The 72,089-nt window shown below is 36.4% G+C and overlaps 1 protein-coding gene and 1 long non-coding RNA gene across 2 annotated transcripts; one reads left to right on the plus strand and one right to left on the minus strand.

The window, feature by feature from the left end:
• The first annotated feature begins 3,783 nt into the window (after window positions 1–3,783).
• On the plus strand, window positions 3,784–18,195 carry LOC149775631 (caspase-7-like). Its single transcript, XM_089943958.1, has 4 exons — window positions 3,784–3,864; window positions 4,423–4,722; window positions 5,053–5,229; window positions 16,831–18,195. Exons 2-3 carry the CDS (start codon window positions 4,635–4,637, stop codon window positions 5,199–5,201), a joined length of 237 nt encoding a protein of 78 aa, XP_089800084.1. The 5' UTR covers window positions 3,784–3,864; window positions 4,423–4,634; the 3' UTR covers window positions 5,202–5,229; window positions 16,831–18,195.
• Window positions 18,196–60,291: 42,096 nt separating this feature from the next.
• Window positions 60,292–62,591, minus strand: LOC149775632 (uncharacterized). The gene is made up of 2 exons (XR_016416465.1): window positions 62,353–62,591; window positions 60,292–60,651 (listed from the first exon to the last, which is right to left on the minus strand). It is a non-coding gene; the product is annotated as an uncharacterized LOC149775632 (long non-coding RNA).
• Window positions 62,592–72,089: the final 9,498 nt, after the last annotated feature.

Consider the following 72,089-nt stretch of genomic DNA (forward strand, 5'->3'; position numbering starts at 1 on the left):
ACCAAGTTTGGTAAACAAATTTAACACCAGTGAGTATCCGAAAGACTATCCACTGTTTAGTAGTACTCACAAGAAAGTTGTTGATAATTTCAAAGACGATTGCGCGTGAAATCCAGTCAAGGAATACTTTTGATTACGGCGAAAAATCTACTCGATAGTGGTAGGTGGTTCAAAAACTATTCAGAAAGCAAAATAATTTTCCGCTTGTTTGCCGTTACAAAACATCTTAAACACAACATGCATGCTCTGTCTACAGCAATGACGCAAATTATCAAATCTGATTTGGACACAGAAACATCGCATAGGAGTATGCCGATGCACGAAGGTGAGTTGGTCACCGATTGACACCAAACGATAGAATCACTGCTTAAGCGTACGGACACCACTCGAACGTGAACCAGCTTACGAATGATGCTCTAGCGCATTGAAATAGAATTTGGTGGTAGTTCTGTATCCGTGGGAATGACTTGCAAATCTTCTGTTAGAAATGTTTTATATGGGTGCTTTGCCTCCGGTATAGGAGGTCCGATTGTCTTTGCTGAAAGATTACAGCACCAAATGTTAGCTTGTTGGCTGTCCTGAAAAATCAATCTGATTTGTGATTGTAAATGTATGAATAGACTATACCGCGCAAGTAGCATGACGTTGTCTGCATTATATTCGTCATACAGATACTAAATGTAATTGTTTTGAAGTGGTTCTAATGGCCGTGGTTGTGATTTCATTTTGCATATTTAACTAAATCGCGTGTGTTATTTCATTATTTCGAACTGCTGTGACTGATCAAAGCCGTGTTATCCACTCGCATGATCGCTTTGCTGAGACTAAGAACTCTGGGTCAGAGACCTCGTTAACAATTCTACTGACGTCGGAGTACTCTTTCCGCAAGTGTACGTTTAAATTCTTCCGCCTTGATCATGATTTATATTACCACATCCAACGTGCACCTTATGTTTTGTTAAAAAGCAGCAACGGCTGAGAAATTGTTCGTCACCGCTCAGCTTGCAACAAACGCCACCATGTTGGCGTGTAAGGACACCTGTGATACTTGCTGAATCTTCCTACGACAGTTAACACGTACTTATACGCATATCCAAATACTCGATCAAGTGGAATAAACAAATGATGAGAGTGATGAACTTCATTCGGGATCCTTACATGAAACCATTAACTGAAAATCGTTATTGGCATAAGTGGGTAACTTTGCCTCAGTGAACAAATGACCCAATCTGCCTGGGTCTAAGGGGCTGCTAAACCTAGCTTATATCGAACATTTTAAAAGATAAAAACTAATGTTACAGTGGACACCACGGTTTCTAAAAGATCCCTTCAGTTCATCGCTGTTTCTAAAAGCTATGCTCAGTTCATGATGTTGTCAGTCACTACATTCAACATCAAAATTAACAGTATAATAAAATGCCGCAATTCAGAAACTGAATTCATAATTCTCATAATGTGTAGAAGAGTGTTTGCTTATTCTTTGATCAAAGAGTGTTTATAATTGAACCTCACTGGACATGAACTTAATTGCGTTCAGAAATGCGGAGAATAATAAAATATTCAGATGTTCGAAATTAAAAGCTTGACACACCTTTATCGATTACATTACTGCCGTCAGTTGCAATTGACAAGCTTTGAATCACCTCATCTTTTCCCATTTCAGCATGCTCATAAACCAATGATTTTGACATTACACCGCTACTATTGAATACGGAGACGTTTTTCAAACTGTTGATCAGATTTTAGAAACACTGATTGTCCAATTATATACTATAATAAATTCTATGAAAATAGCTAATCTTATTTCGGTTTTTTCTATTTCACTGAAGTCACAAGTATTGCTAAAATATGATGAACTCTTCTGTTAAGATTGCATGTAATGACGATAATTATATGTGTATCTTTGCTGTTATCTTTGCCCCATGGCTGAAGTTCAGATGTTAGTTGCAAATGCAGTAGAATGTAAGGGTATAATTGCTTTTTGTAGGTCGCCGCATGACAGGACACATTTTTAACAATGTTCCCGAACTTCGAGGCTCAATGCTTTTAAAATAGTTTGCTTGGAGGCCATCATTTGGATCTTGGTCAGGACTCAATCCACGCTTTCTTCTTCTATTCAGGACCTACAGTACTAATTCCGTTCATGTAGCAAAGCTATGGAAACACCATGATATTGCTAATCCACCAACTTTTAATTCCAGAATGCTCATTATGAAGCTTATGTTTCTCAGTATAGATCCATCCTTGATGCATGCTTCTATGTGGAGAAATCCATATATTCCGTGGCATGGTTTGATCTACATGTGTATGAAACGTGTTTTCAATTCCGCACCCAAAGAATAGGGTGCTATTTTCAGTAATTAGTGTTCCAAAGTCATGTTAGTACAAGGACTAAACTTTCATCGGTAGAACAGTGTGTATAGTTTCTTCGGTTACAAATAGGATAAGCTCTCCAAACATTTCTTTTACTAAAATTGTATTATTCACTGTTAACCAATCATCGCTTGCCGAACCCATATATATTCTATTTGATGTTGACCTATTTATAAACTGGTTCCTCTGTGTCCATATAATTAGTAGTGCGAGTCCTCTACAACTCCAATTTACAATATCGGCGAACGGACTTTTAAAGAAAGATAGATACAAATAGAGATATCATGCTAAAACTTGTGGAAACAATATCGTCAACAGTGACTAAAAATATTGCTGTGGTGTATTGTTGACTCCAGAGATTGACCGATACCGAAATTATTTTGATAACTTGAATGAAGCTCGACTGAATATATTTAAGAGTTACTTCCCCTGATACAGTTAATTAGCCCACTTGAGGTCAACCTGTACAGATTAGAATTTCTGCATTCCACTGATGTTTAAGGTAGAGAGCGTGAACCTGAAAAGTAGGATCCATTTGTTTATAATTTCACACAGAAACTAAATCTTCTATTTGGTTTGCATATACCTTGAGTAAAGATTGAAAATGAGCTGGCTTGTTTGGTGGCTGCCTGTTACAGTTAGACCAGCGACGGAAATAAAATGCGTAACTTCGGCTGTAAATGAATCGCCGACTTGATTTATGTATTTATGTATGTCTGATATATCTGTAAATATCTAAAAATCGAGATGGTTAAGGTGTGATTAGAAGGACGTCAATTTCCTGCATCACCAGTGATCTTAAAAAATGCATAAGGCCCATACTGATTGTTTTTAGCCGCCTTGTCAGAGGAAACTATTCATAATAACATTTTAGTGCCAAATATGAATGTGAAAACGAGGATTTGGGGAGTGTTGGTTCAGTTTACAGGGTATCAGTAGTACAAGGAATGCACCCAAACACCTCGAATAAAATTTGACAAGCATGCTTTCCACAAAAGTCATTGGTTAGTTTTTATTTGCAACGTTAATTTAGATCGTGCTAATTAAAATTTTGAAAGTGTGCAAGTAGAGCTCCTGTGCTATAGTAGTTAGCATATAGATAAAGATGGAATTTGAAATTATCAGTTGATAATTATTGATGTTAGTTGTGCAATATGTTGGCTATAGTGTCAATATGTTAACCACTGTCCTCAAAACTAAATAAACGTCAGTCACGTTTTTGCTTAAAATATTAAAGGAACAAGTAGTACAAGACCCGGGGAATTTCAATGGCGCGAACACTTTTAAATTGAAAATTGGCAGACTTGTGAAGTCGCGAATAAAAGTTAGTATTCTGTAAGTTTTTGAATTTAATTTATCTGATTCCAAGGTTGATCGGATGTTTTCAAATTGAAAAAGTTATTTTATTTGCAGGTATTTCCCTAATCATCAGCAACCTTGAATTTAAGAAAGAGGATCTTAGCACCAGGCACGGCACGGAAAAAGATTTAGGTAGACAATGCTAAAAGATGCCGCTGAAGCGGGTTGAGAAAAAGTGATCTACATGAATACTTGCAGCACATTGACATCCGGTCACAACTAATTATACCCCCACCACCTCAACACATGCGGAGAATAAGTTGATCTGCAAGAATTTATATCTTGAACAAATTGGCAAAATATAGTTCATATTTTATATGAAACTAGCATTAACACGACAGTGGCCCTGAGGTCCCATTATAAAAGACAAACTCGAAAGATAAATATACAAGCATTACAAGGAACACACACATTCATACAAACAACACACTTGAATATTTTAAAATGCTACATTATTTTCTTTTACAACTACAGAAGCCAAAACATACAGAGAAAATAAAAATGAAAAAAATAATAATTAAAGAGATGGAAAATACGCGATATATTTTTTACTCTTTCTTAATTATGTAATTAATGCTCATAGGTCAAGATATATACCAGCGAAAACAGTTTATATATATAGGTAGGAAGGTATGTATGTTGCGTAATATGTGCGATGCATTGATTATCAAACTTTTAAACTTATTTCAGTGAAACTGCAAGATATGTTTTCAAGATTACACTTCATTATAATTGTGAAAGAAAACTTGGATGGACCGGATATGATTCGTTAGCTCGTTGATATTTCTAGACACGATTACACACATTGCGACTGTTTTGTTTGTTGCATTCTTTCCCATGGAACCCAGGACTAAGTATATGGCAGCGATGGCATACCACTGGAAATTGGACGGCTGACCTCAATGGTACAACCCACCATGTGCCGTACACTGGGAGAAAAACCGAAATTATTTTTCATACAGGCATGCCAAGGACTTCAGAAAGATGAGGGTGAGTAATAATCATACAGTAAAGAAAAAATATATTCCAATTTACAATTTCAGTATTATGCTCAAATGTATGGTAGTAGTATTATTTTTGCTGTCGCTTTTTTAAATCAGCAAAATATTAAATTTATTTTAGATTCTTCTGTGTGGCTAATAAGGGCCTTTCAAAATGTATGAATATTAAATACTGTCAACAAAATATCCCGTTTACTTACCATGGCCTACTTGTTTAGCTTTTCTTAACATCAAACACGGCGAGTTTACTTGTTGTATTTTGTGTACCATTGCATATGCTGTCAGAAACAAACAATAGTGGTCCATAATTTACATCTAGGTATAGAGATAGAAGTAGATGCCGGCGTTTATACAGGAAACATGCCACTAATTCCCAGTAATGCTGATTTCCTCTTGGGTTACGCAACTGTTCGTGGCTATGTCTCCTTCCGAGTCCCCGATGAAGGAGGCTGTACATCAGCAAATTAGTGGAAATGCTGGACAGAAATCACAAATGGTAAAGTGGCTTCAGATTTTCTGTGCATTTGATAATAATAATAATAATAATAATTTCTAAACTTACGGAAGGTACCTCACTTAATTCGATACAACTAATTTCTCGAGGCCGTCGTCATTCTATAAACATTACAAAGTGTTATAACTAGTATAAATTAAGGTACATACTCTTTGTCCATCTAACTGCTCTCTATCTGTCTGTCTGCTTCTTTCTAACACAGATACACACATAAATAGTTGCGAGTAAATCATCGTTCACCAAAGTCATATTACTACGACATGTTAGGGGTCGATGATAACTGGACAAAATAAAAACAGGCAAGCACAAACGCCTGTTCGCGTATATTCGTTCAGTCTGCCTCAGTACAATTTCTCAAAAATAAATGATGTAATTACTGTAAGGCTGGATGTAGTTTTTATTTGTCGCACAGGGATGCAAAATCCAACTTCTTAAGCGCTAGAAGTATATTTTCTTTACCCTGAATTTAGAGGATTGATCACAAGAGGGTGCTGTAAAACGAACCCCTACGTGTTTTTTGTCTCGTATGATCAACTCAGAAATGAAATTATTTTAATTAATAGCAAGATTGTTATGCCAATTTCGGCGAGTTTTATGTTCTGCACATAATATGGAGCCTGTTATATTATGATGTTGACATTTCCGTCCGTTCGTCTGCTACCTTTTGATTTCCGCAAAATAATCTTAATTATCCACCATCTACAGTTACCAAACTTTGACTTCGGGTAAAGAATAACTATTTCGGATTCAAAAGCTCAAATGTCGAGGTAACTGTGACTGAAGATGAAGTATGGTTTTGGCACATACACTCAAGTTCTTCAACATCTACTGTCAAAACAAATTTTGTTAATTGCTTGTACGCTGGGAGTAGTGAAAAACCTACCGATTTCAGGCAGAAAAAGTATAAGGATAAGGTCTCTCTGAAAGGAAAAAACTATTTGTCACACAATAACACGAGTTCTCAATTGCCTACGGTTTACAAACATTTTGAATAGAACAGAACACAACTTGTAATAATAAAAATAATTCTCAGGCCACACATAGGTGGCGTATGAGAATAGCACCACTGCTCGTGTTTTTAAAGGCGACGTCACTAAGGTATGGAGATACACATCACATCCTAGGTGAACCTGTACAATCATGGCAAGACTAAACATTCGGACGTATTTTGAGATCACTTGGGTACATAAAGTAACTTTGTTTTCGTACAGCACAATGTGTACTAACGTTATAAGGGAGAAAACCATATTGTTGTGAAGTATGGAAAATTTACGCTTCCATAGATAGCACGAAGTTTATGATATTGTTTTCGTTATTACAGTAACATATTTGGCCATTGTTTGGAGCATTTAGCAATTTTTGATGGTAAATAAGGTTAGTAACTTTTCAAAGGATAATTTGCGGCAACAGAACGGTTTTAGAAACATACCGTTTTCTTTGTGAAATTCGGGACGAAAAAACAAATAATGATATTTGTCCCCAATGCCATTTTTATCACAATGATTACATTTGCTTTCCTCAATCAGTGTATTGTCCCAACGACATATTTCAATGGGGAGTCTGTGATTGGACGCCCTGAACTTTATCAGTGGTAAATACTGATTCCTAGGTAACAGTAATAATACATTTTCCATATTCAAGTCTTCTTTTAAACAATGGTAAAAATTCCCCTTGAATGATAAGGTTACCGGCGATTGCCGTTCCTGTATATAAAGGTATTTTACAGTTTCTGTTATCATACTTTTTTTTAAAATTCCTTTCAGATTATTAATACATTCTTAAAATAGGAGGTCATGGTGTCCCAACGGTTATTAGTCATCCATTTATAAGTATCAGCGTTAGCACTGACCTCGTAAAAGGTATTTCATAATGGATTAATCAATTTACCATTGATATTGGGCATTCAAAATCCTATCATTTGTACCTTTGAATGATACGACCCCGAAATATACTCTTGTTTTCCAGGCTGAAAAACAATTTCATCAACTTTAAACCAGACTATGTGATCTGATTCAGATTCAACGATGCTTATAAAAGGAGAAATACAATTTTGTTACATAAACGCCTAGCCCGCTGCTCTTACGGAGATATCTTTGCTTGCCATTTTTAGACCAGTAAATGTATTCTATCAAAATTGTCTAACTTTGTTTCACAAACACATACAATATAATATTTCTGGAAGATTTATCCAAATTCAGGGTAAAGAGTTTACGTTTAAGACAGTAAACATTGAAAGATGCGCATTGGATATCTTTCTTTGATAGACGTGGTCTACCCCTGTTTTGAGTTTTATTGACACTGCTGTGGAATCATCAGTACGATCGTCCTTTGAACACTCAGTGTAATCCTAAATCGTAATCGATGCTCTGCGGTCCGAGTTACCGTCCGAATGTTTTGGTGGTTTATCCGAAGGTACTGCAGGTTCTTTCTCAGGCGTTGTTTATGTAAGTTCTACAGGTTCTTTAGACAATATATTTCTGAAACCTTATTCTCCAGTATCTGTAATAGTTAGTGGTGTCATCTGCTGCACGTTATCATCACTTTCTACTATGCTGTATTCAGATCGGACCCCCTGCGGATCCGGGGTTGTAGAATTGTCCGGACGTGCCTCACTGCGTGTCGTAAGAGGCGACTAAGTAGACTAAGTAGAGGCAACCTGTTTGCCATGGGTTGCGTCCCATGTCGGGAGAGGAAAGGATCCTGGTAGTTGAGCAGAGGCTTTCCGATGCACTACACTACTTTGGCCTGTACGTCTTCTAGATGGGTGGTCTCGATGTGCCCAGTCTCGATAAATCAGCTGGTCACGCCGAGCCCTAGGAGGTCTTTATTTACTCGCTCACCTTCTTTATCTTTCTCCTTGTATCTCTCTTGATATCACCTTTGCCTCTACAGTCTGTTCCTTTAGCGTTCCCTTTCCCAATTCTTAGATGACTTCCTAGAAGGCGGTGGCTTAAAGGGTCAATCAGGAGGTAATTTTACTGACCCCAGAAGGTGGTGGCTTCACTGGTCAATCATAGGTAATTGTATCGACTGAGTATAGGATCTGTATATCCCTGGCACTTGAAAAGTGTCCCCTTGTTGGGCTCCACGGTAAACAATCCAACATATAAATTTCAACAAAAAATCAAAATTAACGCATCAAAACTGGGTCTAAGTCAGATGACGAACCATGTGGTGTGGAGTCATTTCCACACCTCATGGTGATACAATTTAAAGATTCCTCAAAACCGGTTTCCGTTTGTCATCGAAAAGACAATCAGAGGATCGATTGGCACACCAAATGATGTCAAAAAGTTGAAATCGGTTTGCTTTCTTGTTGAGCGTGAGCGGCGAGGTCAAGCACAAAATATCAAGAAAATAAAAACTTTATTCGATATCCCGGTGACCTCATTCTCTCACACAACACTCATTACGTCCAAAGGCGTGATTCGCTGTCATGACTTGGCTGGAGTCAACGACACATATATCATTGAAGGGATGAAAAACTAAGGTACCACTGCAGTCTCTAGAATAGGTATTAAACGTAATAACAATCTGCAGGACACCAACACCATCGTACTCACATTCAACAAACCAACAGTACCCATAGTGGTCAAAGTTGGCTTCTTGCAAGTGAAGGTCGAAATCTACATACCGAACCTCCTTCGATGCATAAGTGTCAGCAGTATGGCCATCACGAAGACGGCTGCTCAAAAAGCCAGATATTTGGCCGATGCAGAGACCATTCTCATCAGGAATCTGACTGTAGAGCAACTCCGCATTGTGTCATCTGTGGAAAGGAGCAACACACCAATTCCAGAGATTGTGATATTTGGAAACAGGAGAAGGAAATACAGAAGGTAAAGTGCACCTCCAACATTCCCGATCCAGAAGCCAGAAAACTTGTACAGGCCAAAAGATCCTTCTCCACTGTAGTGAAAAATAATCCCAAAACAACGAAGGACGCTCAAACACACACATATTTACCCGATTTAACACCAACCTCTAACACCTACCCTCCATTAACAAGCACAAGAAAACGCGGCATCTACTCAAGTAACCTTCAGTAATACCACACCACCAAAATCACCAAAGAATAAAAACAAATTTCAAGGAAATAATCAGCAAAAGGGGTCAGATGACCCCATCAAACTCTACAACAGGTTTGGAGACATTGAGAGCATGGATGCAGAAGAAACTGCTTCATGCGCTCAAGGTAGCTCCAGACCTACAAACAAATAATTCACCCCCGTACTTCCTCCAGAGAAAGAACCACATATATTGTCTCCGCGAAAGGTCAAACCTTGCTCCACAACCTTTACTTTAAATTTATAATGAAGAACACCATCATACAATGTAACTTTCGACGACTTAAAGCCAACTCCAATGATATTCTCCTGCTCTTAAACGAACATGATGCTGCAGTACCTTTGCCTTCAGGAAACACTCTTGAAAGATACGGATAACATCACACTTAAAAACTACTCCCTGGTTAACACCTGCTTTCAAAATGTTGACAGGGATTCAGGAGGGGTTTCTGTTGTTGTGAACAATAGAGCCCCTCGTAGCGTCATCCCTTTAAACACAAATTTACAAGCTATTGCTGTAAGCGTCACTCTACATAGAGTGATTACCTTTAGTTCTATTTACATACCACCAAACACCAACCTAGTATCAAATGAATTAGACAATCCTGTTCAACAACTTTCCGCGCCCTTTGTTTTGCTCGGAGATTTTAATGCCCATAACATTATATGGGGATCAAATCACATACGTGACAGAGGCCACAAAGTAGAAGACTTCATCTCTAGAAACAATTTGTGTCTATCTAACACCAAACCACCGACATATTTACCCACAGGAACGGGTACATACACGTGTATCGATTTAACAATGTGTTCTCCTTCGCTGCTTTTGGATTATGAATGGAACGTTGCCGATGACCTTCATATCAGTGATCAGTTTCCAATATTCCTTGAAAATATTAATTCTACTATTGATGACTCAATTCCACAATGGAATTTAAAGAAGGCCGCCTAAATTTGAAGCACTCAGTAAAACTAGGCTGAATGAGGATAGTTTTCAACGTTAATAACCCTATTCAGCATTTTATTTCTATTTTAATAGAGATTGCAGAAGAATCCATTCCCCAGTCCTCGCCGAACTGTACAAGGATACCAAAACCTTGGTCACTAATGATTATAAGGAACGCCGAGAAGCTTTGAAAAAATTTAGCAATCATCCGACGCCCAAAAATTTAAGTAAATACAGTATTCTTCGGGCCAAAGCTCTCCGCACAATCAAAGAAAGTAAACGAGCATCATGGAAGAAATGTGTTTCTTCTTTAAACTCTCGTTCCTCTATGAAGAAAGTGTGGGACACTATCCACGAAAAAAACGGAAAAAAAACCACAATTCACTCCGACATCTGAAGCTGAATAATAACAATTTTAGTTCAAAACGTGACATAGCAAATATTCTTGGTGTCGGTTTCTCTAAAAATTCTTTATCATCTAATTATTCAGAACCCTTCCAAAGACTAAAACATCAGAAAGAAAAGTCACGTTTAAACTTTACATCCAACAATTCGGAACGTTATAACCAACTGCTCTCACTACTGGAGCTTATGCTGGCTTTATACAAAACCCGTGATACATCCGCTGGGCCTGACAAAAATACATCACCAGTTTTTGAAACACATTCTAGAATCATTTTTAACATCTCTTTTGAAAATCTTCAATGATTAATGGATTACTGGTAATGTACCTAAAATTTGGAAAGAAGCAACAGGAATACCAGTTCCCAAACCAGGTAAAGATAGCACAGATCCTAGCAACTATCGACCCATTGCACTGACAAACTGTGAGTGCAAAACAATGGAACAAATTATCAATTCACGGCTTGTATAGTACTTGGAGAAAAACAATTTAATATCTCCTTTCCAAAGTGGCTTTCGATATGGCCGTAGCAACAATGATCATCTGGTCAGACTGGAAACATTTATTCGTGACGCATGTATCAAGAAGGAACATTTATCAGCAGTTTTCTTTGATTTAGAAAAGGCCTATGACCCGACATGGAAGTACGGGATACTAAGCGACCTGCACGATCTGGGTCTAAAAGGCCGTCTGCCCTCCTTCATATCAAACTTTCTCTCATACAGAGAATTCAAGGTATGAGTGGGCTATACCCTCTCAGATTTTGCACGATGAAGAGATGGGTGTGCCCCAGTGCAGTATTTTATCTGTGACGCTTTTCAACATCACAATCAATAGCATCACCAAGTGTTTAGTTCCTGGTGTGAATTACTCGTTATATGTTAATGATTTTCTAATATGTTATTGATCAAACAACATGCATACAATTGAAAGACAACTACAACAAAATATCAACAAGATTCAAAAATGGGCCAGTGCTAACGGTTTCAAATTCTCCAAACCCAAAACGGTAAGTACGCATATCTGTCAGTTACGAAGACATCACGAGGAAACTAAACTCACGCTGGGCTGAACACCTATTCCAGTTGTTGAGGAAACAAAGATTTTAGGTATTATCTTCGACAGAAAATTGACTTTTATTCCACACCTAAAGAACATGAAAGCTAAATGTTTGACAGGTCCAGATCTCCTCGAAGTAGTAGGGCACACTGACTTTTGTGCTGATAGAAACGTCATCATCAATGTATATAGAACGTGTATTAGCTCCAAACTGGACTATGGCTGCGTTGTTTATGGTTCAGCTGGGAAGTCATATTTGAAGATGCTTGACCCAATTCATCATCAAGGAATAAGACTCTCTCTGGGAGCATTAAGACATTCCCGTGTAAAAGCCTCCTCGCTGAAACGAACGAACCACCTTTATACCATCGTAGCTAAATGCTTTCCACACGGTATGCTCTCAAATTAAGATTAAACCCTCTGAAGCCTGCTTTTTCGACTGTTTTTCAACCCAAATACAAAACTTTATACGAAAATAAACCAAACGCCATACCTTCCTTTGGCATTAGAATATTATCCAGCCTTGACAATACAAAAAATTGATCTTTCTAAAAGTCAGAAAACGTCCATCTCCGAATCATCTCCCTGGCTACTTAAACAGCCAAAAGTACATTTTACGCTTCACGATGAAAACAAATTCTGAGACAAGCCCACAACTCGTATCATGAACTCCGCACCGAATTTAAAAACTACAAAGGAATGTATACCGACGGATCAAAGGATGAGGAAAAGGCTGCTGCAGCCTTCGTTAGTGGAAAACACACAAGTCAAGTTCGCTTACTAAATGGCACATCAATTTTTTCAGCCGAAATCAGAGCAATAGATCTTGCTCTGCAATATATCGAAAACAAACGTATTTTAAACAGCTCTATCTTCTCCAACTCACTATCAGTTCTTCAGGCACTACACAATAGAAAGCTGGAGAACCCATTGTTGACCAATGTTCTTGTCACAAATACTAAGCTGAGTACCTCCCGCAATGTTGTATACTGTTGGTTACCTAGCCATGTTGGTAGGTATTAAAGGTAATGAAAAAGCAGATCGCGCTACTAAAATGGCCCTAACTCAAGAACCATCTGATTTTAAAATATCGTATACTGATTTTGAACCTAATATCAAAGAGACTTTACGTTAGATGTGGTAGGCATCATGGAACGAAACAGTGAATAATAAACTTCACGCCATCAAGCCAATCCAAGGAGAATAGACTCCTTCCTACAAAACCATCCTTAGGGAGGAGGTAGTTATTGCAAGAATTCGAATTGGTCATTCGCATATAACCCACTCCCACATTTAAAAAGGCGAAGACCCACCAGAGTGCGTTTCTTGCAATGAACCATTCACTGTTAAGCATTTAAGATAGAGTGTTTCGACCTGCAACTTACGCGAAATCTGTATTACAATGTGCATGACATGAAGGAACTTTTTGATACAATAAACATCACTTGTATTGTGACATTACTGAAAGAAATAAGCATTTATTCTAAGCTATAACTTTTATGTCATCACCATCATTTTTATGTACTGTATATACCGTCCCTTTTTTCAATACCTTTTCATCTGTCTTCATTATCATACACCATTTACATCCCCCGTTGATCGGTTATCTGTTTTGTTACCGTTACCATCTTATCCTTATCGTTTTAATTTGAACTATGTGGTATTGATATTGCTGGTCGATATGAAACTTTTTATAATTTTTAAACGATCATATATATAACCTTTTGTATGGCGCTAAATGGCCTAACAGTGCTGTTGCGCCGTTAAAATACAACCAGTCAATCAATCAATCAATCAATTAATCAATGTCTTCAGATTGGACCCCTTTGGTTAAAACTATTCCAGGTGCAACAACTTGTCATCATCATCATCATCTCTAGAATCGATTGTTTCAGAATTTATCTCCACGACCTTTGAGGCTTGTGTTATAATTTAGCATTGATTTTGGAACCAATAGACCTTATGTCAAGGTCTCTGACTGAAATAATACAATTGGTTTTCACAGGCATCATTACTTCTGTATGACAAACCACAACCCATACTTGGTTGCTGGCTTGAGTTTAGGGTAAGAAAGAAGCATATTTATTTCAGGGTTGAAAGTTCAAAGGTCAGTTCATTCTGAAAGAAGAAAACATTGTTTTTGCACAGCGAATATCAGCTAGCTTCTCAACGGAATTTTACATATGGGGCAGAAATATAATGCACCAGCCACGGTACTTTAGTTTAATTACCATTCCGTCATCAAACGTTAATATAACTTTAAGAACACTGTGATTCTATTTGATGACAGTAAAGAAGCTTGACGTAGGTGACTGAGATGTAAGGGATCTCTATCGACGAGTACCTTAGGTCAATCGGCAACCCGGGAATAGCAACATATTTAGTAGTTCTTTAGCTGTGGGTGGGTTTTGTGCAATATTAGAATTTGTTGCAAAAGCTGTTATGGTAATCTTGAACTGCAGCGAGAGTGTTAAATATTATGAAATTGTAGTATCTTCCATTAATACCTTTAAATGTATCAGTGGAATGATAAGCAGGGCGATGGGTGAAAATATATCAATGAAATGATAAGCAGGGCGATGGGTGAAAATATATCAATGAAATGATAAGCAGGGCGATGGGTGAAAATATATCAATGAAATGATAAGCAGGGCGATGGGTGAAAATGAAACTAATCATGAGGAGTTTATTGTCGTCATCAGTGAATACAAAAGATGAAAATCCTATCAGTAAGAACCATTACACTGATGAGTTGAAAAAGAAAAAAATGGATGAAGGGCACAATTGAAAGAGAAAGATATTCGTGAAGCGCGGGGATGCAGTTCCATTGTAAAAATATTAACAGCAAAGGTTACAGATAAGTAGAACAACTTTATCTCTTAGCTATTCAAAGTTTTCCCATTAAAACGTTTCGCATAGACGAACCTTTATTGCAATATAAATGTACAATAATATAACAGTTGATCTTTAGAGAAAAGACCTTACTTACGGTAACCCAAATCAATTATATTTTATGCATTCATAGTGTTGACTTATAAATAGGAAACACCATATATTTTACTATGATTTCATGATAACTTGTGGTGTTACAAACTGTGACAGAACTGATTTTTTTTACTAAACTTGATTGAGAATTTATTACATGGTTATCATCTGGAATACAATCAAAAGTGGCTAATTAAAGAAGAAAAGGATAAATGAGACTATTGTTTACAGTTATTGGTTGATGTGTGTCAAGGATGTCTTTATGACTGATGACTATAACAACGCAAAAAAGGAAGGACCTAGCTTAAGAAACAAGCTTGTTTATGGCAGACATTTTGAAATATATGTTAATGCGATTGTGCAGAAATGCAACCCAGTAATTAATGACTTAGGAAAAAATATACGTTCGTTGGAAGTCTTGTATAAAAAGAATATAACTTAATGAAAAATGTTATTGATATCATGAAAGTTGACATTGTCAAACACAGCAAACGGAACAAAGTTTAATGAAACTTTCGTATCCATTTTACCTTGCTCTTTCGAAACACACTGAATATATGCTACGTATTTTGTCGTCATGGTCTTATATTGGCATAACAATAATGTGTATCATCATGCACAAAGTAGTTTTACTTATGTTTAACTCTGATTTACTCTTGTTTTAATCAGATTTGCTCCTTGGTTTTACTCAAATTTATTTATAACTGTATGATCGAAGTATATTTATATAATTTATTTATGATTAAATGAGTAACTCTTTTTAAACTTTCTTGTCATCTTTGTTGTGAATTAATTTTGTTTACATCATCACACAAAATTCGCACTGGAATGCCGTTTAACTCGTACCTCACATCCTGCAACCAGAATCATTCACCCGCGATTTGATGCCATGGCACTATTGTACTTTTTAAATTACACTTTAGACCAAACATATTTGTTATTTATTGATGTTGATAGTTGTTTAATTTTAAACTGAATCCACCTCATGCATTATTTTTGAAAATGCCTTTGTCTTTCTATACAAGCCCTGATGAACTTTATGAGAGCTAAATATCTCTTTTGCTTTAAAACCAACAGGTATAAATAGTTGTTATGTTTTGCATTTGCAATGAAATAGAGTGTACAATTTTGAGGTTATAATTTCCATTTTGCAATCTGATAGAGAAATGCTGTAACTATGTGTGTTCATGACACCGTCATCTTCCACAAAAAGTCCATTTGATTTGATATAATGGACATTTTGCCACGAACTCCTGAGTAAATGAGTGCTATTTAGTTTGTACTTTAGAACCATCATGACCATGCGCCAAGACTTGACCAGTTTCAAACTCACGTACATATTGTAATCGTTTTCGAGTATATCGATCAGCGAGGCTTTGATATAGTATTCAGCGGATAAATCGTGCAAAAACGCAATTAGCTTTTCCATTGACTATCTTTTAGTAGCATGTTTTACCTGTTATAATCCATTAAAATCAGTGGGAGGTGTGTGTTCTGTGAACCGGGAATAAACAATATTATTACGTACTGAACTGCAAACAGACGGAAGGAGGAGGTCATACATATAACAGGGTGCAATTTTCAGCAAATTTTAAGAAAAAGTTAAGTCTACTTCAGCGAAATATTATGATTTTAAAAATAATTTAGTATCACTTAAAATAAGTGTATGTGAGTGTGTTGTTTTGATTTTTAATGTAGCTCTAACAATTTTAGTCACATCATTGTGATGTCAGCAGAGTGACAGTTTGCAGTGATGTCTATCTCTAGGGCATTATGGCACGCACATTCAAAATATTCTGACACCAGTCCGAATACTAACCTCTTAATACTGAGTTCGAAGCGAGGCCGCTGCTAGTATCATTTCTATGTCTTAACTATGATCCGGTCATGGTTCGAACACGCAACCTCCTGCATCCAGCCATTAAGGCCACTGGAGGGGCCCCTTAAATGAGCCAGTTATGCAGATTGGATGCCTTATTATACAGATAACTTAAACTTTCTGGGGAATAAAATCCTTACCGTCTACCTTATTGACTGAATGGAAACTAGATTTCTTACTTAAGTCAATTAGCCTTAGTATGGTGTATTGTACAAAAGTTGATAAGTACTTTTGTTATTTGCAGCATGGACCTCTTGAGCATACTCACAAAAGTGAACGATGAAGTGAGTAAGATGGAAGTTGTAATTGATGGCATGCGTTTGAAACAAATGCCCTCGAAATATTCCATTCTCCGCAGGAAACTCGTTTTCAAGTAAAGTATTGGAACATACCGAGAACAACCTGGTGATTGCCTGGCTCAGAAACAAGTATAAAATCCAGGGACTCCGAAAGACTGCAACATTTTAATATTAAATACAATGGACTCGGTGTATGACCTTCAGCAGTACATATTTATGATTAGGTATAATAGGAACGATACAAAAATAAAAACGTACGAATATCTCAAACAGATATAAACTAAGCATCAACATAAACAATAGGCAATGGATTGTCGAGATGACATGTATGCAAAAGCATTACCAGAGCATCCAGTACCTTCAGAATTGTGCGAAAAGTACGGCTAGCATGAAAGTAAATTCATTCTTGTACCAAACAGCATTCTCCATCTCACTGAATGAATTACATCTGCCCGTCAGGTTTACTTAGCGTTTGACAGTTGTTCTAATGTTGCTTGAGTATATGTTTAGTTTCCAAAACTTCCAACACACACACACACACTCACACACACACACACACGCCTTTGTGTCAATACATGACCACTATGACGTGAGGACATCTTTGTGAATGCTCCTCTATATATATAATTATTGAAGTAGTTTCAAGACTGCTTTCAACCGTTTGTTGGACTTTGTCATTTTTGTGGGAAGTTTTAAAGAGTAATTAGAAAAAGTAAATTGGTTATTTTAATTGAAGTGATTAAATATTTTAATTTGAGAGTAAATACCAGTATGTAATATAGGTACTCCTATTAGCTAGAACTAATTATAATGTATGATTTCTGCTGTGTTCATTTGAAGTTATATAGCCTTAATACTTGGTGTTATGACCAAATGGCTAAATGCACATTGATCCCAAATATGTAGGATTAGCTTATTATTATTATTATTATTATTATTATTATTATTATTATTATTGATGTTAGAGAATGCAATGAATACATAAAATATATCATTCTTCTACCTTAATCAGGATAACTTTTATCACAGAAATAATGTTTTTAAACACTGCTGTTGTGCTACCTGAGAAAAGAATTAAATGTGAATAATATTACTGTAGCAATAGATGCCAAACAGCTGAGATAAAGTTTTCATATACTCTAGATACTCCAAATGAAATGAAAATCTTAATTTATAGGATCACATACCACCAGTAGGTGTTGCAGTTTTAAGCTAAGCGAACTACCAACGAGGCTATTTTCATAGCGGTTGGGAGGATCTTCAGTTTACTTTAAAATTTGCTTTCTCCTTTGAATACATTCCCCAATCACATTAACATTCGGAGAATAAGTAATAGATAGAGGGAATGCTGAGCATTACTTTATGGGAAGAAAGACCGGACTTCCCCTGTTAACTATATTATGATCACCTTCTTAAAGCAGCGTAGCACATAGTCACGTGATCCTTGACAGCCTTATCACATTACAAAGCTCTATATTGACGTCTTCTTGCCGTAAAAAGCTTCACGGGCGAATCCAGCAAGGATAACAGGCTGTTTTGGTTGAATTAGGTCTCATGTTTTTCTAGGTCACAGCTACACGACCAACAAATTCAATCAGATTTTGTCTCTGCAAAGCTAAATCTCTGAAATAAAAACTCGAGAAGGTCGACTGTATGCAAGACAACAGCTTCTCTTATGTCTCTGATCCGAACAGTTCATTTGTATGTGAGGCTCGCTGAGATAGCTGTAATTGCATGAGCTGAAATCGTCATAAGGCAACTTTGATCCAAGCCGAAAACTAAAGTTATCAGGAAAGTAGTTTTACGAGAACAACTTCAGCGAGGTCCAGGCTAACGGTTCGAATTTCTGTGAGTTGATCTGTTTTAGGACCCAGGACAAATTCTATTTTGGAAGTCGGGCGAGGGGTTTTGGTCCATTCAAATCAAAATTGTGTTGTAGGCCTGAATGATTTTATGACCGATATATACTCCGCCATTGTGCCTTAATGTGTCAGATACCATGGAGCGGTAGCTTTTAATGGGAATTGGTTTAACCTTTTCTTCTTATAGAACAGTCAGTCTATCTGGAATGTGTCTGATTAAAATATTGATCTGAAGCTGGTATAACAAACGAAGTAACTGCCAAACCAGCATGGATATGTTTGGTGATCCCCCATGTTTGAGCAGTTAAATCACCGTCACAGAGTTATTCCGCTGAGTCGATCCTTCTAGAGGTGATATGCATTTATGAAAGTTTTGATTTCTGAACGGATGATAAGAAGATACCTTTTCCCTGGTTCCCGTTTGCTGCTGACCGTATGAAAGCGCACTTGCAAGTGGCTGCTTTATCGTGTGTACTGGTGTCTGACCATATCATTTACGGTTGGGTTTTCTCTAGAAGATTACATGTGAGCCAACCATGATTGCTATACTGACACAGTAATGATTGTACCTCGTTCGTGATAATGATCTTCTCGTAGAGAGAAATGGAAAAGAGCAGCAATTGAGCCAGCTAAGTATTTTATAATGCACGCGTATAAAGGTGTCACAGTGGGATCAGATTCGTTGCCTCGTCGAGTAACCCAAGCGTGGCCTCTGTGTGTTTGACAATCAGTACTGTGCAGACATGAAGGAGTCGTACAAAATTGAGAAAAGACAATGGGGTGGGCAAAGATAGGGATGTTACTAGAAAACCAAGATAATTCACAAGTTTCTGCCACCATTGTTGATTAGGATGTCGAGTGGAACAGAGTGACGAAGCAATCTATAATTTTGGTGAAAACTCACAGGCTGATATTTAGATCGAAGGGAGCGACTCGAAATTGCTAAACTAAGTCGCAATAAACATGCCGAAGATGGTTTCGCGACCGTTCAAGAATTGGATAGCCCGTACCATATCAATCCTGAACTGAATCGAAATAAACCAATTTATGGAGACGAATCAGATCTACAATTCGCCTCAATTTCCAGTTGGCCATTGTGATGAAACAGTCTTGAATAGAACCACAAATAATTTTGCATTCTTGCAATCTCCAGTGACCATTTGTACAATAAGTAACTGCATCCCCTGTTCAAAAATATGATCCTTCATCTAATCTGATGATACATCCGTAAGAAGCGGAGAGGAGCGAGTTGGATAAAAGAAATTACTTGTGTCACACATCTGTTTTGGGGAAATATGTTTATCCGACATTGTAAGAACTGCAGGAGTCTGGCAGTCTGTCTACAGCCGGTGGGGCTGATAAGTCAGCGTCGAGAAGCGAGAGGCTTCGGGTGCAGAAACTTGGTGTCTTACCTCATCTCCTTGACTGATTAGGCAGTTGTCTGTTGGCATAGTGTTGAGACTTGAGCAACCCTTGGGGCGTGAAAGACAGTGGGGATAGAGGTGAAGTGGCCAGTTGTAGGTGTAGTACCTGTGCTGCCTGCCTCTGAACATCTTCGTTGTTGCCACAAACAGCAATGGTGAGAGAAATGGAGTCGACCTTAAAGCCAAGTCGCTATGCGGTTTTAACTAAGTGCTGCCTAAACAAGCATCGTGATGTATCAAATCAAGATAAGCAGAGGCTATCAATGCATTCGTCTTTGAGCTGCTCTAATAATGACATGAGGAATTAGGGCGTATTGATTGGCCAATCGTTCCGTCAGCCTGTAAATCGTTGATCAGGCCAGAAACAACATCGAAGATATGGCAACTACGTTTTCAACCAACTTAGAGGTGGTGCGAAACACATTCGTATCTACCTTATAAATTCGTGGTGCAGACACGTTACCGGCTAGACTGCTATCCAACTGCGTGAGTTCCGTATGATAGATGATTGAAGGAGTCCTGTACCAGCGCAACGAGAACGTAGCTGAAACTTGGCTTTTGCAAAAGAAAGTTTTTGAGTTCCCCCGGTCAAATATATGTTTGGACAGCCGATCGTTAAATTCCTTGAGTTTAGCTGAATAGTGGAGTAAACGGAAGGAAGATTCATCGTCGACCTCAACCGACGGTTTGACTTTATAGCCGGGCTTGGTAGTAGGGGTTGGAAGACACTATAAAATCGGCAACACCCGGTATATCTCTTTGACGTTAGCCTTAAAACTATACTGTGTCCTCTACATTGTCGAATCGGAAATGAGCTGCTTAAAAGTATCTCTTTATCCTCATCTACTTCCATTTCGGCTATCGACCCCGTCCCAGTCTATTTGTACGTGTGTTCGTTTATGAACTTTAAAGACTTTCTCCAATAATTAAGATTATTCTATTAGAGGACAAAAAATTAGCAATAACATTCTCTCTCTCTCTCTCTCTCTCTCTCTCTCTCTCATTCCTTGTCAGATCCCTTCAGTAGCCACATTCTGCACTTAAACAAATTTGTTGCATTTCAATGATTGCTGCTTTGGATAGTTAGACTACTCTTTTGGGCTGTTTGGTTTGTTCAAACTCTTTGAAGCATCGTAAGAAAATGAGTGCAACAAAAATCACGTACATTTACCTTATTTAAAATAGCATCTCAAACTTTCTTGCATTTCATTGAGGGCTTTGGATAGTTGCACTTTTAATGTTTTGTTTTTGGTTTTCTGGCTTGTTTAAAATCATTGAAGCATCATTGTGCAATATTGTCTTGCAATGAAATTTACAGATCAACTTTTATAAATTCTCACTTTTTCATTTTTACAATTTATATGTATATTAGTAGAAGATATAATTTAAGTGATACCTTCTTTTGTATTTGTAACAAAATACGAATGTTATGGTTGTTTAAGAAATGTACGTTCACTTTAATGAATGATATGTGTTGTGTGATATGTGTTGTGTCACTGAGAAGAAAAGGACTGTTTTAGAAACAAAAAGAAGCATAATCATAATGAACTTTGATATCTTTGAAATATACGAGGGTATTTAGAATAAACAAAACGTTAGAATATTAGTGTGCTGTAAACAGGTTTCTTTATTAGTGAAGAGTTCAGTAGCACATACCATCAGATTATTCTCCTAGTAAATATAAAAGTTTCAATCTGATTATTAAATGTCATTTTTTAATTTATTGATGAGTTGCTCTTATACTGGAAAATTGTGCTTGAGCACATGGCGGCTCTCAACTTATCTGCCTCTTAGCTATGATTTGATAAACTGGATTTAGTCAAAACTCATGTGAATCTACATCAGGATATGGAGTATGTGGTAAAGAATAGATGTTGTGCTCCTTTACAACGTCTATCAGGATGGTGAGCTCTTATTTGCTGGTGCGTTGTCACGGAATCCTCGGCTACTGGTTCGTCGACGGGTGGTTCGGTAGTGTTCCATAACTTTTGGCAACACAACGGAGGAATAAAACAGCCCAGTGGCACTAGCAATGTCAGATACTCGGACATGGGTGGTCAGGCATTTTGCATCAAAAAATAATGCTGATACATCTTTCTTGACAGTTCAGCTACGTAGATTATAGTCTCTTATTGTTTTTGCCAATCCAAACATTATTATTTTCTGATAAGTTAATAAAAGTAAATCCATGTTTCAGAGCGTGTGATAAACTCATTGGAACATGTCTTGCCATGCTTTTCGTATCTGGCAATTAGCTGTTTGTCAATTTCAACCCAAGTCTGTATTTTGTTTCATCACAAATCGTAGACAACGCTCTTCCAGAATGTCAATAAATTCCATTGATTCGAACTAGAATATTGTAGGATGTAATCGAATTACAGCCGTAAATTATTTCCAAGTCAGCCTTGATATCAAACATATAATACATTAAATGCGTCCCGATTTTAGTGTATGCTCTTTGCTCAGTAGCTGCATGGTATCTGTAGTTTTTTTTGTCATTTACATATGTTACGTCACATATATAAGTGTCCGGCGTACTGCGCGTGTAGATGCAAATCAGTCTCATAAAACGTTGTTTTTTTGTCGATCGACATTACATTTGTTAACAGATTTAACGAAATAAACAGTTATAACAAAATATTCAGCACTTTTTAAACACCCCTCGTATGAATGTCTAAAATATTAGCACAAAAAGTATAAAATTTCGAATGATTGTGAGTTTTACTTCATTCAATTTAGTACATTTGAAAATATATGTAGATTAATGTAGAAATGGTTGTGCTAGTAATGAGGTTGATTCTTGTAATTCAGAACGAGCAACATGATATGTACGAAAGCAAATCTAACTGGTTGTGAACTATACTCAGTCTTTCACTTGACTGTACAATGGACCTATAGAGTAACGATAAGTGGATGAAGTAAAATAAAATATTTCAATAGTTTCTAAAATAATCTTGGAAGAAGAATTCATTAAGGTTAATGGAAATTTTTTTTCAAATTGTATTCTGTTGAGTCTTGTAAGCATGTTCAGTGGATATAAAGACTTTGATAACAATAGTGGTTTAGGAAATATTGGGTGAAGCTTGACTTGCACTTTGACAGTGGGGATTAAAAACAAAGTCATATGGACAGTGTTCTTTCGCCCACTGAACTTAGACACAGTGATCACATTCAAGAGTGCTCTCAAAATTCACTTATTTCGACTGCAAGAACAAACTTAAAGACCTAATAATGTTTCCTACCTTAAATATTCTCAGCATGTTTTTTCTATGTTTTCTAAGTTCATGGTGTTTATGTTTGTAATCATATCATTATGTTTTTTATCTTATAGGTGTTGTCTAATGTTGTAAAACGCTTAGAACTTCTAAAGATTAGGCGCTGTACAAAGTCCTCATTATTATTATTATTGTTATTATTATTATTATTATTATTATGGTGCATGCAGACGAATGTAATCAAAGAATTTGACATATGCAGATTTCTTAGCAGTGAAAATCCTGAATGGATAGATTCCATGACAAAAATGTATGCTGCAGTTTGTTTTTAAGCATTTGGTATGCACATGCCGAGTTTAGTCTGAATAGTACTTAAATATTTAACATGTAAAAATTTGACTATTATTTGGCATATACATTATTTTAGCGGGTTAGTATTTACGATGCACATATTGAGTTTTACTAGCATTTAGGAAAGACATACCGAGTTAAGTCGTATTAGTATTTCACATGCACGTGCTGAATTTGATTACTGTTTAGCATGTACGTAACGGATCTAGTCAAACTACTATTCAACAAGCACACATTTGTTTAAGGAGAAAATCCATACCGTGTATAGTCGGACTAGTAATTAACACGTCGAGTTAAAATAGTATTGGGCACACACACACACACACACACACACACACACACACACACCACGTATTGTCGGACTAGAATTCAACATGCACATAACGAGCTTGATTTGCATTCACATACAGAATCAGACCACTATTTTGCAGGCATGTTAATCAGTCAAGTTTCTCTAAAATTTTGTGAGTCATTTAATTCTGTCTTCGTGGTTTCGTGACATTTAAAATGTTATTTGTTATTACACTGTGAAACCTTCACAGGTAAAAATGTTTTAAAGTTAATGAAGTAGGATGAATATAGAGAGAAAACTCACGAAACCACACTCATTTGCAGCCACCGCAAGTAAGGCGTAGAACTTAATAAAGTTTCACATTAAAGGTCTGTATTTTCGTCCACATTTATAATGGACGATACTCAGTATGTATCTTTGAATTACAATTGCATTTCTTGTAGGTCTAGTAACACATCGGTCAGGTATAAAAGACTGAAAAAATTCCAGGATATTCTGAGTGATAGAATTTTAGGCGAAAGCATGCATATCAGTTATATTTTTAGAAGTATGTTGATTTATACTGACATTTTGCATGTGTTCACAAACGTATTTGTACTCAAGCCACGTGCGTATTGGTTATATCGTGTTCACTTATTCATTTTATATGGTCAGATCCATAAATATTACTAAGGTCGTATAGGTGGTGCTCACAAAAAAATGCACAGGACACCTACATGTAGACTAAAACTAAAATAAATGATAAATACTTTTCGCAATCAAGCAGTTCTGCAAATATCCCAAATGGATATATGAGGACCGATCAATATAGATTGTACAGGTATACCCAAAAGGTGTTAAGTATAAGAGTATGGTCATCTTATAGAGTATACTTTTATGGTTTGGGCCATAAAAGTGTGGTAAGAATAATCCGACAAGTCAGCCCCAAATCTGTACTGATACTGATCTCATCTGTTTATTGAATTATTCAATTGACGGAGACAAGTCTGTCTTGAAGACATCACTGTACATTTTAGACACTTAACATTATTCTTCGCGACTCCTGGGTTACGGACGATTGAAGGGACCTTTCTGCAATATGGATATAATATTTCCGGATCAAATCCTCTGTTTGTTTTTTTGTAAATCCATCTGGAATAGCATAACCCTATCTCCTGTAAACATTTCTGTTTTCATGGCTACAACCGGCTGTTCCACCAGATTTAGCAACCAGTCTTATGCTAATTTTGCTAATTTGACTGTGTCAGATGCTTTGGTTATGAGACTAAATAAATATTATCCACCATTTGTGTTGCTGTTTCCTAATCAGGCATTAAATGAAGTAAACGAGAAATCCACTATAACGGGTAAATTGAAATATGTTTTTCAACCTAATATATACATTATGTATAAATGCTTGTTTCTTAAATGCACGTAACGGTCACAAATCCAAGGATGATCGAGTTGAGTCACATGATCAAAGCAACGGAAACTTTAAAATGAGCGAAAGTCGCATCCGTCTTCGTATAATTTTTAGTCTGTTTTCCTCTCGATATATTCTTAATTTGTCCTATCTCTCTGTTAAATCCATGTTTTACACTTTATTTGTATCACACATAGGAGGCGGTTAGCTATGTAGAAAAATGATATACGTAGGATGCATATCTTTATCTTGTAATTGTAGTGTACTGAGGAGATGGAATTCGAAGCAGAATTTCTACATCGCTCATCCAAGGATACGCGTGAACTCATTCGCACTCAGGACTTGAACCAATTTTTCTTAGTCACAATTTTAAAATTATGATACACGTACAATCTGAAATACTTCTTTTTATTTTTTTATGTCATTCTGGATTTGTCTATCACACCGAACAGAAATATTCATTTATTTATCCTTGGGTTGATTAATCTATCTTCTATTTGCAAGGGTACAGGGGTGTAAAGGCAGTAGTAGAATTTGACGATTTTGGCGCATCGAGTAAATAAAGACCCAACAAAATACACCCTGCTACAACATGAGTTTGAATACGCCCGTCAAAAACGATTGCGATTCTAAAGAGGTTTATAACACTCTTAAGACTTTAAAATAATTGAGAAACTTTTTAGTAAATTTTAAAAACTATTTTGAACATTTTTGAAAACATAATTAAAACTTTTATAGACTTATTTTAAAGAGTTTAAAACACCCAACTATATATATATATATATATATATATATATATATATATATATATATATATATATATATATATATATATATATATATATATAGTTTTATACATAGAGCAAACTACATCAGATATGTTTTCTTTTCGATATTAATATATTAACAACGTGTGATATTAAAACGCAATTGTGATGACATTTTTTTCCAATGCATCTGATTGTTTATAATATGATTTATTACTTTGTACCTCTTACATATACACTGTCGAAGCATATTTTTACAATGTTTGTGCCTGTCTTATAAAATACAAAGAAACTGTCGTTGTTTCGTTTCTTCTTTATATTTATGCACTTTCATATTATTATTGTTAATTTTGGTATCGTCGAATGCTACTGTCCTATTTGTATTGCTATAATGTTCTTCTACACAGAAAATATCACGTGGGTCAAGTATTGAAAGAATGTTATCCTTAGTTTCGTGGTGTAATACATCGAATAACTGCAGCAAGACAATGTGTTTTTCTTGCCGTTGCTTGATAGTACAAACTGTAATTTCATCATATATGCTATTCTCATTAATAGGTTTCATAATAATATAACCGGACTGCGAACCATCAATAATAACAAATCGGCAGCCAAAGGTAAGGTTTATGTGGGGCTTTTTTGGGTGGTGGTGGTGGGTGTTTATTTTCAAAATGTAATATTTCGATAAATAAAATATTGTTATACTGAAATGGATTAAATGAATTGCACTACATGATATTGTTATATAGACTATAACGTGATATTATTATATAGACTATAACGTGATATTATTATATAGACTATAACGTGATATTATTATATAGACTATAACGTGATATTATGATATAGACTATAACGTGATATTATTATATAGACTATAACGTGATATTATTATATAGACTATAACGTGATATTATTATATAGACTATAACGTGATATTATTATATATACTATAAAGTGATATTATGATATAGACTATAACGTGATATTATTATATAGACTATAACGTGATATTATGATATAGACTATAACGTGATATTAAAATAATCATACATGAAAAAAGTAAATGATATGGTCAATCGTTTATTAAAGAAAATAAGAAAAAAGTTACTTCATATCTCTGAGAGCATATGTTATTTTATTTTCGAGTGTAAAAGTGACCACAGTCATGCAAATAATGAAGAAGTAGTTAACTATTTAGATGGCCATAGTCAATGGTGAAGATCAACATTTTTGCTAATTCAATATTCTGGTGCTGTTGTGAAAACGGTTGGATATCGCTAAATGGTAGGAACATCAAGATTCAGTCGGATTATTATTATGCATTTCAGTGCAATTGCAGCAATGGGCATTTAGATGTTGCCAAATAGTTGTATTCACTGGTTGGCTTCAACATTCATGTCGACTATGGTCATTGATACAGATAGAATTGCAGCTATGGTCACTGGAACCTTGTCAATGGTTATAATTACTTGCGAACGTTAATATTCATGATGTTGACGACGAGGCATTCGAGAATCTGTGTGTTGGAACGGACATATTGGTGTGATTAAATGGCTAACGGACCCAAGCAATTAATTGCATGATCATGGATATTAATATGCCTGTAAAGATGACCATATTGATATAGCAAACTTCTTATAAGATAATTATCACATGACACAATAAAAAAATGATACGGCATTTGTTATTATATGTGGAATGAACAATATTGAGATAGCATTATTAACTTGTGGGGTTTTTTTCCATTTAATATAATAGATGGTTACATCAAAAGTTAAAAAAATTGCCGATCGCACAAATACCAGTGCAGTTTGAAAAGTGTATAGTGGCTTCCGCTTGAGTTTTTTAACCGTTTAGCTTATAACGTTATACAAACATTTCTGAAGGTTCAACGAAGTTTTCAGTACTCTTGGAATTCATTTATTTTATCGAATGTGTACGTGATCAGCGTCAGCGTCGTGGTTTTATTTCGCATGAGTTTTCTTTTTAATACCTATGGCTAAATTTGTTGCAGTCTTCTAATAGGAACAAGACCTAAGGTGCTAAGGTGCTATCAAAAAAAGGTATCGTCGGTAATATCGAGAGACTTAAAGAGTAAGAGACTTATTGTAGAAAATTATAATTTTCTTTTGGTGATGTATAGACGTGTTAAGTAATCATGCAAATGGGAAACATTTGGTATGGTGGGTAACAATTCAAATTGTAAAACCAGATAATGATAACGATGTCTCACCTGCGTTAACACTATATATACCAATTCCTGATTTCGGTAAGGTTTAGTGCTGACACACTTAATACTTTGTTGATCTGTTGTGTGTATTTCATCATGCCTAATTATATGTAAGCAAACATTTGCATACACAAATTCTATCAAATTGAATGAAATAACATAAGTTACAGTATGGCATCACAATCAGTCTTTCCAGTATAAATATCCATACCCCAGTCAGTCAATCCAGTATAAGTATCTATATCCCCAATCAGACTATACAGTATGAGTATCCATATCCCTAATCAGTCTATCCAGTATAAGTATTCATATCCCCAATCAGCCAATCTGGTATTAGTATCCCTACCCCAATCAACCATTCCTGTATATGTATCCATGCCCCAATCCAACCTATGCAGTATAAGTATCGATATCCCCAATCAGCCAATCCAGTATAAGTATCAATACCCCAATCAGCCTATCCAGTATAAGTATCCGTATACCAATCCAACCTATCCAGCATATCTATCCGTATCCCCAATCCGCCTATCCAGTATAATTATCCATATCCCCATCCCAACTATCCAGTATAAGTATTCATATCCCTAGTCAGCCAATCCAGTATAAGTATCCATATCGCCAGCCAGCCAATCCAGGATAACTATCCATACCCCAATCAGCCTATCCAGTATAAGTATTCATAACCCCATCCAACCTATCCAGTATAAGTATCCATATCCCCAATCCGCCTATCCAGTATAAGTATTCATATCCCCATCCAACCTATCCATTATAAGTATTCATATCCCCATCCAACCTATCCAGCATAAGTATCCATATCCCCAATCAGCCTATCCAGTATAAGTATTCATATCCCCAATCAGACTATCCAGTATAAGTATCCATATCCCCATCCAACCTATCCAGTATAAGTATCCATATCCCCAATCAGCCTATCCAGTATAAGTATTCATATCCCCAATCAGACTATCCAGTATAATTATCCATATCCCCGATTAACCAGTCCAGTATAAGTATCCATATCCCCATCCAACCTATCAGAATAAGTACTCATATCCCCAATCAGAAATCCAGTATAAGTATCCATATCCTCAATCAGCCAATCCAGTATAAGTATTCATATCCCCAATCAGTCAACCAAATATAAGTATCCACATCCCCATCCAACATATCCAGTATAAGTATTCATATCCCCAATCAGTCAAACAAATATTAGTATCCATATCCCCATCCAACATATCCAGTATAAGTATTCATATCCCCAATCAGCCAGTCCAGTATAAGTACCCATACCCCAATCAGTCAATTCAGTATAACTATCCATACCCCAATCAGCCTATCCAGTATAAGTATTCATATCCCCATCCAACCTATTCCCCAATCAGCTAGTCCAGTATAAGTATCCATATCCCCTATCAGCCAATCCAGTATAAGTATCCATACCCCAATCTGCCCGTCCTGTATAAGAATCCATATCCACATCCAACCTATCATGTATCGGTATCCATATCCCCAATCAGCATATCCAGTATAAGTATTCATATCCCCATCCAACCTATTCTACTATAAATATCCATATCCCCAATCAGCCAATCCAGTATATGTATTCATATTCCCATCGAACCTATTAAATATTAGTATACATATCCCCAATCAGCTAATCCAGCATAAGTATCCATACTCCAATCAGCCCGTCCAGTTTAAGTATCCATATCCCCATTAAATCTTTCCGGTATGAGTACACATATCAACAATCAGCCTATCCAGTACAAGTATTCATATCCCCAATCAGTCTATCCAGTATTATTATCCATGTCCAATCCAGCCTATTCAGTATAAGTATTCATAACCCCAATCAGCCAATCTAGTATAAATATCCATATCCCCAATCAGTCAATCCAGCATTTGTATTCATATATCCAGTAAGTCAATCCAGTATAAGTATCCATACCCCGATCAGCCAATCCAGTGTAATTATTCATATCCCCAATCAGCCAGTCCAGTATAAGTATCCATCACCCCATCCAACCTATCAGTATAAGTATTCATATCCCGAATCAGCCAATCCAGTATAAGTACTCATATCCCCAATCGGTCAATCCATTATAAGTATCCATACCCGATCAGCCAATCCAGTTTAATTATTTATATCCCAAATCAGCCAGTCCAATATAAGTATCCATATCCCCATCCTACCTATCCAGTATAACTATTCATATCCCCAATCAGCCAATCCAGGATAAGTATCCTTATCTCATCCAACCTATCCTGTATAAGTATTCATATCCCCAATCAGCCAATCCAGTATAAGCATCCATATCCCCAATCAGCCAATCCAGTATAAGTACTCATATCCTCAATCAGTCAATCAAGTATAAGTATCCTTATCTCCATTCAGTCTATTCAGAATAAGTATCCATATCCCCAATAAGCCAATCGAGTATAAGTATTCATCTCCCCATCCAACCTACTGAGGATATGAATACTTATTCTGGATAGACTGATTGGAGATATGGATACTTAAACTGGGTTGACTGATTGGGGATACGAGTACTTATACTGGATTGGCTGATTGGGGATATGAATAGTTATACTGGATAGGTAGGATGGGGATATGGATACTTATATTCGACTGGCTGATTTGGGATATGGATAATTATACTGGATTGGCTGATCGGGGTATCGATACTTATACTGGATTGATTGATTGGGGATATGAGTACTTCTACTGGATTCGCTGATTGGGATATGGATACTGACACTGGATTGGCTGATTGGGGATATGAATACCTATACTGAATATGTTGGATTGAGATATGAATGCTTACAATGGATAGGCTGATTGGGGATATGGATACTCATACTGGATAGGTTGGATGGGGATATGGATAATTATACTGGATATGTTGCATGGGGATATTTATACTTATACTCGATAGGCTGATTGGGGAATAGGTTGGATGGGGATATGAATACTTATACTGGATAGGCTGATGAGGGATATGGATACTCATACTGGATAGGTTGGATGGGGATATGGATACTTATACTGGATAGGCTGATTGGGGATATGGATCCTTTTACTGGATATGTTGGATGGGGATATGGATATTTATACTGATTGAATGATTAGGGATATGAATACTTATACTGGACTGACTGATTGGGGAATGGATACTTATATTTGATTGACTGATTTGGGAGATGAATGCTTATACTGGATAGGTTGGATGGGATATGGATACTTATACCGGATAGACTGATTGGGGATAAGAATACTTATACTCGATAGGTTGCAAGGGGAGATGAATACTTGTACTGGATTTGCTGATTGGGGATTTGACTACTTATACTGGATCGGTTGGATGGGGATATGAATACTTACATTGGATAGGCTGATTGGGGTATGAAGAATTATACTAGATTGGCTGATTGTGGTACGGATACTTATACAGTCAGCTAATCCAGTATAAGTATCCATACTCCAATCAGCCCGTCCAGAATAAGTATCCATATCCATATCCCCAATAAATCTTTCCAGTATGAGTATCCATATCAACAATCAGCCTATCCAGTATAAGTGTTCATAACGCCAATCAGTCTATCCAGTATTACTATCCATGTCCAATCCAACCTATCCAGTATAAGTATTCATAACCCCAATCAGCCAATCTAGTATAAGTATCCATATCCCCAATCAGTCAATCCAGTATATGTATTCATATATCCAGTAAGTCAATCCAGCATGAGTATCCATAGCCCGATCAGCCAATCCAGTGTAATTATTCATATCTCCAATCAGCCAGTCCAGTATAAGTATCCATGTCCCCATCCAACCTATCAGTATAAATATTCATATCCCCAATCAGCCACTCCATTATAAGTATCCATATCCCCAATCAGCCAATCCAGTTTAAGTATTCATATCCCCAATCAGTCACTCCAGTATAAGTATCCATATCCCCATCCAACATATCCAGCATAAGTATCCATATCCCCAATCAGACAATCCTGTATAAGTATATATACCACAATCAGCCAATCCTGTATAATTATTCATACCCCAATCAGCCTATCCAGTGTAAGTATTCATATCCCCATCCAACCGATCCAGTATAAGTATCCATATCCCATCCAACCTATTAAGTATAAGCATTCATATCCCAAATCGGCCAATTCAGTATAAGTATTCATATCCCTAATCATTCAATCAGTATAAGTATCCATATCCCCATCCAGCATATGCAGTAAAAGGATCCATATCCCCAATCAGCCTATCGATTATAAGTATCCATATCCACATCCAACGCATCCAGTATGAGTATCCATATCCCCCATCAGCCTATGCAGTATAAGTATTCATATCCCCATCCAACCTATGCCCCAATCAGCCATTCCAGTATAAATATCCAAATCCCCAATCAGCCAATCCAGTATAAGCATCCATACCCGAATCGGCCCGTCCAGTATAAGTATCCATATCCCCATTGAAACCTATCCAATAAAGTATTCATATCCCTAATCAGCCAATCCAGTATAAGTATCCATATCCCCAATAAGCCAGTCCAGTATAAGTATCCATATCCCCATCCAACCTATCCACTATGAGTATCCATATCCCCAATCAGCCTATCCAGTACAAGTATTCATATCTCAATCCAACCTATTCAGTATAAGTATTCATATCCCCAATCAGCCAATCGAGTATAAATATCCATATCCCCAATCAGCTAATCCAGTATAAGTATACATATCTCAATCACCCCGTCCAGAATAAGTATTCATATCCTAATCCAACCTATCCAGTATGAGTATCCATATCCCCAATCAGCCTATCCAGTTTAAGTATTCATATCTCAATCCAACCTATTCAGTATATGTATTCATATCCCCAATCAGCCAATCCAGTTTCAGTATCCATATCCCCAATCAGCCAATCCAGTATAAGTACTCATATCCCCAATCAGTCAATCCAGTATAAGTATCCATACCCCGATCAGCCAATCCAGTATAATTATCCATATCCCAAATCAGCCAGTCCAATGCATTTCCTGATATCAAGAATCATGAGACTAGGAGTGCGGGAAAGATCGTGAGGGCGAAAGAGAGACGTGGTACCTTCTAGCAGAAAAAACAGCCCTTTTAGGGCTCCAAAAGATTGCCTTTTATTAAATAGGAAACCATATTTGGCTTGGTATCCCTCCTTGACTAAACTATTCTCGAAACAAACTTGACCCATTGGAACACCACAACAAACTTAACTTGTTAAACCTAACAGTGACAAAACTTGTATATGTCGCTTAGACATATTATTTTAAATAAGACCAGTATGGTTATTTTTATGTATACTAAGTACTAATATTAGATAGATACGTTAGGAAGTAGGAAATTTAACAGACTCGTTAGATTTGAACTAATTGCACAGGTGGAAAACACATTATTGGTACTTTTTATTGTCCATTAGCAAAAACGGGACTTGATTTGAAATAAGTACGGGCTAGCGTTTTGGGGAGTACTTAACATCCATCGCTGGCTTGCTGAGCACCTTTTTTCCTCCTTTACTACGCTCGGACATCGTATACGTGGCAGAATGTGGAACGATTTCCACCTGCCACACGCCCATGTGTCCTAATGTGACGTCATCGCTACCGACCAATCGTAGCGGGCTTTACATACTGCTTGGGTTGACACCTGAGGCATTTCAAACCAACTAAAAAAAAAATGAGTGTGTGGTGAGACTATTCCCACTCATGTTTAAAGCCTTTCAGTCAGGTTGTTAAGGACTAGTTAGTCCTACACCTGAGTGGCTAAATTTAAAAATAGTCTGTGAGTACATAAAAGCCTGGGGGATGAGGCTCTCTTTCCTTCCCCAGGAGTAATTAAAAATCACGCGGTGCGTGATTAAACCAGTGATACATGCTCCATTGGAGTGAAAATCACTTTAATTCAAGTAAGCAAGCAAGCAAGTTCGGGTACCGTCTCTAGCACTCTTGATGACACCAACTGTCTGGGTTATTTTCTTTCTTGCAAGCCCCTATATTCCACTTCTGTTTGTGATAATAACTTGTGATACTTCACATTTTCTAAAGTGGAAATCTTTACAAGCCGTACAAAATACAAAACTTATATGACTTTGGCTTTTGACACTTGCACAGACTCTTCACTTTATAAGTGTCACGAGAAAATTGTATATCCAATTTTTACCATTTTCAAAAACACGCACACACTTGCAGCTTGACCAGAAATATGTACATCTTGTTTTGTGGACAAGTCACAGACAAGTCCAAGCATATATAGGTGATTATGAACATTAGGAATATCTCCTCATTTTTTCAGAAATATCAAAGCTTGTATGTGCATTTTCCCTTTTCCACTCTATATTAGTGCTTAGATTTGTTCCAAAAAAGAAAAAAAAAGAAACAATTAAAAAAAAAAAAAAAACTGAATTTTGAATTCAGATTTCTCTCTGTTTATAATTTTTTTCAAGTTGATGGTGCATGACAGATTACATTCGCCTACCTTTCCAAAGTGAGAGACATTTCTTCACATGTCATTGCCTTTGTTAAATTCGGTTTCATTGGTTAGTTATCGTTAATTTTTAATTTTTTGATGCATTTCTTTTTGATAGAAGATTTAAGGCTTTCTAGTGTTGTAACGGTATTCATGTTGTTTAGTCTGTTGATGAAATTATCTATAGCAAAGTGCTTAAGATTTTTCAGTTTTTTTATGATTTCAAGTCCTACAAAAGGAGACCAAGTTTGTCTTGAAAGAGGATTGAAATTCTAAATTACACGGGCGTGAAGGAAAACATCGTTATGTTCATTCTAATCATGTTTGCCGTATCTCTTTGTGTTTTAGAGGTCATATTTCTTCTTAAGTAAATACACGCATTATTAGGCAGACAGATTGGGTCATCATCCTTGAGGTTCACTGTACTTTCGGTTCTTTACTTCATACAAACCCCAAATTTATTAGTTTGAAGAAAAAAAAGATAACATGCCCCTCAATACTGTAACACGTCTGTTCTGACTCTACCGATGTGAGTGTGAGTGTTTATGTTAAAATGTTTAAGTAAGATATAAAAAAATGGTCAGCTTGAAAACGCGAACCAATACTGTGACGCTCAGTATTTTGATGTGGTAAGAAGAAATGGTACAATACACAAAGAGGGCTTGTAAGTTCACATTCCAGTCTGTCTGCACTGTAATGGTAACAACGCAAGAGCGTAGGGATTATTATGCCACACAGTCCTAGAACAAAACAATGCATCACCCGTTGTAAGCCATTTCATTGGCTATACTTATTTTCTTACCGCGTTCACTTCGAATTGACTTGAGTAGCTATTCACACAGTGACGAGAATGGCCATGCTTTACTGGGTCTATCCTATAGGCGATTTATAAAAAAAAATATTTATAAAAATTAAACTAATGCACGAACAATGGTACCATGGGCGATCCCATGGAAATTGTGTCCGTCTTATTGCAAAATACATCAACATTTAATTTAACCGTGCAGATCGCTAGAACAAACCTCTAATAATACACATTTTGAAAAGTGTTGTGTGACACTGATCGCCATTGTCGCTTGGTGTCTGCTTTCTTCTTCGAAAAGAGATCGTTTCGTCTTGACTATAAAAATTTAATTTGACTAAGTTTTACGCACTACTTGAACTCATACATTTCACGTTGTAGGTGTAAGCCGTCGTTCTCAGTTTTCTGGAAGTTCGTTTTTGCGTTTCTCGGATGTGATACTATTTTTTATGGACCGAACGAAATTTCTTTTGGCGTGAATCAGGACTCGTGGTTTTGTGGCATAAATGCAGAGCATTGATTAAAGCTCAGTTATGTCGTCTTCGAAATCGCTGACACGGATCTGAGCTAACACTTCAGGTCTTGTGTGAGGCGACACGACACGTCATTGCCTTTTGCTTTCTCAATGAAATCGTTTCATCTTATTGCAAAATTACATTTGACTAGGTTTCATACGCAGCAGGTCCCTGTATATAAGGAGAGTGTCTTAGCGTCAGAGTATTCATTCTACTCTCAAACGATCAAGAAGATGGAAGAGTCAGCACAGATCGACCTGCTGGTCAAATATATGCTAAAAGTCATACGAAAGCATGATTCACAGGCGAAAGTGGCAAACAAACTTAGTCTTTTGGTCGTTGATTTGATGAGAGTCATACGAAAGTGTGTAAGTGCTGAATGAAGTTTGCTATATCTGCAAAGGTAAATGGGTATTTGTCTCCAGAATACCTGCTTCGTCTAAGAAAGAGAGACAAAAGTCAAGATACCTAATATCGTTGTCAGGAGAAAGGACACTGGGATTCAGAGTGCCCTAAGAGAAAAGAGAAGAAACAGAAACAAGACGAAAAAGAGAAGAGGGATTCAGAAGAAGAAGAAATTGAAGATGAGGAAGAACTTGTGCCAGTGAAGACATGGAAATGGAAAAATTGACAATGTGAGCCGATACGTTGGCCCTGATGTGAAATTTCATACTACCTTCTAAAAGAGAATAGACCAGAAAGAAAACGTAAGTATCTCTTGGTCTTGACATTGTATAATAAGGATGGCGTGTTTTGTTTTTACTCACACTTTATAAAATTGTGCTCTTTCACCTCTCTCTATCCCTCTGGATCATGTTTTAGTTAGAATTGAAATGGAAGGATGTTTTCCTTCACGCACGCTCTCTAGGCATGCAAGTCGGTAAACAATAGTCAGTCTATTCATCCATCATTTTGTGTCTTGATGTTTCCTAAATCACACACTGATGCCATAAAATAACGGGTTAAATGGGTTTTGTAGTGTTGGGGGTGGGGTGTAGGTGTTTGGCAGAGTTGGTCATTGCAGGCGAGGGCTTAGGTGCTTTCGAAAAACTTTTTCTTCTTCACTCCGTGTTGATAGAATATAATGGGTTATTTTCTTCACTCTCTGTTGATAGTATATATAAAGGGTTATTTCTTCACTCCGTGTGAATAGTGTATAATGGTTTTCTTCTTCTTCCCTCTGTGGTGTGCGTGCGTGTGTGTGTGTGTGTGTGTGTGTGTGTGTACGTTGTGTAGATCGTATATTTGGTTGTTTTTTTTTTCTTCTTCCTCCCGAGTGTGGATAGTATATTTGGGGTTTGTATGCGTTAGCGACGTTGTGTGGATAGTATATTTGGGGCTTGTATGAGTTAGCGACGTTGTGTGGATAGTATATTTGGGGTTTTTATGCGTTAGCGACGTTGTGTGGATAGTATATTTGGGGTTTCTATGAGTTCGCGTAAGCTTGTATGGATAGTATAAATTTGGTTTTGTTTTCCCTCCCTTCCGTGTGGATAGTATATTTTGGGTTTGTACGCGTTAGCGACGTTGTGTGGATAGTATATTTGGGGTTTATATGCGTTAGTGACGTTGTGTGGATAGTATATTTGGGGTTTTTATGCGTTAGTGACGTTGTGTGGATAGTATATTTGGGGTTTTTATGCGTTCGCGTACGTTTGTGTGGATAGTATATTTGGGATTTGTACGCGTTAGCGTGCGTTGGTATGGATAGTATATTTGGGGTTTGTATGCGTTAGCGTACGTTTGTATGGATAGTATAGTTTAATTTTGGTTTTATTCTTCGATCTGTGTGTATGTGTGTGTGTGTGTTAGTGTAAGAACGTCTGGCTAGTATATTTGTTGGTTTTCTCCTCTTCCCTGTGTGAATAGTATATTTTGGATTTGTTTTTTCTTCTTCCCTCTGTGGTGTGCGTGTGTGTGTGTATGTGTGCGTGTGTGTGTGTGTGTGTGCATTGGTCTCTGTTTGTCCCTATAAAACTCACTTTATCCCTATCAAATACATTCTACCTACCTACCTACAGTAGTGCGTATTCAGGTCAGCCACTTGCAACACTGTTGACATTTATCCCCTAGTGTCCAGTACAGTGACGTCACTGACGCTGGATATTTTGAGACTATAAATATGGACTTGGGGATTTCCACAGGTTGTAGCTATACATATGTACTAGAGTTCATAAACAGGGACGTCACTCAAGCTGAGGCTATAAAAAGATAGTGGGATTTTCCAAAGGAGTAGCCCACAAGTTGGAGCTATAAATATATAGTGGGATTTCATATGAATTTCAGCTGATTATAGATACATAGGTATTTATCCACGATCGTCACACAAGTTGATATTGTAAGTAGTTACTAATTTTATCCATTTTATAGTGTGTGTGTGTGTGTGTGCGCGCGCGCGCGTATATCTGCGCGCGTACGTTGTCTGTGTGTGTGTGTTTATTGGTCTCTGTTTGTCCCTATAAAACTCACTTTATCCCTATCAGATACACTCTGCCTACCTACCTACAGTAGCGTGTATTCAGGTCAGCCACTTGCAACACTGTTGACATTTATCCCCTTGTGTTCAGTACAGTGACCTCACTGACGCTGGAAATTTTAAGACTATAAATATGGACTTGGGGATTTCCACAGGTTGTAGCTATACATATGTACTAGAGTTCATAAACAGGAACGTCACTCAAGCTGAGGCTATAAAAAGATAGTGGGATTTTCCAAAGGATTAATCCACAAGTTGGAGCTTTAAATAGATAGTGGGATTTCATAAGAATTTTAGCTGATTATAGATACATAGGTATTTATCCACGATCATCACACAAGTTGATATTGTAAGTAGTTACTAATTTTATCCATTTTATAGTGTGTGTGTGTGTGCGCGTATGTCTGCGCGCGTTCGTTGTGTGTGTGTGTGTGTGTGTGTGCGTGTGTGTGTATTGGTCTCTGTTTGTCCCTATAAAACTCACTTTATCCCTATCAGATACACTCTGCCTACCTACCTACAGTAGCGTGTATTCAGGTCAGCCACTTGCAACACTGTTGACATTTATACCCTTGTGTTCAGTACAGTGACGTCACTGACGCTGGAAATTTTAAGACTATAAATATGGACTTGGGGATTTCCAAAGGTTGTAGCTATACATATGTACTAGAGTTCATAAACAGGAACGTCACTCAAGCTGAGGCTATAAAAAGATAGTGGGATTTTCCAAAGGAATAACACACAAGTTGGAGCTATAAATAGAAAGTGGGATTTCATATGAATTTCAGCTGATTATAGATACATAGGTATTTATCCACGATCGTCACACAAGTTGATATTGTAAGTAGTTACTAATTTTATCAATTTTATAGTGTGTGTGTGTGTGTGTGTGTGTGTGTGTGTGTGTTCTATCCCTCTCCCCTGCTCCCTTTCCATAGACCCATCGGTCGGGACTATATTAAAATAGGGTCCCGACCCTGTTCCATTTTCCCTTGTCGCTCAACAGACCCAAGATTTGTTTTTCGCATGTTCAATTCCCCTTGAGGCTAGAGTGACCCAAGACTTTTTTCCCATGTTCAATTCCCTTGAGGCTAGAGTGGCCTAAGACTTTTTCCCATGTTCAATTCCCCTTGAGGCTAGAGTTGCCCATGATTTTTTCCCATGTTAAATTTCCATTGAGGCTAGAGTTGCCCATGGGGGGTCTGTAATGCTAATTCCCGTTGAGGCTAGGGTGCCCCTATTCACTACTATCCATACCCCAATCAGCCCGTCAAGTATAAGCATGCATAGCCCATTCAACGTATCTAGTATGAGTATCCATATCACCAATTAGCGTATCCAGTATAAGTATTCATATCCCCAATCAGTCTAGCCAGTATATGTATCCATATCCCCATCCCACCTATCCAGTATAAGTATCCATATCCCCCATCAGCCAGTCCAGTTTAAGTATCCATATCCCCATCCAACCTATCCAGTATGAGTATCCATATCCCCAATCAGCCTATCCAGTATAAGTATTCATATCTCAATCCAATCTATTCAGTATATGTATTCATATCCCCAATCAGCCAATCCAGTATCAGTATCCATATCCCCAATCAGCGAATCCAGCATAAGTATTCATATCCCCAATCAGTCAATCCAGTATAAGTATCGATACCCCGATCAGCCAATCCAGTATAATTATCCATATCCCAAATCAGCCAGTCGAATATAAGTATCCATATCCCCATCTTACCTATCCAGTATAACTATTCATATCCCCAATCAGCCAATCCAGTATAAGTATCCTTATCTCATCCAACCAATACAGTATAAGTATTCATATCCCCAATCAGCCAATCCAGTATAAGTATCATTATCCCCAATCAGCCAATCCAGTATAAGTACTCATATCCCCAATCAGTCAATCCAGTATAAGTATCCATATCTCTAATCAGTCTATCCAGTATGAGTATCCATATCCCCAATGAGTCTATCCAGTATGAGTATCCATATCCCCAATCAGCAAATCCAGTATAAGTATCCATATCCCCAATCAGCAAATCCAGTATAAGTATCCATATCCCCAATCAGCCAATCCAGTATAAGGGGCATCTTGAGTTGCACTTTAGTTTTAGACCTTTAAATTAAGAAAAATTCCTTCCATCCATCATGCTATGACGGCTTTCCTGACTTTAAATTCATTTATAGAAAATCAGAAAGTGTAATAGAACAGATTAATGCACATGTTGTTTTAGGGTTGAACGCCATTTTTCAGCACAATATAGGCTATACATGATGGCCAGTATAACTGGTGGAGGAAGAACCCTGGAAAACCCAGGGAAGAGTCATCGACCCACGAGTAGCTACTGGCAGGCTTTCCCACGTACCCACTCTGCCGAGCCTTGGACTCTAACCCGCGCAGACAGAGGTGAGATGGCAGTGATCGGAACGGTGAGCGCTTGAGACCACTCTGCCACTCGGGGCCCCGATTAATGCACATACATAAATTAGACTTGAATGTAAAATTAAGTACTTTTGACTCAATGTAAAATTAAGTACATTAGACTTTAATGTAAAATTAAGTACATTAGATATCAGTGTAAAATTAAGTACATATGAAATTAAGTACACATGACTTCAATGTAAAATTAAATAAATTATGCTTCAATGTAAAATTAAGTACACTAAATTTAAATGTAAGATTAAGTAAATTAGACTTTAATGTAAAATTAAGTATTTTTGACTCATTGTACAGTTATGTACATTAGACTTAAGTGTAAAATTAAGTACATTAAACTTCAATGTAAAATTAAGCAAATTAGACTTGAATGTAAAATTAAGTACTTTTGACTCAATGTAAAATTAAGTACATTAGACTTTAATGTAAAATTAAGTACATTAGATATCAGTGTTAAATTAAGTACATTAAACTTCAATGTAAAATTAAGCAAATTAGACTTGAATGTAAAATTAAGTTCTTTTGACTCAATGTAAGATTAAGTACATTAGACTTTAATGTAAAATTAAGTACATTAGATATCAGTGTAAAATTAAGTACATTAAACTTCAATGTAAAATTAAGTAAATTAGACTTTAATGTAAAATTAAGTGCCTATTTATCGGATAATATGTTTTGAGTACACACATAGCAAAATTATAAACTAAAATAAATAACGTTTACAAATTATAAAGAAATTACAATCAATAATTAATACACCTATTGTTGGGATAGCTGTCTAGTCACGTGGTTATAAGATATACTCATTAACTGTCTAACAAAAAAACAATATTATTTCAAATTAGATCACGTGTTTCCCAGATATGTTGTCTCAGTAAGTATGGGTATGAAACAAATTATAATCGCGAAGATACGACTGTGTGTGCTATACCGAAAGAGCCAATTTTTCCAGTTCAGTTGGCATGTAAACATACAACTTTTTTTTCAAGTATATTATTTTGTTATTCCTTTTATATTTAAATGGAATTAGAAGCTACGAACATTTCAACATACTTTACAAATATACCGGGCTTTAAAAGCAACTGTATATGTACATAATTTTTAAAGTTCTCCAAGCAGATTATTTTTGGTCACTTTTTGCATATGATAACAAGATGTCAGATAGCCGCATGTGATACTTCCGCTCCGTGTTTAATAGTTGTATAGATAGACCCTTGTAGGGCGTGGTTGTTTTGGGGATTACCTGACCAATGACCATTGGGGTTTTAATGACTGGTCTGTGTGCGGTTTTTAACTTGAGTCACAGAAGTTACACTATTTTCATATTAAACTTGACTTTTGACCTATAGAGTCCATACTTTATGGACTTTTTATTACCTTCAGTACAAGCCAGTTTGGTCACAAAAAAAACTGATTCAATGACAAAAGTTATTTTGCAAGACTAATTTGTCTTTGAGTCCCAGTGACCTTGACCTTGGACTCTTCGACACCAAAATCAACAGGCTTCTTCCATAAACTATTTACGAGCCACAGAAGCAAAGTTATGATGCAAAACATCTTTCTTTCAGTTAATGTGATCTTGACATTTGACCTGTTTACCACAAAATCAATGACCTTATTTCTTACTCAATGTGCAAATCATTTAAAACCTTGGGGAATATGCATGGTCAAGTACTGCATTTTTTTTATACAATTTCTTTTTACTGTCACGGTGTCCTTGTTCCTTCATTATTTGACCATCTAAACCGATACCTTTCTTTCATACCCAAGTGTAAGACATACATAAAGTTTGTCTTGGTATCTGGTACAGAACTAATAATATTGTACGGGGGCCATTTTTCCTTCAGCGATATTAACATTAACCCTTGACCTATCGACTACGAGACCAAAAGTTATTTCTCCGTGTTATCTGATCAATATATATTCTGGGTATGTGATGTAGAATTAGTCTTGTTGTGCAGAAATCATTTTACTTCTTTCAGTGTTACAGACAGTGTTATTTTATCGTTTGATCCCAAAATCGATTATCCCTTTGCACGAGTGCAAGTAATCCACAGAGTTTGGCAACAGTAGATGACAGAAAAATAAAGCTATCATGCAGAAATGGAAAAGTCAACTGACAGATAGACGGACAGACGGAGAATCGTAGAAGTATGCACTCGACCATAAGGAAAACTCATAAAATAACGCCTTGTACTTCCCCCTTACTGCAGTTCATCAGAAGCCCGGGGGTTGGGTAATAAGTTTTGTCACGTAGATCGTACACTAATTTGTTATGCATCCAAAATATGACATATTATATTATTCATCGAGGGTCTACATTCTTTTTTGCCAAACTCTATTTGAAAAAAAAGAAAATTTCGTGAATGGTATAAATGAGATGTGGATTTTTTTATTTTTATTTGGTTTTTCGTGGGTTTTTTTTAGTCTCTTCTTATATTAGAAACGGGAAAGATATGTATATTTGATTTAATTATATCTGATTTAGTATATATTTATTTCAATTTAATTGTTTATCAGTTTTAAATTTCTTTTAATTTTCATTACATGATATTGTAATGTAAATTTATTCACTAGAGATGATACTTTTTTCTGAAAGTAGTTTGACCTTGACTGTTCGTTTTATAAACACCAGGTGTTGATCTAGAGCCTGACCTTGGTTCCAAATTTGTAGCAACCACGTATACAAGTTCTCTTTTTATTTTAAAATGATTGGTTGTTGTCGAGGTCATGATGGGACTATGTGTTTAAGATGTAAACAATTTTTTTTTAATTTTTTTTTCTAAGAGTAAAATGATTGCTTTTCGTCAGGGCCACACTGGGTGGACGTGATCTTTAACAAGTACCTAATTTCTATAAGCTTCTCGAACATAATCACGTGACCCCCTGTTTACGTTTTAGAAGACGATATAGCCTATGTTTTGGAGAATTATTCTCAGTTGCAGCTAGGTGTTCTCTTACATTGGAAGTTGTATGTTGTGCTGTTTGTAGTTATTTTAAATTGCTTGGATTCAAAAGGATTAATTTTGTTATTTCTTCTGAAAAATACACGTGTTCATGTGAAACTTGTTGAACAAGGACAGTTTGTTTTTATAAAAATGTATTCATATATCCGAAACCGGAGTGATCATTCTTGTTTCTACAAGGAACTGTAGACTTCAACACTTCCAGTCAAAGTCATATATGTTCAGGCTAGTGTACATATATATCTTATGAGTGAAAATTGTCTATCTTTCAACATTGACCTTTAAATGTTCAAACTGCCTAGGCGCGATAACCAGAACATACAAATTGATCTCAACGATTTGTCTTTTCTTTGTGTTGGATTTAACAACATTTCTAGTACATTATTGGATATGATGTTATGGCGAGAAAATGAGACATAAGTGCCCTTCCCAATGACATACAAAAGCAGCCAAACCGGGTTGACCTGGACGGATATTGAACCTGCGACTTCTGTATTACGCGTCAGGCGCTATATCAAGTAAGGTATCTTGGCTCCTTGGCGTAGAATAAATCGCGTGTGAAAATTAAATAGCTTTAAAATAGGACCTTTGTTTTGCATCAACATAGGGATCTAATTAAATATAGAACTCTTCCACTTGTATTGTATAGAAATCGAATTAAATATATAACTCTTCCACTTGTATTGTACAGGAATCGAATTAAATAAATAACTCTTCCACTTGATCCACAAGAGAAATTAATATACTAACTTTGTATTCCAGGAAAGTTCCTTAATTAAAGGATAGATGTTTATGATGCCTCTTTCTGCCCACTCCCACCCCCTTCATTTACTGAATACTTTATAAAATGGTCTGCAAATAAAGAGTAAAGGAATTAATTTAGTGGATTATCGAGTGGTTTTTACAGATCTCTGGCATCTCACCTCTGTCCTCGTGAGTTCAAATCTCATGTTCTACCAACGTGGGTATATGAAAAAACTTTCCATTAGCTTCCGTGGATCATTGCACGGAAAATATCAACAAAATACGATCTGACATAGAAAACAACATACATTGTCCAGTTAAACAATCAGGAATAATTTGTTATTATTCCGTCGTTTAAAACAGAAAAGGGACACCTGAACAAAAGTCAGAGATATTTAACTATGAATGAAATTTATAATGTTTCGTTTACATCTGTCTCTAAAATAACCAGTGGAAAACTATGGCAAAATTAAACGAACATAACAGATAAATGTTTACATCACATATGCCTCTCCTTTCTTTCATGTGGCCTAAGTGATTAGAGCGTCCGCCTCGGACGAGTGAGGTCGCGGGTTTGAACCCCGGCCGAGTCATACCAAAGACTAGTAAAAATTGTACTAACAACAACCTTGCTTGGCATTCAGCATTAAGATTTTAGCGTTAGGAGAATGTGACTGAGTTGGACATGATGCCACATATCTGCGTCATGATGCCCCAGTACATGAAATCACTATAAAATGCCACACCACAGACAACGTAGCGATATGACTCAGATTGTTAAAGCTACGTCAAGAATAAAAAAGTCCAAGCCATCCATCCGTTTCTTTTACTGGATACTTATTTTTTTTATAAAGAAGGTCTAAAAGAAAGAGTAAAGAAACTAATTTACCGTGTGTTAGAGTGGTCTAAGACCCCGGTTGGCCGAGTAGTCTAAGGCTCTTGTCTTTACAGATCCCTGAAATCTTACCTCTGTCGATGTTAGTTCGAGTCGGGGGCTCGACAAACATGGGTATGTAAGAAAGCTTGCCATTAGCTTCCAGGTGGTCGGTCTTTGTTCTCGGTATTCAACCGAGTTCTTCGTCCACACACAATATTGGCCGCCATGTATAACCTATCATGTGCTGGAAAATGGCATTAAACCTATGACAAAGAACAACAACAAATATTGCCTTTAATTTGTGTAATTATAATAAAGCATGGTACCTGTTTACTTATCGTGAAGATCTCTAAATTAAATAGTAATAGTGGTATTGGCATAATACAATATAATACCTGTCTACCTATAACATATCGCCATGGTATCGAAATAAAATGTTAACAGTGCTATTAGTATAATACAATATAATACCTGTCTACCTATAACATATCGCCATGGTATCGAAATAAAATGTTAACAGTGCTATTAGTATAATACAATATAATACCTGTCTACCTATAACATATCGCCATGGTATCGAAATAAAATGTTAACAGTGCTATTAGTATAATACAATATAACACCTGTCTATCTTTAACATATCGCCATGGTATCGAAATAAAATGTTAACAGTGGTATTAGTATACAAAAACAAGTACCTAACTGAGACATTGTCAACATTGCCACCCACCCATCATCACAACTATGATATTATTGCAACATGTATTCTAACCCCACCGACATTTCATTTGTAGAAGGGACATTAGACAGACTGATATTGTCTATAGTCAATCAAAGATTGATACAGACTATAACGTTTGAATGAGTAGTTTTGAACAAATATCAACTACATGCCAGCATTTCAAAATTATGACATTGTCATGTATTGGTTGTTCAAGCCATATCGACCCTATCAGTAGATCAAAATGTAAATCATTTTCAAATATGATTTGTTGTTATCTTTCTTTTCTTACATATGCAAACATGCCCGATTCCAATCAGTGAGTGCTTGCGTGTATGTTTGTCTTGCCTGCATGGGTAAGATAAATATAAATCTAAATGGACAGATATATTACACTTAGAAGTAGCGTTTATATTTCACTTTAGACCGTTTCGTCTAAAATCCGGCATGCACAAAAATACAAGTTTGTACTTCAGGAAAGTACTAAGAAAGGATGAGAGTATCATTTAAAACAGGATTTTGACCCTGTTTCCCATTATTGATCTCGATCTAAACTAAAAAAAAATATACTCTTCTCTCACGCTTATAATTTAACTGTTTCCCATATATAAAATCAATCTAACGATTTTCCTGGTCTCCCATGTTTACAATTTGACCGTGTTTCGAATTTTATCAAGTCAATCCAAAATAAAAACTTTACGTTTCTCCAATGTTTATAATTTGACCATGTTTCCAATTATCAAGTCAAGCCAAACTAAAGACTTTAGTTTTCGCCCATGTTTATAATTTGACCGTGTTTCCCATTTACAAAATCAATTCAAACTATACACATTTATAATCTCTCACGTTTATAATGTAACTGTGTTGCCCCATTTATAAAATCAGTATAAACTAACGCTTTCTCTCCTCTCTCATCCTTATAATTTGAACGCATTCTTAATTTATTAAATCATTCTAAACTCAACGACTTTCCTCGTCTCTCGTGCTTATAATTTGACTGAGTTTCGCATTTATAAAATCAGTCCAAAACTAAAGATTTGCTCTTTTCTCGGTTTTTAATTTGGATAGTAAATTTAAAGATCCGTGCTAGGAATAAACCAATTGGAAATTCTATTGAATAATGGATCTAGTATTGAGTATATATGGTTATTCATTCATTGTTATTGTGGTCTGAAAAGTAATTTTTCACTACTAGTAATTACACATATGTACTAACTATCCTTAAGTTTAAGTGAGCGACTAAACTATCTCACACATACTGTGTCCCACATGTATGCACGTGCACCGAGTTTAAAGTACATCCTGTGTATAGAGAGTATCAGCATACAGGTATTGTTTTTTTATAATGTTTTTGCGAGTTCAAGGTGCGAATGTACATGTGAGTAGCCTAGTTGGGCCACATCGTAAGTCCATTTTATCAGTTCAGGATGTTTTTGTGTATATGAGTGGTTGGGCCATAGCGTAAGTCCATTTTAGCAGTTCACGATGTGTTTGTATGTATGAGTGGTTGGGCCATAACACAAATCTATTTGTACAGTTCAGGATAGGTATGTATGAGTAGTTGGGTCACATCATAAGTGCATTGTAGCAGATGGCCGAACACAAGTTTACTCACTACTGTGGCAAGGGTTCGTTATCAGAATGCTGTGTTAAAGCATAATATGTGAAAACGCAAACTTTAAGGTAAATGTCGAATTTACAAAATGACAAATTCGTCCTAATCATGTATCTAAATGACCAAAAAATTCATGTAACCAAGCATGAAAATTGTACAAGGGGAATATTACATGGGTGACGTCACGGTACTGGACACTGGGGAAAATGGAAACAATGTTACACGTGGCTGACCTCAATTGGGCGGCTACTAAGTAACAATGTTGCAAGTGGCTAACCTCAGTACGCGCCACTGTATAGGGACAAAGGGAGTTTTTAAGGACAAACGAAACATAGACATACACATACATATATACATACACAAACAAGGAAACAAATACACAAACAAAACACGCCAAAGCGTACTTCTTTTCGAGGCAATGGAGTGGCCCTGAGAAGGGTCGTTGGTTACTTCTTCTTTCTTCTTTTTGTTTCATTCACTTTTCCACCATCTCTCCAGTTTCTCAAATATTCATTTTTTCTTTTTCTTCTTCTCCAGGGATCCAGTCATGATGTCCCATGGCTCTAACTTTTTCCTGTACATTGATCCAGTTGTTATTATCCAGTTGTTATTAAGTGTTTTGAATTCTTCATGTTTTTTTCTTATTTTCTTTTTCTTTTCTATCTTTGGCCTAGGTGGTCTTTCTCTGTTTCACTCCTTCTTTCATGACTTTCCTCACAAGATTGCCAGCATGTGTTAAGGCAGTGGATCATTTAGGCAACTTAAGGGTGGGTAAGGTCAATAGACGCAGGCCTCTACCTTTTCCAAAAAATCCTTTGTCACCACCATCAAGTGCAAAGCGTTTTCAACAAACCCACTCTGCATTTCAGTGTACTTAAGCAATCAGTCTTTTCATATTCTTCTCTTTCTCCCACCATATCTCTTTAATCAACTCCCTGTCTTCTTCAACAGTTAACACTAGTCCTGTCACGCACTATTGAGTAGCTGGATATTTCCAATAGGTCGCTATCTCCTTTACTGCATACTCCACCACCATCATACATTCTTGAGGTAAACTCCGATGGAAAAACCTAGTATCTATTTTTAGCCATAATTTGTGGTAATTTCCTTTGGTAAAACGTAGTATCTATTTTAACCATAATTATTCTAGTAACATCCAATGGAAAAACCCAGCATCTCTGTATAGCTACGACGTGTACAAATTCATTTGGATAAATGTAGTATCCATTTTTAGCCATAATTTGTGGTAAAACCAGGTGGAAATACAAATTATTTCGGACGCCAGGTTAACTCAAACATTTTTGTTACAGTCTTGCACAGAGCTGCCATATACCGCTTTAGTTATTACTCATAACCAAATATGGTTTACTTGTTCGAAATGAGTGGGGTACTTCAACTCAGCAGAAATAACCCAAGGAAAATAAAGTGTCTGCAGCTAAACCTCCCTGAGAAAATGTCATTTAATTTGTTGACAAGTATCAACATATTATCTTTTCTAGAAATTACCCGTAAGTTATTGATTAAGTATAAAATCATAAATTGCCGAAACTGACATAAAATTGCACAGAAACAATGCATATGATCTCTTGTAAATGGATACAGAGACGAGTATATTAGTCCGATGGAAACCCAGCATTTTGCACACGGTCCACAACTATCGGAAAAACTTTGATTATTGTTGTGTTTTGCTATAAAAACTATCCTAGTGTTTAGAAGAAAACATCAGGTGTTATGTAATTTTATTTCTTTACTCGAGACGTAGTTGACTTTATTGCACTTGATTATGGCGTATCTGATTGGTCTTGGGACATGGCTTTGTCTGAGTTTGTATTAACCAATCGTGTAAGACCGGTTAGCCATTTACGACAAGTACAAAAAAGTGCGCACAGCCCCCAATTTAATTAATTGCTCAATTATTGTACACAATGTTCGTGTGAGGTCAAATTAAAAAGGACAAATTTCCAAGGGGTTACCAAGGACAAATTTCCAAGGGGTTATCAAATATTTATATTTATTATAAAATGTTATTTGTAGCCACCGTGACACCAGTCCTATAAATCCCCACACCCCAATCTGTGTTGATACAGAGGGACGATATGTAGGTATGATGTCACTTATTCATTAAAATGTGCAACTGTGCTGCACGCAAATCTTTCTTGAACAAACCTGTGAACAATGTACATATATGCCAGTAATTTGCAACAGCCATATCTAGCGCGAAATTCAAAATGGCCCCAGGAGAGAGGTTTGTGCTATTCCATATGGATTTACATGGCACCAAACATAGGATTTGAATAGAAATATAAAGTACATGCCACCAAAAGAACCCTTCAGCCAACGGTAGCTTCACAGCCGCGAGAACCACCGGTAACTTTTTAAAATGTACACATATGTGTGCAGCCAAAATTGGCGGCAAATTTTTCCATGTTTTAATAAATAGGTGATATCAAACCCAAAACCGTCAATCAATATCATCAGCGGTGAGGGACTGATTTATTGGCCTACCGTGACATTTACTTGACTCTACCAGTCCCAAGATCAATAGCGTTGATTTTCAACCTAAAGGTTATGAAGTTTCATGACCGTCAGACAAATAGAACCGAAGTTATCATCATACATTTTTTTTTAAATATTCGGACAGACATACAGAAAAAACTATTTTTAGCCACTATGATCTTATCCTTGAATGAACCAACTTCCACAAGAGAAAGAATCCTAGGAAGTTGCATGACCATCGGACAAATAGAAGTCAAGTTATTATCCAGACAGTAAAGTTACTAACGGACTTGGATCTGTTTTAAACCTTTGCGATCTGGATATTTGATGGACTAAGCCCCAATGAAATAATATTCTTTCGTTACATGAGAATACCATCCCTGTAAAGCGTCATGTCCATCAAGTGAATAGTTTTCCTTTGTTGCACGAGGATGACAATCCTGATAACGACATGTCCATCATAGTCAAGACAAAATGAAGAAAAATTAATTACGGACTATGTTAATATACCTTCCGAGATATGGCGGATGTATAAAATAACTCACTGGAGATAAGTGAAAATTGACGGATTCAGAATAAATCTATACACAAAAGTGTCAATTTGTTAACGTTCAATTTCTGTGAGAAAAGAAAAACAACTTTAACTGAAAATAAAAGATTGCAAGCACGTAGCTATCGCGATAATGTTTATGATAATAAAACTGTAGATACGATAGAACCAGAAAGCAGCGTTTACTTCGTTTTTATCCATTCTTATCCTTGGAGAAAATCTTCTGCCTAGATCCAATATAAATAAAAGTAATACAATTTAATATTATGTAGCACACATATAAATGAACGCCAAAACATGCCATTTGGTTTTATGGTCTACAGTCCCTACAACAAAATTAATACTATATCATCATCTCTTTCTTATGAGTGTACGTGTGTGTTTAAATGTCATTAATATAATCTTTGATCTTCTTTTCTGATCTTCCCTCAAGCTAATCCGAATTCTACATAGAAATGAACATCTGGTCCAGATGTTCTGATATGGACCTATAACCTTTTTTTCCCATTCCATTTGAATCTTTGGGTTAACGCATCCTTGAACTGCCGAACCATTCTTTCGAGTTAATGAATCTTCGAACAAACGCACCTTTGAACTTTTGAACCCTTCATTTGGGCCAATGAATCTTTGGATAAACGCATCTTCGCACTGTTGAACCCTTCTTTCGGGCCAATCAATCTTCTGACAAACGTACCTAATACTGTCCCTACGTGTAATATCTCTGTACTGTCCTTACATGTTATGTCTCTAATACAGTCCTTACGTATAATGTCCCTAATGCAGTCCTTACGTGTAATGTCTCTAATACAGTCCTTATGTGTAATGTCCCCAATACTGGTCCAACAGCCATAAAGTGGTAATTGGTTAATATTGGATTGACATATATTTGAAGAAGAAAAAAACACTTGGAGAATAACTGAATAGGAAAGATAGCAGGCACACAGCCACCCCTATAATGTTTCTGATAATACAAAATTATAGGTAAAAAAGTAACCAGAGAGCTACAATTACTTCGTTTTTTGTCCCTTATTAATTATGGAGAAAATCCTCTGTCTAGATCTAATGTAAATGAAAGGGATACGAATTAAGTATTATGTAGCACATAGATAATTGCATGCCAAAACATGCCACCTGGTTTTATGGTCTACAGTCTCTACAAAAATTTAATGCTATATTAATATCTCTCTCCTTTGTGAGTGTATGTGTGTGCGTGTGTGTGTTTTTAAATCATGTCACGTTTGCTCAGCCCCAGTTCGTAAGTCGTGTATACTAAGGTGTTATTACAAGCCATAGTTTGATGTCTAAACATTGCCGTAATCTAGAGTTAATCTCTTACGCAAAGGTACCGTGACCAGGGAGAAGATCCGGCATCTTGATTCGGCACAAGCGTTAGATAGCGCAACTTCCCACCTATGTGTTGCAGCTTTGTCCTAAGATCAGAGGAACCCGCGAGTGAACGGGGCGTGTTCTAAGTCCGTCCCCACGTGGACAGACAGCGAGAGGACATTGTCCGCTATTTTTGATTGGATAGGGTCACAACGACACCCAATCAGAACTGAGATAGAGGCGTGATACCAATTTCGATCTAAATTATTACTTCTAACTAGCAAGCGAAAATTTAGTTTCGCCTAGGAAGATTCTGAGCAATATATGGTTACTGGGAGGAAGTCACTCATAATTTGGCGGTATAACTTAAAGAGGAGATTCTCAGGAAAGACAAAGCTTCGTAAAGGTCAGTAAGTTATTTGCTCGATTTTTGCAGAATATTAAGGCATAGTAATTGTAATTAAGTGTAGTATGTGTACTTAATTATACTAGGATCGTTTAGTACGTAGAATTACCTTTATAGTGTTTAATATAGATGCGTATTTGAGAAATGAATTTGAGTATTATGTAAAGAATTATGTAGATTGTTATTTTGTGGTCAGAATTAATTCTGTAGTTCGCTGTTAGATTACTTCGTAGTAAACTAGTGCATTTATTCATGTGGTAAGTCAGAATTTAGAATTTGGAAAATGGTTGAAGTGTGTAAGATTAGTTGATATGTATGTATTGATATGAGAGCATGGATATTTGAATATTTGTGTACTTTATATGAGTTGTAATGTAAAGAAATGTGTCTGATTGCTGATATTGTTTAGTATACTGGGACTAGGAATATGTACTGATGTGATGCAATTCATTGATGTATGTATGAGAAGTAATTGATACCGTGCTTTTATTAAGACGTTGTTTTACCATACATGAACGAATGAGTATTTCGATTTAAATGAATTCGTGACCAAAGAAATTTAATAGCCGTTATCTGATGATAGGTTCGGTGTAGTGTGAGATGAGAGGGCTAAGGAAAATATTGTACCATCCTTGTGTTTTCACAGGAAGCCTTTTGGGGGACAGAACTTCCGGTACAGTTGTGTGTCTAGTCTCTAAGATGGGAGATAGAAGTGAGACTAGCAGAGCAGTCGGAGTCGACAAGTCTAGTAGGTAGAGAGAGTCGAGGAGGAGGAAATTGAGTCAACGAAGAGAAAGTGGAGAAGGAGGAGGAGTATAGAGAAGTCGAGGAGGAGAAGCATTTGGAGAAAGTCGAATTGGAGGAATAGGATAGAAGGATACTCAGAGGAGTAGAATACAATGGCAGGTGGAAAGCTATCACACACTACTAATCAAATGATGCAATAGACTATCACAGGGTAGAGCGGAAGGAGAGTACTTGGGAAATTTTAATCATTTGAATATTGAATTGTCATTAAACTGTTATTCGTTGAATTTCATTTTTTGTTGTTGTTGTATATTCAATCATTTAACCGTCGGCATTGCCGACTGGAGGCTCGGAGCTTTACAGCTATCTTTCACTAAGTTAGCTTCCAACCAAAATAGAGGCTGGGTGGGACTTCTATAGTAATTTAAATGGAATATTGGGAGCACCCACCCCAACCATAACATACCTACCACAGTGGTGGCATAACAACCCGTCACACCACAAATCACAACAATATTTTCTTTGATCTTCCTTTCTGGTCTTCTTTCAAACTAATCGGAACTCTTCATAGAAATGAACCACTGATCCAGATATTTTGCTTTGGACCAATAGCCATCTTTTTCATTTCATATGAATCTTAGGACCGAAGCATCTTCGAACTGTTGATCCCTTCTTTCAGGCAAATGAATTTTCGGATAAAAACGCACCTTTGGACCCCGTAGGGCCACTAAACCTTTGGTTCGGATATATTACCCTTTGAACCAACAAACCTTTTAAACAATAAAGCTTTCGTTTGGACCAATGAACCCTTTGACTATCGAAATTTAACACTAAAAATAGACTCAAGTTTTGCACACGAAGAGCGTATCTTTCGTTCTATTTAGGCGGAAAATAACAAAACGTCAAGATTTTCAGAGCAGCGTGTTTCATAATTGCGTTACATTTTATGTAGCCAGTCAAGAAATCTACTGTAATAGTTTTGTTCTCTCCGTCACTAAAATACAGACTGATTCCGTTCGTGTTTGACAAAAGGTCACACTAATTGTTCATCCAGAGAGAGAGAGAGAGAGAGACTGTTTTAATGTTACCATTCTATGATATTAAACTAAGTAACACAAAATAACAAACACCAACAAGGTTTGTAAAATTGAAAATATAATTTATTTCCCTAAAATACAAAGTGAAAAATTAAAAATAACTTACAATATGATGAAGGATATCCTTAATATTCTTAAATGTTTGAATAAATACAACAGTATCGAGTAATCCGAATGAGTGGTATTCCGAATAAGTTTAACTATTGTAGTGATGTTTCAATGGTACTAATAAATCATGACGAAATGTCCTTAAACGATTCCACAGTTTCAGAAACAGCTTTATATTTTCATGTAATCTGAAAACTTTATGCTTCAAATGAATAAATCCCCTCAACTTAACGCAACTAAATATCTCTTCTAAGACTAGTGTTGGTACTAGGAAAATGATTCGAACTGATACACAAGGTCAGGTGGTTCACTCTATATAAATCGGGAACTACATCATTCTGACATTTCAAGAACTCGTGTCCTGAAGTCGAGTCACGCGATGTTTACTTGGATGAAAATACTATTCCACCTTGAATCAACGAGTGAACCTACACATTACGATTACAAGAATGTTCTCTTCTTTACAGTGAAAATATAAAATAACACTAACATTAACAATGTATTTAACCAAGTGATTCTTACAACTATTCTTATAAAATAGTACACTCGATAGAGATATACACAACATAGATAACCTACCTTATAAACTAATACAATAGGAATGAACAGCACACATTTGGATTACTCTGAGAGAGAGAGCGAGCGAGAGAGAGAGAGAGAGAGAGAGTATATTTTATTCCTATTCTAAACAAGTAAATCAAGGCATACAGAGACTTGCCTTTAATGGTATATTTTCCGTATGCAATTTCATGAACTCTGGTACCAAATATTCACATCTGTATGAAAAAATCACATTTTACGTGGTGTGGATAAAATATTGCATAATGGAATTGGAGACATACTGAAATCCTTTTATGATAACAAAAAATCTTGTTCTGTCATTAGCTTGATAAATTGGATGACTCTAGGTTCCTTGTGAAATCACTACTGTACCAAGGGACTGTCCATCACTACTGTATTTAGGGACTGTTCATCACTACTTGATTGAGGGACTGTCCATTACTACTGTATCGAGGGATTGTCCATAACTACTTTATCGAAGGACTGTCTATCACTACTGTATCGAGGGACTGTCCATCAATTCTGTATCGAGGGACTGTCAGTCACTACTGAATCGAGGACTGTGTCCATCTCTACTGTATCGAGGGACTGTCCATCTCTACTGTGTCGAGGGACTGTCCATCACTGCTGTATCGAGGAATCATCAATACTTTATTAAAGGACCGTCCAAATTACTATAAGCCCGATTCGGGTGTGAAGGTACTTCTTTATTTTTCTCCAATGTTAAATTTTGTGGTCTACATTCTCATGGCATACTCTGACATTAGATAAAAAAAAAGTCGGCCGGTGCATGCTAAGAGAACGTTAGTTACGATTTGTAGAATTGGATATATATGTTTAAGATCCAAATGGTGGTTGCATGGAAGAATTACAGATTGCTACATTGTTAAACCAAACTTTAGAACATGACACACCATATCGTCCAAAGTGGATGAGCTGGATAGATCGTAGGATGAATTGGAGAAGGAAAGCTGGAAAGATCGCAGGGTTTAGAACGGGAAAAATGTTGGAGTGGCGACTTTAATAAACGTCATCCGAGGACGCAACGAATGGATTGTCTATGGCATGCAAATTAATGCCCCTTGGTTCACATATCAGTCTCTGAATCGATAATACAGTCTTGCAAATCCTTGCAAAATCTTCCACGCATCATTTGTGTGTAAGAAACCCCAACTTGATACTTTGTTGTAGCATCTATGGAAACTAAATACCGATTTAACAGATTTGACTGAATAACCCAGATAACAGGTTGGACTGAATAAATGAATTTGCAAATCTGACTCAATAACCGAAGTAAGGGATTCAACTAAACAACTGAATTAAGAGATTTGACTTAATAACCGAATTAATAGACCTGCTTGAATAACTGATCCAACGGAATTGATAGATATGAACTGTCTTCTGTAACACAATAACCGAATTAACAGACCTGATGGAATAACTGATCTAACGGATTTCATAGATGTTATCTGTCTTCTGTAACACAATAACACAATAACACAGACCTGATTGAATAACTGATCTTACGGATTTGATAGATGTTATCTGTCTTCTGAAACACAAGAACTAAATTAACAGACCTGATGGAATAACTGATCTAACGGATTTGATAGATGTTATCTGTCTTCTGTAACACAATAAACAAATTAACAGACCTGACTGAATAACTGATCAACGGATTTGATAAATGTTAACTGTCTTCTGTAACATTTCATAAATATTTTTCAAACAAATCCGGAACAAATAAATACAGGCAATAACAAATTCAGTGATGATTGTTACTATTGCTATCTCATACGACATGTAATAGCCAAATACAGAAAGTGGGAACAGTAAGTTCACCGACTCGCTGTCTTTTGAGTCTGCCAGTGTATTATCTATAATGGAACTACCCCACTTACCCCTGTACTAGTTAAAATGGCACTACCCACTTACCCCTGTATTAGTTATAACTACCCTACTTACCCCTGTATTAGTTATAACCGAACTACCCCACTAATCAGTGTATTAGTAATAACGGAACTACCCCACTTATCCCTTATTTAAAAAGGAACTACCTCACATACCATGCTAACTATAACAAAACTACCCCACTGATCCTTGTATTAGCTACAACGGAACTACCCCACTTACCCCTGTATTAGTTATAACAGAACTACCACACTTACTCCTGAATTAGTTGTAACAGAACTACCTCACATACCATATTAGCTAAAACGGAACTACCCAAATAATCCTAACATTAGTTATAACGGAACTACCCAACTTACCCCTGTATTATGTATAACGGAACAACGCCAATTACCACCCCTAGCGAAATGTAACTTTCTTACAAATGATTTTTATCTATACTTTGCGCTCAAACGTTTGTGATTCATGAACTGTGAATTTTCTTGTTTCTTTTTTGTTGCTACCTTATCAATCTGAATTCTGTGCGCATGCTCCTCAGAGGACCACCTCCTTCCAGAAGTAATGCTGACTTCCCAGATTAATTCTTATGTTCACGCAACCACTTTATTTTGTATCGTATGCAGAAATTATAAACCTTTTCCTTATCGCTTAGCTAATAATGATTTTTAATTGCGGAGTCTATGTTATTTTATTTTATTTTATTTTAAAGTGAGTTTCTATAAACAGATAATTGGGTTCTCAATTATAAAGAAACGATGTTCATTCTAACGAGGCCACTGTACACATAGAGACATGGCGATACTTTTGAGGTACACGTCCATATTGAAGTAGGATGATACAAATAATGCATCTGTACACACTGAAATATGATTATTCTAATAAGGCCCCTGTACACATTGAAATAGGACGATACTAATAATGCATCTGTACACAGTGAAATGTGATGATACTAGTAAGGCCACTGTACACATTCAAATAGGACGATATTAATAAAGCCACTGTACACATTGAAATGGGGTGATACTAATAATGTAGCTGTAGACACTACGATAGGATTATACTAATAAGGCGCGTGTACACATTGAAAATGGATGATACTAATAAGGCCTATGTACACATTCAGATAGTACGATACCTATAAGGCCATAGTACACATTGAAATGGAATGATACTAATAAGGCTCCTGTAAAACTTGAAATAGGTGTGATGTGTGATGTGATTTGGATTTTTAACGTAGCTTTAACAATCTTCCAGTCATATCGCTACGATGTCTGCAGTGTGACAGTTTATAGTGATGTCTAGCACCGGGACATCATGCCGCAGACATGTAGCATGAAGTCCCACCCAGTCACATTATCCTGACACCAGGTCGACTAGTCCAAACGCTAACCTCTTAATGCTGAGCGCCAAGCAAGGCAGCTGCTAGTACCATTTTTGTAAGTCTTTGGTATGACTCGGCCGGGGATCGAACCAACGATCTCCCTCATCCGAGGCGGACGCTCTAACCACTAGGCCACCGGAGCGGTAATTGAAATAGGACGATACTAATAAGGCCACTGTACACATTGAAATAGGATGATACTAATTAGGTCCGTATACACATTGTAATAGGATGGTACTAATTAATTCCGTGTACACATTGAAATACGATGATTCTAATATGGCCACTGTACACAGTGCAATAGGACGATACTAATAAGGCCCATGTACACATTAATAGTAATAATGCATCTATACACATTGAAATATGATGACACTAATATGGCCTATGTACAAACTGAAATAGGACGATACTCATAAGGCCACTGTACACATTGAAATGGGATGATAGTAATAATTCATCTGTACACATTGAAATGATATGATTTTAATAAGGCGACTGTAGTCATTGAAATATGATGATTCTAATAAGGCCACAGTTCACATTGAAATGGTATGATTCTAATAAGGCCACTGTAGTCATTGAAACAGGATGATTGGAACAAGGCCACTGTACACATTGAAATGGGACGATTCTAATAAAGCCAATGTAGTCATTGAAATAGGATGACTCTAATAAGGCCCCTGTACACATTGAAATGGGATTATACTAATTATACCCGTGTAAACATTGAAATGGGATTATACTAATAAGGCCTGTGTACGCATTGAAATGGGATGACGCTAATAAGGCCACTGTACAAATTGAAAAGGGATTATACTAATAAGGCCCCTGTACACATTGAAATGAGATGATACTAATAAGACCTTGTACACATTGAAATAGGCCTAGGATGGCACTAATAAGGCCCGTTTTTTACATTCCTTTAAATCAGATTGTGTAACATTAGTACTAACTTAGATCAACTGTCACACACACAGAGGTGGCGTTAGGAGTACGCGGGGCTTTTGTACTATTCTTGATATACCATGCGTGTAGCGTGACGTTCACGGCATACACCATGGTCTCTGCTTCCAGTGGATGAGAAATGGACCAATCGGCTCCAAAAGTAGAACATAACCAATGTATGTCATCATGCGAGTCAAAATCAGTGTATGTCATTATGCGTGTCTAAATCAATATATGTTATAATGCAAAGTTAAAATCAATGTATGTGAGAATGTGTGTCAAAATCAATATATTCCATAATACGAGTCAAAATAACGTGTGTGATCATACGTGTAAAATGTATTCATCATGTGTGTGAAAATCAATGTATGTCATCATTCGTATGATCAATGTATGTCATCATGCGTGTCAAAGTCAATCAACGTCATCATGCGTGTCAAAATCAATGCATGTCATCATGAGTCTCACATTCAATATATGTCATCATGTGTGTCAAATTCAATCTATGTCATAATGCCTGTCAAAATCAATCAATGTCAATATGCATATTAAAATCAATATACGTCGTCATGAGTGTCAAAATCTATATATGTCATTATGCGTGTCAAATCCAATGTATGTCAGCATGCGTGTCTAAATAACAATTCTTGAGAATAGTTATGCTTGCAATATATTTTAATTGTCAAAATATACCGAAATAATGCCCTTATTGGCATAAATGTGAAGTTTTCAGAGATCTTTGTAACAGCAACCACTCTTTTGTGTTCAAGTCTTTTAAAATCAGTGACACCAGTTTGCAGCATAATCCACTTCCATTGTGAGATTTCCAGTTTACATCATAATCCGTTTCCATTGCGGGGTTTCCAGTTTACATCATAATCCGTTTCCATTGCGGGGTTTCTAGTTTACAGCATAAACGTTTCCATTGTGAGGAATCCAGTTTATTGCATAACCAGTTTCCATATTGACATTTCCCTTTACTATATCAAAATTATAAAAACTGTTTTCTTGACATCCCTGGAAATAACGGAAACAGTGACATCAAGCCAGACTCACAGCATATTCCATACATAGCAGATTCCAAGACACTGCCAGAAAATTGCTTCAGCTTTATTATTAAATTAATTTCTTACTGAACTCAAAGCAAGAATAGTGTTTCGAGATATCCGAGGGTAGGAACGTTTTTTCTAAATATCCCAGCCTTGACAGAGTTCAGGAATTAATTCTTTGATTATAGGTAGTCGGTGGCATGAAAAGATTTGTTAAAACTAGTAATTTGCCATTTTCTAGGAGTATAATTGATGGTAGCATTGACCAATTTCGTAAGATGAATCCTCCCTAATTGCTTAGTACAAGCAATTCCCTATATATTTTCAGGAAAATGTATTTACTAATCTTCGGCTTGGAAAGGATTGCTGATATGGTCATGCAATTGTAAAGCAAGAAAAAAATATGCAAGTCTGAAATTAGGATCTCGTGATTGTTTGGGCGTGAGTTCATTGGAGGGAATTAATTTCTTCGCTTGCGCGTTTAAGAACCCTAGAGCAGAGAACGACTGTTTTCTTGAAGTGCATGAAAATATTGGAAACAATGACATCAAGTCAGATTCATACAAGTGTAGAGACCCGTTACGTGTTATAGTTATGTAATGAGGGTGTATAATACTTGCGCATACATTTAGAAACTCTCTGGTTTTCGTTATCACTTGCACTTACATAGCAGATTCCAAGACACTTCCAAACAAAAGACGAAGTCCATATGTGGCTTCTAAACATTAACCTATATGTGTGTATCCGATTTATTACTAAATTAATTTCTCACTGAAATCGAGCTATCCGAGGATAGGAACTTTTTTCTAAATGTCCCAGACCTACCGACCCGAAAATCATTTGTTGGTCCCAAATTTGCTAGGACAATACCGGATGTAAAGAAATTGTAATATGCGTTCCTTTACAAAATGATCAACTGTTCGTATAGCACTAATGCCATACTCAAACGACGGTTACTTAAAGTTTCAACTCAGAAGCATTTTGTACTTTACATTATTCAAACAAGGCATGCTACTGGTCAGAAGTTATAAAGTTAATTGGATCTTTCGTATATCACCATGACTCGGTCAAACTTGAAATCTCCGTGTCATAGTATCATATCAGGAAGGCAAATCTTGCATCATATTTCACGAACAACACACTTTTTCGGGCGACCTTTGTATCCCTAAATATCAGGTTCTGTATAATGTTTTCTATCTTTATTGCTACTACATCCTTACTTTATGATTCAGTGTATCAACCTTACCATGTGTATACACTATGATAATGAGGCAGGTGTTTCCAATCTAAAAGGATGTACAAAGTTAAAACCTATTTATTTTATTTTTTCTCCATTGGCTTAAAATGTTTACAACCTATAAATTTAACCGACTAATCGCGAGTTTTATTACTAAACAAACAGCTTTAATCTCGTTTTTCTCTTGTGTTTATTACCGATATATTTGTTGCCGCTTGTGTTGTTGGTGTCTGTTAAATGTGGCTCATTATGTGTATTATGTCTTTAAATTAAATATATGCTTACAAACACTAATTATCCTTTCAGATATGTTACCCCTATATTGATTAGTAACTTTAGCTTAAGTAAAATTATGAATGCGTATTCGATAAACCAAGATTTCATAGTGAGAGAAACAAAGACATTCCGTGTATGTAATAAAAGCGTACTTACGCGTACGGTTCGGGTAATGGACTATTGCATCCATATCACACGGATTCGTTAACGATATGGAACATACATAAACTCCTCCCTGGCACCCCAAGCCATAACCATGTCCAATTTGGTAAAGATAAAGTAGACCCATTCAAACGATAAGAAAGCAAACATACCGGTATATTTCTGAATCCATCTTAAGTAATATTATAGAAGCATGTGCGTGTTGTTAAAAGTGCCTTTAAACCAACAAAACAAACAAATCCAACTTAACAAAGGGATATGTCATTTCATATGATGCAGTAGATTCAGTCTAACGTCCCTTGAATGCCTGGTATCTTTCGGGCCTAGGTCAACAATTGATTCCATTAAAATGTCACTAAATTCAAGAAGTAAGTGTGAGAATAATTCTAAGCGTGTCGCCAAGAAAGTTTGCAAAATACGTTTGTTTTGTATCACTCGGTCTTCAATTATCTAAACACTGCAGAGAGAGGGATTACTCTGCAGATGGTAGACATATATTTCCAGAGGAGGTAAATCTAACCGGAACATAAGCCGCTCAGTTATGACGCCAAGATACGGGCAATGTACGTCACTAATATTTTGTTATTTAAATCAAACGGGTAGTACAAGTCAGTGGACGATTATGGAGTGGCTGGGCGAAACATATTAACGTATTAAGAGGCCAACTCTATGATTAATAGTGCAAGGGGTGATTGGGGAATGGTGGGGTGAAATTACCATTAGCGTCTTATGACACTAGTTACAATTTTAATAGAGCACTGGGTAGTTGGGAAATTTTAGGGTGAAATAACTATTAGCTTGCTATGATGCCAGACCTAGATTTAATAGAACTCGAGGTGACTGAGGAATGGTAAGGCGAAATAACTATTAGCGTATTATGATGTCCAATGTCTGTGTAATACAATACTGATCATTGGGGAATAGCACGGTAAAATACGTGTTGGCGTATTGTTATGTCAGATTTGTGTTTAACTGAGTACGTGGTGATTGAGGAATGATATGGTGAAACAACTGTTAGCCTAATCAGCCTAACTCAATCAAAAATGTCCATGTACTGTAAACATTATAAGGAGGTGGTTATAGAATACGCAAACCATATAATAAAATGTAGGGAGACTAAAAATGTATTCCTTTCGTTATTGCTTGCATGGTTAGTTTTATGTTGGCCTGCTTCCTGCTTCCTAGTACCACTCAAATGATGGATGGAAGAAGACAACGTAAACAACCGAATTATACTCAGTCCAATAGATTTATATTTCAATATACTCAGTCAAATAGATTTCTATTTCAATATACTCAGACACCGATCTTGTTCTATTTTGGAATTGATCTCGGACACCGACATTGTAAACTGTTGCCAGTGATCTCTGACTCTGAGACTTTACATAATGTCAGTGATCTCAGACGCCGATCGTGTACAATGTTGGTACTGATCCCAGACGCCATTCAAGTACGGTACTGATAGTAATCTCAGACACGGAACATGCACAAGTCTTAGCAATAATTTCAAATGCTGTTTATGCACCATACTGACAGTGATCTGAGATGCCTGTCATGTGTGATGTTGACAGCGATCTCAGACGCCAGTCATGGAATGGGTTGAAAAACATGAATAAGAACTCAAACATTCTCCTGTAGAATCGAGGGATTGGACAATCCGTTCTATTTTGTTTGTAATTCTGTATAATTAGTCTATATTCCTTGCTTTCATGATTTCTTTGTAGGAAACCGAAATGACTGTTGATAGAAGTGAATTAATTACCGTGCCTGATACGCGGGAGTTCATGTACAACTGGCTTTGTGGAATAATTTTTTGTGATGTGCTTAGTCTTGATGGTATATGGACTGGTGCGTGCAGGCAAGGCGATTGGTGCCGTTTATTCGCGGACCTGGTTGAAACCTCCTTTAGAGACGAATTAAAAATTATCTCACCTGTATGATGGCATTATTTGTATGAAATATTAATCATGCTTAGTAATCTCAAGCATTATCCTGTAGAATCCAGTGATAGCAATTTCCGTTCTGTTTTGTTGTATATATATATATATATATATATATATATATATATATATATATATATATATATATATATATATAACTTAAGAGAGGAAGACTACAAAAGTGTTCCCGAAGACAATCGCTTATGTTACAGAGAACTATATGCCCTTGTAAAATCTTGTTGAAGGGAATGTCATTGTCTTCCTAGGCAACTTGGCATTGAATGCAAATAAAGTGTATCAGATTGTCATGTAAATTAGGTATCTCCTTTGACTGAAAACTTTAGTTCTATTTCTTGTGTGAATTAGATATTTCCTTTGACTGAAAAATGTAGTTCTAATTCGTGTGTATCAATTGTCACCCAAGGTATACTTTAGAAAAAAGTTGTATGTCCGGAAATCATAATGCAAATGTAATGTATCGAAGTCACCATAACGACTGTGATGTAATTTTCGAAGTCACCTGGCCGATTGTGATAAATGTATTTTTTTAAGTCATAAGACGGATTCCATTAGATGCATGTTTCAAATACACCGGTCCGATCCTATATTTCGAAGTCACCATGCCGATTTTGATAGATGCATGTTTCAAATTCACTACGCCGATTATAATAGATTCATGTATCAAATTCACCAGGCTAATTGTGATTCCGAGTATCAAAAAGTCGTCAGGTCGATTCTGATTCCGAGTTAAAACTTGACATCAAGCTGCTGCTTGTATGACGTTAAGAATGTCATCCATGATAACTGTCATCATTTAACCCCTCCTCAGTGAGTATCGTTTGGATTGGTGACGAGAAGGGTACTGGTTAAAATCCTGAAGTAATAGCTTGCATGTGTCAGATTGGAGCAATTTATTGCTAGTGTCACGAGCTTTTTGTGTCTCCGACCTGTGGCCTTTTAGTGTAATTTCTTTAAGGACATTTCGTGTATCGAGAAGAGCTTGCATCAAAAGTTTAAATCCAATCATATTGCATGACACACAATCAACATATAATTATTGCAGTTGTTGTACCAAATTACAAATGAAGGCTTAACCTGCACAATATGTTTCCTGAAGAGATCTTGCATTTCGGCAGGAAAATAAATAGTTAATTAGTAAACTTCCAAGCTAACATAGTTCAGTCCAGCCTGCTCTGAGCAACTTCTCCATTCCAAGCACAGAACAGTACTTGTTAATTATTGATAATGTGCATCATTAGATGACATCTTGTTTCAACAAATAGCTAAAAGTCACACCTTTGTCCACAAACAAAAATGTGTCTTTTTGTCCAAGTTGTCGACTTCAATCATTCTATTCAAAGACATGACAATGAACTCGAGACGTATTAAGGACCGATCATAATTAGAATAATAAGAAAAAGAGCGTGGATTGTATCCTTTTTGTGGGCTTTACGTATTCACATCAGATTGAAATTCACAATAATACTTTATGTGTGGTTCATGACAATTGTGACACTTGTGTTCAAGAGTTTTTATTGTGTCACTGTCCAAGCTGTAGCTTTATTCCAAAAGGACGCAAGAACGAACCCTCAGCTGAGAACGACAGTTGTCTTGAGGTATTTTGGGAGAGTTTTAAATGTTTTGTTGGTCGCATTAAACTCTTGTTTGTTATGTACGTCTAGTACATGTTCCTATAATGATTTTCTTACTTGAAAGCACACGCCAAATCAATCGATTGATTTGACTAATTTCATATTAATTGGTTGATTAAACTACATTACGATATTCCAGAGCCAGTTGATACATTCCTTGGTACGGAATTTAACTAATTTTCTTCAATTTCCTTCCACATCCAGTAGACATTATGCGCATTCTGGTGCTAGAGTAATATTTGGAAGTGTTTCATCCTTCTTAGATTTTAGTGATTATTTCTTTGAATATAGGTAGTGGGTGGCATGAAAATATTTATAAAAACTAGTAGCTTGCCATTTTCTTCTTCGCGAGATTTAATGGTATCCTAGACTGATTTCGTAAAATGAATTTCCCCTAATTTCTTAGCATAAGGAACTCCCTTGATATTTTCAGGTACAGGTGTTCACTAATCTTCGGCTTGGAAATGCTTGCTGATATGTCACGCAATTGTACAGCAAAAGAGACTATGCCATTATGAAATTAGGATGTCGTCAGTGTTTGTGTGTTAGTTGATTGGAGGAAATTATTTGCTGCACTTGCGCGTTTAAGAACACTAGAAGCGATAACTATTGTTTTCCTGAAGTCCATTGAAATAACGGAAACATTGACACCAAGTTTGACTCACAGAAGTGTTGCTTGATTCGCTCGGTAGTGAGACCCATTGCTTGTTATAGTTATGTAATGAGGGCATATAATACACTTGTGCATACAATTACAAAATATGTGGTCTGTTAGCGCTTTCTCTTACATAGCAGATTCCAAGACACTTCCAAATCTTATTGAAATCAAAGTAAGAATAGTGTTACGAGCCATCCGAGTGTAAGAACTTTTTTCTTCTAAATGTCCCACCCCTACCGATCCGACAATCATTTGTTGGTCCCTTATTTACGAGGACGGTCGTGGATGTAAAGTAATTGTAATGTGAGTTCCTTTATAAAATGATTATAGCATCGCATAACACTAATACCATACTCACATAACACTCACTTAAAGTTTCAGCTCAGAAGCATTTTGTACCTTACATCCCTCATACATGTGTTCTACCGTTCAGTAGTTCTAAAGTTAACAGGATATTTCGTATATCACGATGACTCGGCAAAACTTGAAATCTCCGTGTCATTGTGTAATATCAGGAAGACAAATCTTGTATCATATTTCGCGAACAACACACTTTTTTGGGCGACCTTTAATCCTTAAATATCAGGTTAAGTATAATATTTTCTATTTGTACTGTCACTACATCCTTACTTTATGATTCAGGGTATCAACCTTACCGTGACTAAACACTATGATAATGAAGCAGGTGTTCCTGATCGAAAAGGATGTACAAAGTTAAAACATATTATTTTGTTTTTTCTCCGTTGGCTTAAAATGTATAAAACCTACAGATTCGACCGACTAATCGAGACTTTTGTTTCTAAACAAAGCTTCGTTATATATATATATATATATATATATATATATATATATATATATATATATATATATATATATATATATATATATATATATATATATATGTGTGTGTGTGTGTGTGTATGTATGTATGTATGTATGTGTGTGTGTGTGTGTGTGTGTGTGTGTCGCTTGTGTTGTTGGTGTCTGCTGAATCTGGTTCATTATGTGTATTATGTCTATAAATTAAATATATGTTTACAAAAGTTATCTGTTCAAATATGTTAATCTCAATTAATTAGTGGCTTCGGCTTAAGTAAAATTATGAATGCGTCTTCATTAGATACACCAAGATTGTATAGTGAGAGAAACAATACGATTATTAATATATCTGTATATTCTTTTTATAAACTAACATCTTGATTAAGATATAATATTACCGAAGCAAATGCAATAAAAACGTATTTACATGGATGGTTCGGGTAGTGGACTATTGCATTCATATCGCATTGCTTTGCTAATGATATGGAACCTACAGAAACTCATCCATGGCACCCCAAACCATAACCAAGTCCAACTTGGCGAAATATAAAGTAGACAAATTCCTACGATAAGAAAGCTAATATATGGATATATTTCTGAATCCACATAAGTACTATTATACAATCATGTGTGTGTTGTCAATATTTCCTTTAAACCAACAAAACTCAGACACTCTTTTTAATAACGGGATATATCATTTTTGATGAAGCAGTAAAGTCAATCTAACTTCCTTTGAATCAGTGCCTGGTATCTTTTGGGTCTCGGTCACCAATTGATTCCATTAAAATGTCATTAAATCCATGAAGTCTGTGTTAGAATGATTTTAAACGTCTCCCAAAATGAAGCATGCAAAATACGTTTGTTCTGTGTGACCCAGTCTTCAGTTTTGTAACATATTTTCAGTATTAGCCAATAGTAAATGTTAGAGAGGGTTGACGCTGCAGATGATAGACATATATTTCCAGGGGAGGTATATCTAATTGGAGCATTAAACGCTCAGTTATGACGCCAACATACTGGCAATGAACGTCACTTATAGTTTACCCTTTTAAAGCAAAATTCATTCATCTAAGCAATAAAGGACAACTTAATATTTGAACCAAACGGGTAATAAGAATGGATGGTACTGGATGATTATGGCGTGGTAGGGTGAATTTCATATTAGCATATTATGATGCCAGTTATATGATTAATAGTGCACGGTGTAATTGCGGAATGGTAGGACGAAATGACTTTTAGTGTATTACGATGGAAGCTATACTTTTAATAGAACACTGTGTAGTTGGGAAATGGCAGGACGAAATAACTCTTAGTTTGTTGTGATGTAGGCTGTATGATTAATAGAGCACGGAATGATTGTGGGAATGGTAGGATGAAATAACTATTATCGTTTTATGATGTCAGATCTCTGTTTAATAGACTACGGTGCGATTGGGGAATCATGGGGTGAAATTACTCTCCATTTGCTGGACGAAATGACTTTTAGTGTATTACGATGGAAGCTATAATTTTAATAGAACACTGTGTAGTTAGGAAATGGCAGGGCGAAGTAACTCTTAGTTTGTTGTGATGTAGGCTGTATGATTAATAGAGCACGGGATGATTGTGGGAATGGTAGGATGAAATAACTATTATCGTTTTATGATGTCAGATATCTGTTTAATAGACTACGGTACGATTGGGGAATCATGGGGTGAAATTACTCTTAGCTTCCTATGATGTCTTCAAATGTTGCAGTAAACAAATATCTTTAATTTCATCCTTGGCCATGAATTACCGTATGCATGAATTACATACAGTAGGACGTGAATTAATGTAGACCGTGAATTGCCGTAGGACGTGAAATAATGTAGACCGTGAATTGCCGTAGGCGTGAATTAATGTAGACCTTGAATTGCCGTAGGCGTGAATTAATGTAGACCGTGAATTACCGTAGGCGTGAATTACATACAGTAGGACGTGAATTAATGTAGACCGTGAATTACCGTAGGCGTGAATTACATACAGTAGGACGTGAATTAATGTAGACCGTGAATTGCCGTAGGCGTGAATTAATGTAGACCGTGAATTACCGTATGCATGAATTACATACAGTAGGACGTGAATTAATGTAGACCGTGAATTGCCGTAGGCGTGTATTACAGTAGGACGTGAATTAATGTAGACCGTGAATTACCGTAGGACGTGAAATAATGTAGACCGTGAATTTCCGTAGGCGTGAGTTAATGTAGACCGTGAATTGCCGTAGGCGTGAATTAATGTAGACCGTGAATTACCGTAGGCGTGAATTACAGTAGGACGTGAATTAATGTAGACCGGGAATTACAGTAGGATGTGGATTGCTGTAGGCTGTGAATTATTGGATTTTTCAAGTGAAATAATTATGATAATAAACTTGAGTAAAATAGGATAAATATTTTCTCTATTCGATAAGTTAATGACTAAGAAAGTGAGCTATTTTTAGCCGCTCGAATGGTGTTATGGTATGAGTGGCCACACATGAAAAAGAACCAAGTTTAAATCAAATATTGTGCAGCCGTTCTTCCAATTTTAAAAGTGTTGTTTCGCCTCGAAGATATTTATGTTACTACTAACATTTGCTGTGCGAACATATACAAAATACAGCATAACACAAATGATAAACCGTTGGCATTGTTGCCAGGGATACGGTACAAAATCTCCAATCAGCCTGTCATACATATTGCCAGTCAATACACTTTAGCATAACATGTAATCAGATAATCACAGTTTGCTCCTAGGCAGTGAATAACGAATATATATATCATCTTGTGAGTGAAATATATCGGTTATTGACTAGTTTCTAGCAAATCTCTGCTCTGCTTCTTATGGTTATGAAATATGGAGGCAGCATAGTTTGTAACATTTGTACCATGAATGATCTTCTCCAGTCGCATTCATAAACAATCATCTTGCAGTGAACTAATACGATCATTTGTATCTTTGTAGGGAAAATGCGATATTTTGAATCTAACTAGGCAGTTTCCTATCGCCTGTTGTTGTTGTAGGGTTTAATGACAATTTTCAGCATAGGATATGCTATACATGGCGGCCAGAATTAATGGTGGAGGAAGAACCCGGGAAAACCCAGGAAAGAACCACCGACCCACGAGAAGCTACTGCCAAGCTTTCTCGCTTGGAAAACATTGGCCAAAGTCTAGACTCGAACCCATGCAGACAGAGGTGAAGTGGCAGTGATCCGTAACGGTGAACGCTTTAGACCATTCGGCCACTCGGGGCCCCTTCCTATTAGCCTCTATGTTTGTCTCGAATTTCATTACTGTGTAACATTGCTTATATATACCTTGCTAAAAGCTGGATTAGCATGAAACGAAATGTTGCAAATATACTGGCAGTCTGGCTTTACATTGAGAGAGAGAGAGAGAGAGAGAGAGAGAAAGAGAGAGAGAGAGAGAGATTAAAAACTCGTACTCCAGGAAACATTCGCTTATGTAAGAGAGACTTTTGTATCCTTGTGACTTGTATTGCAAACTCAACAAAGCTCTTGTCAAATGGAATGCCATTTGCTATCAAGGTAGATTGCCTATCATTGTAAATAATGTATTTATGACTGTCATGTGAGTTAGATATTTCCTTTGACTGGAAACTGTAGTTGTAATTATTGTGTATCACATTTCACCCTAGTTATACCGTAGAGCAATGTACATGTAACTAAATCATAATGCAAAACCTAACACATTTAAATCAACGGGCCAATTCTAATGGATTTTACGAACTCATCAAGTCGAATAATGTTTATTACCAGGCCGATTCTGATAGATATATGTTTTGAAGTCATCAGGCCGATTCATATATATATATATATATATATATATATATATATATATATATATATATATATATATATATATATATATCCCGATGTCCTTTTGCAGCAATAAATTGTTTCCATTGGCACCCTCAACATATGAGTGATATAACCCTTGTGTCTGATTTCAGCTATAATATGTGAAGAAAGAAAAAACTAAAGTTGCGCTATCATGGCTGTATTTTTAAAAAGCTAATGTTATCTTTCCATCAACTAAGTTTTTGTATGCTAAATTTATATCTATTACTTTCACTGCAGTATAACTTGTGTAACCACTAGCAATTTATACTACGGTCTCCAATTCTAAAACTTTCGTTGAGTCCTCAATTACCACGTCATCTTTTCTTGGTGCACCCTTCAAAGCTCAATAGAATCATGTTTTGTTGTTTTGTAAGCGAATACAAATAGCTCTGTTAGTAAGTCATGCACCTCCTTCTGTGAAGAAAATCCAGTTTTGATAAATATTAACAGAAGATTAATCATAACTGAGGTGTAAGTATAATTTAGTTTTAATTAATTACTTTGAACGTACAGTTTATTAGTCAAATCTATGTCATCGTTTGTTACATAACTTGAAGTGATCGTATATGTACCTAAGTCTATTCCCACTTACTTTTGTGACGCTGCATCTCGGGGTGCATTAGTATACCCATCCATCCTGATCTTGTTGTTGAACATATTTATTGCTTGGTAAAATCGAATAACATTGTTGTCAAAACCCAAACTGTACAATATCTGTCTTGTCTTTTTCTATCCAGTTTTGTTATGTTAGTTCAATGGATCTGGTGATTTAAAATGAAGATGGTTTCTAGCAT

Source organism: Sinohyriopsis cumingii, chromosome 19 (genome assembly GCF_028554795.1).
Source record: "Sinohyriopsis cumingii isolate HCF-2022 chromosome 19, ASM2855479v2, whole genome shotgun sequence".
NCBI classification, from domain to species: domain Eukaryota; kingdom Metazoa; phylum Mollusca; class Bivalvia; order Unionida; family Unionidae; genus Sinohyriopsis; species Sinohyriopsis cumingii.

Coding starts and splice junctions, on each gene's coding strand:
- LOC149775631 (XM_089943958.1), top strand. CDS start 4,635: ATGGTACAACCCACCATGTGCCGTACACTGGGAGAAAAACCGAAATTA. Junction 4,723..5,052: donor AGGACTTCAGAAAGATGAGG/GTGAGTAATAAT, acceptor ATTTACATCTAG/GTATAGAGATAGAAGTAGAT.